We start from the raw sequence: 72,089 nt of genomic DNA, 5'->3' as shown, positions 1-72,089 counted from the left end.
AGGCCAATGGATTTAACTGATATTTATAGAGTATTCCATCCAAAAGAAGCAGAATATAACATTCATTTCATGTGCACATGGAGTATTCTCCAGGATTGACAAAACCTGGGCCACAAAATGAGCTTCAGTGAATTTAATAAAACTGAAGTCTTATCACACATCTTTTCCTATTACAGTAATATGAGATTAGAAGTAAACTAGAAGAAAACAAATTGTAAAAGCCGTGAATATGTGCAGGATAAAAATACACTAGAAAAAAAAAGGTCACTGAAGAAATCAAAGAGGAAATTAAAAAATACCTGGAGACAAATGAAAATGACAATACAATAATCCAAAATCTATGAGATACAGCAAAAGCAGCTCTAAGAAGGAAGTTTATAGCAATACAAGTTTACCTCAGGAAACAAAAAAAACTCAAACAACCTAACTTTTCCCTGAATGGATGAATTTAACTCAGATGACCATTATATCTACTACTGTGGGCAAGAATCCCTTAGAAGAAATGGAGTAGCCCTCATCATAAACAAAAGAGTCCAAAATGCCGTACTTGGATGCAATTTCAAAAACGACAGATTGATCTGTTTGTTTCCAAGCCAAACCATTCAGTATCACAGTAATCCAAGTCTATGCCCTAACCAGTAATGCTGAAGAAGCTGAAGTTGAATGGTTGTATGAAGACCTACAAGACCTTCTAGAACTAACACCCAAAAAAGATGTCCTCTTCATTATAGGGGACTGGAATGCAAAAATAAGAAGTCAAGAAATACCTGGAGTAACAGGCAAATTTGGCCTTGGAGTACTGAATGAAGCAGGGCAAAGGCTAACAGAGTTTTCCCAAGAGAATGCACTGGTCATAGAAACACCCTCTTCCAACAACGCAAGAGAAGACTCTATACATGGGCATCACCAGATGGTCAACACCAAAATCAGACTGATTATATTCTTTGCAGTCAAAGATGGAGAAGCTCTATACAGTCAGCAAAACAAGACTAGTGGCTGACAGTGGCTCAGAAATGAACTCCTTATTGCAAAATCCAGACTTAAATTGAATTAAGTAAGGAAAACCAATAGACCATTCAGATATGACCTAAATCAAACCCCTTGTAATTACATAGTGGACATGACAAATAGATTCAAGGGATTAGATCTTATAGACAGAGTGCCTGATGAACTATGGATGGAGGTTCATGGCATTGTACAGATCAGATCAGATCAGTCGCTCAGTCGTGTCCGACTCTTTGTGACCCCATGAATCGCAACACGCCAGGCCTCCCTGTCCATCACCAACTCATGGAGTTCATTCAGACTCATGTCCATCGAGTCAGTGATGCCATCCAGCCATCTCATCCTCTGTCGTCCCCTTTTCCTCTTGTCCCCAAACTCTCCCAGCATCAGAGTCTTTTCCAATGAGTCAACTCTTCGCATGAGGTGGCCAAAGTACTGGAGTTTCAGCGTTAGCACCATTCCTTCCAGAGAAATCCTAGGGCCAATCTCCTTCAGAATGGACTGGTTGGATCTCCTTGCAGTCCAAGGGACTCTCAAGAGTCTTCTCCAACACCACAGTTCAAAAGCATCAATTCTTCGGCACTCAGCCTTCTTCACAGTCCAACTCTCACATCCATACATGACCACGGGAAAAACCATAGCCTTGACTAGATGGACCTTTGTTGTCAAAGTAATGTCTCTGCTTTTGAATATGCTATCTAGGTTGGTCATAACTTTCCTTCCAAGGAGTAAGCGTCTTTTAATTTCATGGCTGCAAACACCATCTGCAGTGATTTTGGAGCCCAGAAAAATAAAGTCTGACACTGTTTCCACTGTTTCCCCATCTATTTGCCATGAAATGATGGGACCGGATGCCATGATCTTCGTTTTCTGAATGTTGAGCTTTAAGCCAACTTTTTCACTCTCCACTTTCACTTTCATCAAGAGGCTTTTGAGTTCCTCTTCACTTTCTGCCATAAGAGTGGTGTCATCTGCATATCTGAGGTTATTGATATTTCTCCCGGCAACCTTGATTCCAGGTTGTGTTTCTTCCAGTCCAGCGTTTCTCATGATGTACTCTGCATATAAGTTAAATAAACAGAGTGACAATATACAGCCTTGACGTACTCCATTTCCTATTTGGAACCAGTCTGTTGTTCCATGTCCAGTTCTAACTGTTGCTTCCTGACCTGCGTACAAATTTCTCAAGAGGCAGGTCAGGTGGTCTGGTATTCCCATCTCTTTCAGAATTTTCCACAGTTGATTATGATCCACACAGTCAAAGGCTTTGGCATAGTCAATAAAGCAAAAATAGATGTTTTTCTGGAATTCTCTTGCTTTTTCCATGATCCAGAAGATGTTGGCAATTTGATCTCTGGTTCCTCTGCATTTTCTAAAACCAGCTTGAACATCAGGAAGTTCACGGTTCACGTATTGCTGAAGCCTGGCTAGGAGAATTTTGAGCATTACTTTACTAGCGTGTGAGATGAGTGCAATTGTGCAGTAGTTTGAGCATTCTTTGGCATTGCCTTTCTTTGGGATTGGAATGAAAACTGACCTTTTCCAGTCCTGTGGCCACTGCTGAGTTTTCCAAATTTGCTGGCATATTGAGTGCAGCATTTTCACAGCATCATCTTTCAGGATTTGGAATAGCTCAACTGGAATTCTATTACCTGCACTAGCTTTGTTCGTAGTGATGCTTTCTAAGGCCCACTTGACTTCACATTCCAGGATGTCTGCCTCTAGGTCAGTGATCACACCATCATGATTATCTGGGTCGTGAAGATCTTTTCTGTACAGTTCTTCTTCTTAATATCTTCTGCTTCTGTTAGGTCCATACCATTTCTGTCCTTTATCGAGCTCATCTTTGTGTGAAATGTTCCTTTGGCATCTCTGATTTTCTTGAAGAGATCTCTAGTCTTTCCCATTCTGTTGTTTTCCTCTATTTCTTTGCATTGATTGCTGAAGAAGGCTTTCTTATCTCTTCTTGCTATTCTTTGGAACTCTGCATTCAGATGTTTATATCTTTCCTTTACCCCTTTGCTTTTCGCTTCTCTTCTTTTCACAGCTATTTGTAAGGCCTCCCCAGACAGCCATTTTGCTTTTTTGCATTTCTTTTCCATGGGGATGGTCTTGATCCCTGTCTCCTGTACAATGTCACGAGCCTCATTCCATAGCTCATCAGGCACTCTATCTATCAGATATAGGCCCTTAAATCTATTTCTCACTTCCACTGTATAATCATAAGTGATTTGATTTAGGTCATACCTGAATGGTCTAGTGGTTTTCCCTCCTTTCTTCAATTTAAGTCTGAAATTGGCAATAAGGAGTTCATGGTCTGAGCCACAGTCAGCTCCTGGTCTTGTTTTTGCTGACTTGTTTTGCTGAGCTTCTCCATCTTTGGCTGCAAAGAATATAATCAATCTGATTTTGGTGTTGACCATCTGGTGATGTCCATGTATACAGTCTTCTCTTGTGTTGTTGGAAGAGGGTGTTATGACCAGTACATTTTCTTGGCAAAACTCTGTTAGTCTTTGCCGTGCTTCATTCCATATTCCAATGCCAAATTTGCCTGTTACTTCAGGTGTTTCTTGACTTCCTACTTTTGCATTCCAGTCCCCTATAATGAAAAAGACATCTTTTTTGGGTGTTAGTTCTAAAAGGTCCCGTAGGTCTTCATAGAACCGTTCAACTTCAGCTTCTTCAGTGTTACTGGTTGGGGCATAGACTTGGATTACTGTGATATTGAATGGTTTGCCTTGGAAATGAACAGAGATCATTCTGTCGTTTTTGAGATTGCCTCCAAGTACTGCATTTCGGACTCTTTTGTTGACCTTGATGACTACTCCATTTCTTCTGAGGGATTCCTGTCCGCAGTAGTAGATATAATGGTCATCTGAGTTAAATTCACCCATTCCAGTCCATTTGAGTTTGCTGATTCCTAGAATGTCGACATTCACTCTTGCCATCTCTTGTTTGACCACTTCCAATTTGCCTTGATTCATGGACCTGACATTCCAGATTCCTATGCAATATTGCTCTTTACAGCATCGGACCTTGCTTCTATCACCAGTCACATCCACGGCTGGGTATTCTTTTAGCTTTGGCTCCATCCCTTCATTCTTTCTGGAGTTATTTCTCCACTGATCTCCAGTAGCATATTGGGCACCTACTGACCTGGGGAGTTCCTCTTTCAGTATCCTATCATCCTTTTCATACTGTTCACGGGGTTCTCAAGGCAAGAATACTGAAGTGGCTTGCCATTCTCTTCTCCAGTGGACCACATTCTGTCAGATCTCTCCACCATGACATTGTACAGGAGGCAGTAATCAAGACCATCCCCAAGAAAAAGAAATTCAAAAAGGCAAAATGGTTGTCTGAGGAGGCGTTACAGATAGCTGAGATGATTTGGGAGAATGGCATTGAAATATGTATAATATCATATATGAAATGAGTCACCAGTCCAGGTTCGATGCACGATCCTGGATGCTTGGGGCTGGTGCACTGGGACGACCCAGAGGGATGGTATGGGGAGGGAGGAGGAAGGAGGGTTCAGGATGGGGAACACATGTATACCTGTGGCAGATTCATTTTGATATATGGCAAAACCAATAAAATATTGTAAAGTTAAATTAAAAAAAATAAAGGCAAAGGAGAAAAGGAAAGATATAAGCATCTGAATGCAGAGTTCCAAAGAATAGCAAGGAGAGATAAGAAAGCCTTCCTCAGTGATCAGTGTGGAGAAGGCAATGGCAACCTATTCCAGTACTCTTGCCTGCAGAATCCCATGGATGGAGGGGCCTGGTAGGCTGCAGTCCATGGGGTCGTGAAGAGTTGGACACAACTGTGTGACTTCACTTTCATTTCTCACTTTCATGCATTGGAGAAGGAAATGGCAACCGACTCCAGTGTTCTTGCCTGGAGAATCCCAGGGATGGTGGAGCCTGGTGGGCTGCCGTCTATGGGGTCGCACAGAGCTGGACACGACTGAAGCGACTTAGCAGCAGCAGCAGCAGTGATCAGTGCAAAGAAATAGAGGAAAACAATAGAATGGGAAAGACTAGAGATTTCTTCAAGAAAATTAGAAATACCAAGGAAACATTTCATGCAAAGATGGGCACAATAAAGGACAGAAATGGTATGGACCTAACAGAAGCAGATGATATTAAGAAGAGGTGGCAAGAATACACAGAAGAACTGTACAAAAAAGATCTTCATGACCCTGATAACCGCATCGGTATGCTTACTCACCTAGAGCCAAACATCCTGGAATGCAAAGTCAAGTAGGCCTTATGAAGCATCACTACAAACAAAGCTGGTGGAAGTGATGGAATTCCAGTTGAGCTATTTCAAATGCTAAAAGATGATGCTGTGAAAGTGCTGTACTCAATATGCCAGCAAATTTGGAAAACTCAGCAGTGGCCACAGGACTGGAAAAGGTCAGTTTTCCTTCCAATCCCAAAGAAAGGCAATACCAAAGAATGTTCAAAGTACCGTACAACTGCATTCATCTCATGCTAGCAAAGTAATGCTTAAAATACTCCAAGCCAGGCTTCAACAGCACGTGAACCGTGAACTTCTAGATGTTGAAGCTGGGTTTAGAAAAGTCAGAGGAACCAGAGATCAAATTGCGAACATCTGTTGGATCATCAAAAAAGGAAGAAAGTTCCAGAAAAGCATCTACTTCTGCTTCATGGACTATGCTAGAGTCCATGGTGACTCTGTAGATCACCACAAACTGTGGAAAATTCTGAAAGAGATGGGAATACCAGACCATCTACCTGCCTCCTGAGAAATCTGTATGCAGGTCAAGAAGCAACAGTTAGAACTAGACATGGAACAACAGACTGGTTCCAAATTGGAAAAGCAGTACATCAGGGCTTTGTATTGTCATTGTGCTTATTTCACTTATATGCAGAGTACATCATGGGAGATTCTGGGCAAATAAAGCACTAACTGGAATCAAGATTCCTGGGAGTAATATCAATAACCTCAAGCTACACAGATGACACCACCCTTATGGCAGAGAGCAGAGAAGAACTAAAGAGTCTCTTGATGAAAGTGAAAGAGGAGACTGAAAAATTTGTTTAAAACTAAACATTCAGAAAACTAAGATCATGGCATCCGGTCCCATCACTTCATGGCAAATTGATGGGGAAACAGTGGAAACAGTGATAGACTTTATTTTCTTGGGCTCCAAAATCACTGCAGATGGTGACTGCAGCCATGAAATTAAAAGACTCTTGCTCCTTGGAAGAAAAGTTGTGACCAACCTTGATAGCATATTAAAAAGCAGAGACATTACTTTGCCAGCAAAGGTCTGTTTAGTCAAAGCTATGGTTTTTCCAGTAGTCATGTATGGATGTGAGAGCTGGGCTATAAAGAAAGCTGTGTCGAAGTATTTTAGCTTTTGAACTGTGGTGTTGGAGAAGACTCTTGAGAGTCCCTTGGGCTGCAAGATCCAATCAGTCCATCCTAAAGCAAATAAGTGCTGAATATTCATTGGAAGGACTGATGCTGAAGCTGAAACTCCAATATGTTGGCCACCTGATGTGAAGAACTGACTCATTGGAAAAGACCCTGATTCTGGAAAGATTGAAGGTGAGAGGAGAAGGGGACAACAGAGGATGAGATGGTTGGATGGCAATATCGACTCGATGGATAGGAGTTTGAGTAAGCTCCAGGGATGGACAAGGAATCTGGCATGCTGGAGTCCATGGGGTCTCAAAGAGTCGGACGTGACTGAGCAACTGAACTGAACTGTACTGAACTTTCCCCATAAAGCAACTAGAGAAAGAAGAACAAACAAAACCTAAAGCTAATAGAAGAAAAAAAAATCATGAAGATCAGAGCAGAAGTAAATGAAATAGAGACAAAGAAAACAATAGCAAAGAACAATGAAACTAAAAGCTGTTTCTTTGAGAAGATAAACTGAAGTAAGTCTTTTGCCAAACTCATCAAGAAAAGAAAGAAGAGGACTCAATAAAATTAGGGCTGAAAAAGGAGAAGTTGCAACTGACACCACAGAAATACAAAGGATCATAAGAGATTACTACAAGCAACCATATGGCAATAAAATGGACAACCTGGAAGAAATGGACAAATTCTTATAAAGGTAAAATCTCCCAAGACTAAACCAGGAAGAAATATAAATATGAACAGATCAATCAGAAGAACTGAAATCAAAACTTGGTTAAAAAACTGCCAACAAACAAAAGTCCAGGACCAGATGGTTTCACAGGTAAATTCTATCAGACATTTAGAGAAGAAATAACACCTATCCTTCTGAAACTGTTCCAAAAGACTTCAGAGGAAGGAAAACTTCCAAATTTCATTGTATGAGGCCACCATCACCCTGATACCAAATCCAAAGGTAACACAAAAAATGAAAATTACAGGCTAAGATCATGGATGAGCATAGACACAAAAATCCTCAACAAAATACTAGCAATCCAAATCCAACAGTACATTAAAAGGATCATGTACCATGACCAAGTGGAATTTGCCCCAAGGATGCAAGGATTTTTCAATATCTGCAAATCAGTCAGTGTGATACACCACATCAACAAACTGAAGAATAAATACCATATGATCATCTCAATAGATGCAGAAAAACTTTTGACAAAATTCATTACCAATTTATGGTAAAACTCTCCAGAAAGTGGGCATAGGGGGAACATATCTCAACATAATAAATGCCATATACTATAAACCTATAGCTAACATCATACTCAATGGTGAAATGCTGAAACCATTTCCTCTAAGATCAGGAACAAACAAATATGTCTACTCTCACCACTTTTATTCAACATAGTTTTGGAAGTCTTAGCTATAGCAGTCAGAGAAGAAAAAGAAATTAATCCAAATTGGAAAAGAAGAAGTAAAACTGTCACTGTTTGTAAATGATACTATACATAGAAAATCCTAAAGATGCTACCAGAAAACTACTACAGCTCATCAATGACTTTGGTAAAATTGCAGGTTACAAAATTAATACACAGAAATCTGTTGCATTTCTATACACTAACAATGAAAGATCAGAAAGAGAAATTCAAGAAACAATCCCTTTACCATCATATCAAAAGCAATAAAATACCTAGGAATAAACCTATCTAAGGAAACAAAAGCCCTGTACTCCAAAAACTGTAAAACACTTATGAAAGAAATCAAAGATGACACAAACAGAAGGAAAAATATACCATGTTCTAGGATTAGAAGAATTAATATTGCCAAAATGACTATACTACTCAAGGCAATCTATAGATTCAGTGCAATCCCTATCAAATTACCAGTGGCATTTTTCAGAGAACTAGAACAAAAAAAAAAATCTTAAAAATTTATGGAGACACAAAAGATCCTGAATAGCCAAAGCAATCTTGAGAAAAAAAAAAATGGAGCTGGAAGAATCAGACTTTCTGACTTCAAACTACACTACAAAGCTGTTGTCATCAAAACACTGTGATCCTGGCACAAAAATAGAAATATATATACCAATGGAACAGAATAGAAAGCCCAGAAATGAAGCCACACACCTATGGTCAATTAATCTACAACAAAGGTGGCAAGACTATATAATGGAGGGAAGACCATCTTTTCAAAAAATGGTTCTGAGAAAACTAGACAGATATGCAAAAAAATGAAATTAGAACATTAACACCATACACAAAAATAGTGGAGTAAGGACCTAAATATGAGACCAGACATGTAAAACTCTTAGAGGAAAACCTAGGCAGAACACTCTTTGACATGAATCTCAGCAGTATCTTTTTTATTTGTCTCCCAGAGTAACAGAAATAAAAAACCAAAAACAAATAGGAATTAATTAGACTCAAAACCTTTTGCATAACAAAGGAAACCATAAACAAAATGAAAAAGAAACCCTCAGAATGGGAGAAAATACTTCCAAATGATGTGACTGATAAGGGATTAGTCTCCAAAATTTACAAACAGCTCATGTGGCTTAATATCATGAAAACAAGCAAACTTATCGAAAAATGGGCAAAGACCTAAATAGAAATTTCTCCAAAGAATACATACATATGGCCAAGAGGCACATGAAAAGATGTGTTCACCATCACTAATTATTGGAGAAATGCAAATCAAAACTACAATGATACCAGTCAGAATGGCTATCATAAAATAACCCACAAACAATAAGTGCTGGCAAGGGTGTGGAGAGAAGCAGACTTTTCTTAAGTGGGACCTCAAAAATTGAAGACAGTAGGCAAAGTTTGGTTGATTTTCTTATACAATTATTAATATTGACTGAATAAATACATGTTAAATAACTGTGAACTTTTTGGAAAGAGAAATGAGTGGTAAAAAATTGAAACATTTAGATAAGCCAACTTATTTTTAATGTCTTCCATATAAAGGAGAGCTTACAAATCTATAAGAAAGATATCATCAGGCAATTCATAAATTAAACTCATTAATTAAATTCATAAATTAAAAAAAGTTCAACTTTGCATGTAGTCAGAACATTATATGAAAATATGAAAAATGATGTAAGAAAGTGAGAGTCCATATTTTTAGGTATCAAATTATAAAAGATTAGAAATTAATTAGGGTCATTTATTGCCAAAGATGTTGAAATGAGGGTAAATTGGATGAAATTTTCTTTTTTTTTAATTTTTTTAAAATTTTATTTTATTTTTAAACTTTACAAAATTGTATTAGTTTTACCAAATATCAAAATGAATCTGCCACAGGTATACATGTGTTCCCCATCCTGAACCCTCCTCCCTCCTCCCTCCCCATACCATCCCTCTGGGTCGTCCCAGTGCACTAGCCCCAAGCATCCAGTATCGTGCATCGAACCCGGACTGGCAACTCGTTTCATACATGATATTATACATGTTTCAATGCCATTCTCCAAAATCTTCTTGAAACTATAGAACCAGACTGGGACTACAACACAGCTAAAGGAAGATGGGATCAGAGTCATTTTGTTAGATGTATTCTTGAAGGACTTAGGCAGGAGCCTTCTAAGCCTTTAAACTATGGCAAATTGGCAGACATAGAACAGGAGGAGAAGGAAGCTCCTGGTAAATTCCTAGATAGACTGAGAGAAGGCCTTCGCAGATTCACTGAGATTGATCCGGAAAGTGAAGAGGGAAAAGTGATCTTAAAGGATAGATTTCTCACTCGGTCGGCTCCAGATACCCGCCGAAAGCTATTAAAACAGGGGTATGGACCAAATCAGTCTTTAGATACTCTGTTACAACTGGCTCAGACAGTCTATTATGGTAGGGAATATGAGGAAAAGAAAGAAAGGCAAAAAAAGACAAAGGAAAAGGCGGAAGCCTTCGCCATGGCTATAAACAGCCTGAGAAAAATGCCCAGAGGGGCCCAGGTGAAAAGGGATGGGCTTGCTATTACTGTGGAAAGGAGGGGCACCTCAAGCGGGATTGCCCTCAGGCATCTAAGCCGCCCCGGCTCCATGTCCAGTCTGCAAAGGACTACACTGGAAGAGAGACTGCCCCCCAGAGGCGTAGGTCTCCAGGGTCGGACTCTCAAGACAATCAGGACTGAAGGTGCCCGGGGGTCCCCACACAAGCTCCCGTCCTAATTACACCTGAGGAACCCCGAGTATTAATAATTGTGGGGGGCCAATCCGTTGATTTCCTTTTAGATACTGGGGCAACTTATTCTGTCTGTGCTTTCTGAAGCCCCTGGCCCACTTTCTTCCCAATCCGCTTCTGTAATAGGACTGTCTGGACTAGCCAAAAGATATTATTTCAGTTATTCTTTATCTTGCAACTGGGATTCTGTGCTGTTTTCACACGAGTTTCTGATCGTGCCAGAATCTCCCTCACCCCTTTTGGGAAGGGATATACTGAGCAAGATCCATGCCTCTGTTTTTATGAATATGGAGCCCTCCCTTTCTCTCCTTTTAGTTGAACAAAATGTAAATCCTAGAGTATGGGCTGATGGAAAATCTGTGGGTAGAGCACAAAATGCTATTCCTGTAGTTGTTAAGCTCAAAGACCCACACGTATTTCCACATAAGAAGCAGTATCCACTGAAACCTGAAGTTAAGGAAGGGTTAAAACCCATCATCGAAAATTTAAAGGAGCAGGGACTATTAATTCCCTGTAACAGTCCTCACAACACTCCTATTTTGAGTATAAAGAAATCGAATGGTAAATGGAGACTAGTTCAAGATTTACGAATAATAAATGAGGCTGTAGTTCCTTTACACCCCGTGGTGCCTAATCCTTATTCTCTATTGTCTGAAATTCCTGAACGGGCCAAGTATTTCTCAGTAATTGATTTAAAGGATACCTTCTATTCAGTGCCTTTGGCGGAAGAAAGTCAATTCCTATTTGCCTTTGAAGACCCTACGCAGCCAGCTTCTCAGTTAACCTGGACAGTTTTGCCCCAGGGATTTCGTGACAGTCCTCACTTATTTGGACAAAGTTTGTCACGGGATCTACAAAACTTTAATAGCTCTGAAGCGGTGGTGTTACAATATGTAGATGATATTTTGCTCTGTGCTGAGACAGAGGAAGCTTGTTCGCGAGCCTCAGAAGATTTCTTAAACTTTCTGGCAGACTGTAGTTACAAGGCATCAAGAGAAAAGGCTCAGCTTTGTCAACAATTGGTTAGATATCTGGGCCTAATCATATCAGAAGGGACTAGGTCCATAGGCCCTGAGAGAATTAAAACTATACTAAATCATCCCCTACCTATGACTTTAAGACAATTGAGAGGATTTTTGGGAATCACAGGTTACTGTCGCATTTGGATTCTGGGTTATGGAGAACTTGCCCGGCCTTTATATAAACTTATAGCTGAAACTCAGCAGGCCCAAACCGACAAACTGGTTTGGTCTCCAGAAACTCAAAAGGCTTTTAAGGTTCTTCAGACTGCTCTCCTGCAAGCTCCAGCTCTGAGCTTGCCCACAGGGTCAGAATTTAATTTTTTTTGTCACTGAAAGAAAAGGTGTGGCATTGGGAGTTTTGACACAACCTCGAGGGCCTCACCAGCAACCTATTGCTTATCTAAGCAGAGAATTAGATGTAGTTTCATGTGGGTGGCCCCACTGCCTAAGACTAATTGGGGCAGTGGCTTTATTAGCACCTGAAGCTTTAAAAATAATTAATGGACGAAACCGTACTGTACTGACTTCTCATGATGTGAATGGAATCTTAAATTCTAAGGTTAATATTTGGATGACAGACAGTAGGCTTCTTAAGTATCAGTCATTGTTGTTAGAAGGACCAGTAACTAAGCTTAAAGTTTGTGGAAATTTAAATCCTGCCACTTTCCTTCCTGAGAAGGAAAATGAAACACCTGATCACGATTGTTCTCAATTCCTAACTTTAAACTATGCAGCTCGGGAGGATCTAATGAATACCCCATTAGCCAATCCTGACATGGAAATATTTACAGATGGCAGTTCTTTTGTTCAGGATGGAAAGCGTAAAGCAGGTTACGCTGTGGTGATTGCTGAACAGGTTTTGGAAGCAAAATCTCTCCCCCAGGGAACCAGTGCTCAGTTAATGGAGCTTGTGGCTCTGACCCGAGCTCTAGAGTTAAGCAAAGGGCAGCAGATGGGCCTGATAACCTATGTGAGCTTACTTCTGCTGACCCCAAATATCCTGAGTCTGCCGTTGGATCCTCAAGACAATGTCTTCTTGTCCTGGGCTCACTCCTATGCTGCATTCCACAATTGGTCTAACTGCTGGGTCTGCGGAGTGCTCCCCTCTTCATCAGTGGAAGGCTTCCCGTGGTGGACATCCCCACTTCAAGGAAAAGACTTTCTCCAAGTCTGTGAATACCTTCGACAACAATCACATGCGATGCCTCTTCTTCATCTGATGACATCTACCAACCCTAAAATGGACTGGTGCAACACTTTGTACTTTAACTATGGACATAATGTGACTTTTAATTTTGATTCTGAAGGTTGTGTTTTTGCTGTTTGCTCCCTGCATCTGTAATTCTATAACTGGATTTGTTTCTAGCCGCATGAAAGCTTTTAAGTTACAAATGGTTGCTCAAACTCCTGCTACTGCTGTAGCTTCCTCCGGCTACTATTTGGGGCCCCTGGATCAGATATCCTCAATATGAGGATTAGGAGAATATGTTGCCTCACCAATTTAGGGACAATGCCCCTTGTCAGCTCGGAAGCAGTTATGGAACGAGAATGACGCCCCTTTTCCCTAGGCAACATAATTCTCCTAAAAGAAAAGGGGGGAATGAGAGAGTCAGTTCCTAGGCAGGTTGATAGGGAGTCTAGGGGTCCCCAAGGAGAGAGGGGTCTGGAATTCTCAAGGAGGAAGAAAGGACAAACTTTTTTTCTTTCTCCACATTCCTTAGGATTATATAACAATAATGTATCCTGCCTAAGGACAGTCTTTGGATTCAACCTTCTGTTATCTTAAAATGTTAATTATGGGAGTAGACTTGGTCTTTACAAGGATGTATCTTGCCTGAGGACAGTGTTATCTTAAAATGTAAATTATGGGAGTAGGTCTGATGAGGTCTTTACAACCTCCAGATATTCTTTGGATTATATAACTTCATTGTTAACACTAGCAACCGGGTACTCTTTCTGCCCCCTTCTGATGCCTATGTCAGAAGCTTTCTCTATCTCCTTTATACTTTAATAAAACTTTATCACACACACACACACACACACACACACACAAAATGCTTCTTGAAAGCATTTTAGCAATGGTCGTTTTCTTAGAGATTTGCACAACTTTCAGTCCAGTAATTCTGCCTTCAGGGATTCATCCCAAGGAAAGAACTATGGATATGGACTAAGGTTGTGTTACAAAGATATTGTTCATAAAAAGAGAAAATAAAGAACAACCTGCTTAGCAACTTGGGACTGGTTATGTAAATTAATTTTGATATACTATAAAAACAAGTGATCTTGTAGAAGACTGTTCATTGGCATGGAAAAACTAATTTTGTCATAAGAAATGAATCACAAAACTTTGTAATTCTTGTTTCCACTTCTGTATTTAAAATGCATATATCACATAAAACAGTAGAGGGAAAGTTTACAATAAGATGTCTATAGTAAAATTTACGTGATGACCTTAATGATAATGCCTTTTCCCTTTGCACAGATACATTTTCCAAGTTTTTACAATGCACAGTTATTAATTTTGCAACAAAAAAAGAAAACCTATGCAATTATTTTTTAAAAGCTCTCTTGTAAGAAACATCAAATTATGTAAAGAATGATTCAGGGTTAATAAACCTGATGTATCTGTAATAGCATTTCTGAGTCAAATCCAAAAGAAGACTGAAAATGCTTGACAGAAAGACTTGTTACTGAGACAGTAACTGAGAAAGTAACTGAGAAAGACAGTTACTGAGAGAAAAGTCATTTGTTTCTGGAACAAGTTGAAGTTGGGTATGCAGAAGTCAATTTCTCTGATCATCTCAGAGCTGAAACTTTGCTCTAGGCTTGGTACTTGGGAAAAGCTTTCTGTTTGCAGATACTGCTCTGGAAGAACACATCATGGCCTGAGCTTCAGCATAGGTGGAGTTTGTTCTACAATATTTAAAACATTGGACAGAATAACAGTAGCTTTTAAATAGCTGTCATGTCAGAGTTGCAGACCATTTACCTCTTGCAAGAGGCTCTGGTTTGGATTCATATTTATGGCAGAATGTTCTTTCTTCTGGAAAAGCCACCGTGTGTGTGTACAAATATAATAGAATGTAATGAGAAAATAGAAATGCTTGGAAAATGGCAAAATAAACTGTTCAAAGGATTAAATTACTCTTTCAGTTCAGTTCAGTTCAGTCGCTCAGTTGTGTCCAACTCTTTGTGACCCCATGGACCACAGCACGCCAGGCCTCCCTGTCCATCACCAGCCTCCAGAGTCTAGTCAAATGCATGTCCGTTGAGTCGGTGATGCCATCCAACCATCTCATTCTCTGTTGTCCCCTTCTCCTCCTGCCTTCAATCTTCCCCAGCATCAGGGTGTTTTCAAATGAGTCAGCTCTTTGTATCAGGTGGCCAAAGTATTGGAGTTTCAGCTTCAGCATCAGTTCTTTCAATGAGTATTCAGGACTAATCTCCTTTAGGATGGACTGGTTGGATCTCTTTGCAGTCCAAGGGATTCTCAAGAGTCTTTTCCAACACCACAGTTCAAAAGCATCAATTCTTTGGTGCTCAGCTTTCTTTATAGTCCAACTCTCACATCCACACATGACTACTGGAAAAACCGTAGCCTTGACGAGATGGACTGCCGGGAGCCGGCGAGAGACATTCCACTCATGACAAAGGTCGTGAGGAAGGAGGCTCGGCATACACAAAGGCAGGATCGAGCCTCAGGAGTCCCCCCCGGATATTCTCGAGCATCCAACCCCCCAAAAACCAGAGTCTGCCTACTTTATTGCTTTGTGCTCTCACCTCTGACTTTACCGAGGGCTGTCCCCCACCACCATCTTGCTCTCTCTGTCAAAGAGTTAACTTACAGCTCCAATTAATAAAGTTCCTGGGCAACTAGGAGTGTTTAAATCCAACCCCCTCAGATGGCTCTCTAACTCGCCTGACAAGTTTACCCAGTCTCCTACAGCTATGCATACGATTGTTTACAGTGTCCCAGCCTCAAGAGGCACGGGAAGCTTAAGATATTCAAATAGCTTAGAGCCTCTCAGAGAGTTAGAAACTGTCAGACTAAAACTAGTAAAAGATTTCATTAATGAGCCAATGCTTGTTGCCAAGTTTTCACATCCCCTGTATTGTATCCTTGAATGTGTATTAATTAATATAGTTGGTATGTAGAAAAAATAAGTAGTGGCCTTGGTGTTAGTAACTTTAGATCCTTAAGGTAATAAATTCTTTCCTTTGTTGTAAACCCATTACACATCCACCCTATAGGAATGTAATTTTATCTTCGGAAGATGGCGCCAAACCTTAAAATAATTACTCTTAGAGAAAATAAGTCTTTGTTGATAAGTCTTTGTCAAGAGTCATAGAATGTTAATAGGCCTTCTGGCCAGAAGATGATGTAAATCACCTAAATCATTTGTATACGATAAATTTGCAGGAAAGAAACCCTGGTTTTTGATAAGGATCAAAGACTGCTGACTTTGCATCCCCTATTATCCTCTATGTGTAACTTAAAAACCCCTGTTGAAAATAAAGCTACGGGCCTTGCTCACCAAAGCTTGGTCTCCCCATGTCATTCTTCCCCTTAACTTCCAGCTGAGTCTCCATCTGGAGTGCGGATATCCTCTGCGACCATTTATTTGGCTGCGCTTCTAAGACCCACTCGAGAAGGTGTCTAAGGTGGGGCACCTTCCGCTTTCGAGAGGGTGCCTGTGGCCTCCGTGGTCAGAGCTAAACTGGTGTCACAGGTTATACTGATTTTCCGCGTAAACCAAGCTACTCAGCTTCTTTTCTCCAATGAATTTTCCTACTGAGCTGTCCTCATTCTATTACTCTTTATATCTTTGATAAATAAATAAATAAATAGGTCGCCTACGCCATCTCTCCTTCGAATACCCTGGATCAGCCAGGACTGGACCCCGGCAATGGACCTTTGTTGGCAAAGTAATGTCTCTGCTTTTGAATATGCTATCTAGGTTGGTCATAACTTTCCTTCCAAGGAGTAAGCGTCTTTTAATTTCATGGCTGCAGTCACCATCTGCAGTGATTTTGGAGCCCAAGAAAATAAAGTCAGCCACTATTTTCACTGCTTCCCCATCTATTTGCCATGAAGTGATGGGACCAGATGCCATGATCTTAGTTTTCTAAATGTTGAGCTTTAAACCAGCTTTTTCACTCTCCTCTTTCACTTTCATCAAGAGGCTCTTTAGTTCTTCTTCACTTTCTGCCATAAGGGTGGTGTCATTTGCGTATCTGAGGTTATTGATATTTCTCCCAGCAATCTTGATTCCAGCTTGTGAAACATTGTTTTTATATTGCAGGAAGAACTCTTGGTTTGTTTTTTTTTTTTTTTTTGAGAGACAATTCTTGTGTAAATGAAAAATTTAATTTGCAATGTGCCTTCACTGTGTGTGAAAATGTGGGCAAATGTGGGTGTACATGTGTTTATTTTTATGTATTCATTTGTTTATTTGTATGCTTGATATTTGTATGTTTGATTATGTTTGAGCAGTATTTTAGAAATTTAGGCCAAAAATACTGCAGGGATGAATGCTGGCAGGGAAAGACCATAAAACAGAACCAAACTAGTTTGTAGATGCTCAATCTAGTGAGACTGCCCATGGGGTCAAGGCTGGGTCCACTGCTATGGGTACCAAGCAGATTTTGTGTTGAAGGAGGTGGATTTTCCTATTACAAATTCTCTGGAATAGGAAATGAGGATGAGGAGGTAGTCTTCTGGATTGGTTACAGAAGGATCTCCTTCTGTGACTTCTCTTGAATCTAGTCTAGATATTCTTGTAGACACTTCCAGTGGTGGTTGGAAGTTTTCTTTGCCACAAGGAATCAGCCTAGTAGCTACACCTGGAGGTTCCCTGCAAAAGCCTCATGAGAATGATACAGGATGCCTGGATTCATATAAAGTAGCCAAAGGTAAGGTGATTTTTTATTTTACATGTTGTAAATTCCCTTTACTTATTCCATAAAGCTCAGATGCAGAAACTGGCTTAGGTTCTGATAAAGATAATTAATCATACCTGTATCCATGTTTAGAAAGGATTTGAGACAGCAGTCATTCTACTTGAATCTCTCTTCCAGAAAAAATCTGATTTAATTAGCCTGGAGCACCAGAATTTTTAAGAGTAGCCCAGCTGATTCTAATGTGCAAATTTGAGAACTGGCAAGGGAAGCCTGGTGGCTCAGATGGTAAAGAGTTTGACTGTAATGCAGGAGACCCAGGTTCGATCCCTGGGTCAAGAAGATCCCCTGGAGAAGGGAATCCCATGGACAGAGAGGAGACCGGCAGGCTACAGTCCACGGAGTCACAAAGAGTCAGACATGATTGAGCAACTGACACTTTCACTTCAGTTTGAGAACTGCTCTTTTAGAGACTAGTGTGGAAGAGGGAGCAGCCCAGTGTTACCAAACCACGTGCGTTTGCCAACATGCAGCAAACCAAACGCTGAGATCCTGAGGCCTAGAAAGAGTTTACTCATATGGCAGCCAGTCAAGGATATGGGAGTACAATTATCAAATCTGCTTCCCTGAAGTTAGGGTGGTTGGGTTATGTATGGGGTAAGCAAGATGGTCTTAGGCTTGGGGAAAGGTTCTTGGAGGCAGGGAAGAGGTGAAGTAATTGATATTTTGAGAAGGTGCTTCTGGATGACAAGTTTCTGTATATTCACAATGGAGGTGAACTGAGGGCAGAGTTTTCCAGTCCTCTGACATCAACAGGCCATTCATCAGACATCTGTGAGGCCCAGGTTTAGTGTTGGTGGTCCCAACTGGCTGTAGCTGGCTCACACTGGGCAGAAGTGAAAGTGTGAAAGTAGCCCACCAGGCTCCTCTGTCCATGGAATTCCAGGCAAGAATACTGGATTGTGTTGCCATTTTCTTCTCCAGAGGATCTTCCTGACTTAGGGGTTGAATCTGGGTCTCCTGCATTGCAGGTAGATTCTTTACTGTCTGAGCCATCAGAGAAGCCCCCACACTGGACAGAAGCTGACTCCAAGTTCCTGTAAAACAACTGGTCTGCGTGAAACTGGGAAGGCAATTTACAAGCAAGGGAGTTTTAACAAGCTGTTCCCTTATCTGCTCACCTGTAAGACAAGTTCAAGAATGTCTGTTGCTTACTATCTCTTGTTAATTGTATGGAGTATAGTTTCAGCAGCAACTCAGAGATGATTTGGTTGTTACCTAATTGCTGGCAGCAGAGTCCTGAGTCCAGGGAGGCCATGGTTAGAAGGGTAATTGCAGTACAGAGTTATGCAAGAGCAAAAGTCAGGCATTGACAGGAATCTGCAAATACTGTGCTTCCTAGTTATAGGGTATTTCAAGGAGAAGGAACCTGAGATCTTGCTACTATGCAAGTAAGGGCTATTATGATCTTAACATTACAGGCTATGAAACAGAGAGGAACAAATCTGACTCCATATTGGATCTGTTTCTTTAAGTTTTGTATTCTAACTGCTTTTACTACAAGTTAATCACTATAAAGAGATGTTGTCTATATAAGGTGTACATAATGGTGCATCTTTGTTTAGCTCACAGGAACCATCCTGACTAGGTGCATCTGTGAATGGCTACAGGAAATAAGAAATTAACACATCCCTTCAGAAGTCTGGCTGGAACCAGGAAACTTGTACAACAACTTACTTCCTTTTTCACTTTATCTCCTCAGTTCCCTGTCTTTGTTCTATAAAAGAAACTAGCATCCAAAACCTGAGAAAGATGGTTCTTCAGGGCACCATATTCCACCATATTCTTGGTTTGCTGGCTTTCCAAATAAAGTTGCTCTATCCCATCCCAACAACTCAGTTCTTGACTTATTGGACTGTCATACAGTGAGGTATACAAGCTTGGACTTGATAAACATTTATATAACAATTCCTATGAAGAACAGTCTTTAGAAGAAAATATTTAAGTTCAAAGAGTCTGAAGTCACATGATGTTAGAAACATTTATGCCTATATTTGATAGGTATAAAAGATATTTCCCATATGTTTAATGTATGAATGAGTAAGAAAGATAAAGCCTGAGAACATTTCCAGATAAAAAGGAGTAAAGAGATGTGACATGAAGCATTTATATGAGATAGTGGACTGAAAAGCAAAAATTGCGATACAGGCTATCATTGGGACAACTGATGAAATTTTAACACTCAAAGTGGATAAGATAATAGCTTTGTATTCCTGTTAAGTTTCTTGATTTTTGTTAATTACATTCTAGTTCTGAAAGAGAATGTCCTTATTTTTGGTAAAGGCACATAAAAGTATTTAGGAGTAGGGGGCATAATGTCTCCAACTTAAGCTCTTATGGTTCAAATAAATGCCAAGACCGTACAAAAATGTATAGGAAGAATAAAAAAGCAAATGGGGCAATTGAGGAATCTGGACAATTAGTATACAAGTATTCATTTTTCTATTCTTGTAACTTTTCCATAAGTTTAAAATTATAAGAATCAACACAAGAAGAATCTAAGGGAATGTGAGGCAAAGAAAACACCCTTGAGATGGGAAGGAACTTAACATGTTGTAGGAATTAAGAGATACCTCCTATGGCTGAAGAGTGTTGGCAAGATCATAGGATGGCAAGTGATGAGGAAATTGATAAGGAAATAGAAGGTAGATCATGAAGTTCTCATAGGCCATGGTAAGGGATATGACTTTAATTATAATGGGAAGTCACTATAAATTTCTGAGCAGGGAAGGATGTAGCAAGGTGCATTTTACAGTTGATTCCAGGGAATGATTCTGCCTGGGGCTATTTAGGCTACACATCAGCTTCTAAATAACTCAAACAATGTATCTATAGAAAGGAGGGAAATGAATAGGTAGGCTTCCTTGGGCCTCTTGCCAGGTGAAGAAGGATGAGGAAAAACCCACTGGGACCCCATGGGTTAGCCAAAAACAATAGCTGACATTGTTTACACCTTGCCATGCCTGGACTGCCTAGCAAACCATAGGTACTGACTCCTACACCAAGACTTCATTCCACTTTCCCAGTTCTAGAAACATTCCAAATCACATTATAAATTTTACCACATTTAAGACCAAGAACAATAGCAAAATCCCACACCTAAACCCTCTCTAAAAGGAGATGACCCAACCAATTTCTCTATTATGTTCCAAGTCCAGCATCTTTGGGTAGTGTTTATTACACCAGGTCAAGTTTGAATGGGCTATTCTTGACCCTGCAGTTGTGGCTAAATGACAAACTTAATATATATTGGAAGAGAAATGGGAAGTTGTCCAGCAGCTTAGGTACAGAGGCTCACTCCTTCTCTTTTAGAAGGAGTGGCTGTGTCTGGACCCACAGGAATAGAGGGCTTTTTCCAGCAGTCACAGCAGCTACTACTTACAAGTAATAAAGTGATAGCAGCTGGCATTCTCAGACAATTCCCAACTGCACTGGCATTTCTACTCAGACTTGTTGGTGCCTAAATCCTTTCAATTTATAATGCTTATCCCAACCTTATCATGATTGCATTTTAAGAGAGTCAAAAGTCAGGATCCTGCAATAGGAAAGAATAAGTCTGACTTCGTATTACAGCTATTTCTTTTACTTTAACCTTTGTATTCTATTGCTTTTGCTTTAAGAATTGCCTGTAGCCTAAAATATACAGAGTAGCTCATTTCAAGCCTCTGATCTTTAAGGTTGTAACACTTCTCCTTTCAAATAGAAATAAAAAAAATGCAGAATAGAGAATAACATTTGTCTTGTTTGAAGTTTACAGGAACATTGTGACATGACCTACATGGAGAGCTTCAAGAACAAAGGATTCTGGCCCAAGGAGTGTGCACAGCCAAATACACCCCTTCTCTATTAAGTATAAAAGAAGTCTGAATTCTACTTTGATAAGATGATTCTCTAGGACACAGTCCACCATCTTCTCAGACTCCTGGCTTTCTGAATAAAGTTGTTATTCCTTGCCCCAACACCTCATCTCCTGATTGTGCATTGACCAGAATGAGTCTGGACTCAGTAGCAATCCCTCTCCTGCAGACAAGGAGCTTGTGGTGTCAAGGAGTATGATGTGATTATTTTTTCAGACTCCTCTTTGTGATGATGAGAAAAAGCAGATTCTATGCCTCTGAATTCTAATTCTTGATATCTGTGTTTTTCCAGTAAATCCAGCTCATTATATTTTTACACATGACACTAGAATTTGTCCTCACCCACCTTTAATTATAATAAAAATTCCTATTTCATAGAAGGAAATGAATGCAGTGAAGTTTCTGTACTGTTATACGTATGACATTTGCTAGATAGATATCTAAAGGGTCTCCCTGCTCTGCTAGCAGACTGATTTCCTCCAGGTGACAGACTAATTTTTTTTTTTTTACAGGTTCTCCTTGCCAGGAGTATCTCCCTGGTCCACCATCATCAATGACTATCCTTGAGTCTGGTATAGATGAGTATTCCCCTTCTGAAGTATAAAGACTCCTTTGGGTCTTTTATATTGTATCTTCTGGCATACAGTCCTCTTCTGATCACAGAACCTGACCTCTCTAAAGGAAATGAATGTATTTTGATTATAACTGCACACCTTGCAACCAAGCAGGACTCTATGGGGTTTTCTGAGACAGACATCCCCCACCTCCGTGTCCTCTACCTGCCTCTTGTTTGTAGAAAGCTTTAGTCTCCCAGGCCTCCCCTGAGTCACAAAAGGCTGGCTCAAGAATGAACAATTGAAAGAATGTGAATGTGTAATAACAAAGAAAACAGCAGTTGGGCCAGGAGATTCAGTAACCATTTAAACAGTAAATCAGCCACATGGCAGTCACAGAATCTTTAATTCCTCAGAGAAGGACATAGATAATGGTGTTTGATGCACATCCCTGAATTGTTCTGCAGGTACTAAAACGTCCACCAGATGGAAGCAGGTAACTTCATGATGACCATGAGCATGTAAACCCTAGACTGGCTAGAGTCTAAGGATTGATGATGTTAACCCCTGTGAAAGCAGCTTGTTACCTCACCCTCAACCAATCAGAGAATTGTGCACAAGCTGATCATGCACCTTGCAACTGTCTCTGTCAGCTTGCCTTTAAAAACATTTTCCTGAAATCCATCAAGGAGTTAAGGGTCTTTTAAATATTTGCCACCTGTACTCCTTGCTTGGTTCCTGCAATAAAGGTTGTGGTTTGCTTCACCACAACCTGCGATCAGTAGATTGACTTTATTGTGTATGAGAGAGTGTCCCCAAGTTTGGCTTGGTAACAATCTTAGCCTACCATACCCCTATTCCTTTCTTCTTCCAGCTATAGAGATGGGCATATGCCCCCAAACCAGGGCTGTCAAGACTCCTTCTCAGAACCTCTTCAGGGGATTTGCAGATGTTCTCATACAATAGGAGCTGTAGGACTGGTACTTTGCCAGTCTTGGGGTGCTGGGGATGCTCATGCCTGCTCCATGAGGAGAGTTTGAGGGACACAGTATTTGTGCACTTCATGTAGCTGTGCCTCAGGGCAGTATAACTTCTGGACTTCTTAGCTGAAGTGACCCCCAAATACCTTTTTATTGCTTAAGTGAAATTCTGTCAGGTGTAGTCAATAGTCTGCCTAATTTCATTAGGGCTTTACTGCTTTAGCTGAATACTTTCCTGGCAAGTTTATAAAGACTGGGAATTGCTTTAGGAGTTGAGCCATCACAGGGCCTTCTTGGTCAAGTTTGTGTTTTCCCTGGCAATTAAATTCCTTTAACATCCAGCAAGTGCCAGAAATCTTACTGAGTCACGATTCCAGAATCCAGATTCTGCCTTGGATGTGTCAGTCTCTTGGCAACAGCAGTTGTCTCTCCCTGAAGCGCTAGGTCACAGTTGAATACTTCTGTTTTTGCTGCCACCTGTGAAACAATAGGTATGAGGGAACATATAGGCTTTATTTATATGAGTATTATTATAATAATATTTTGTATTAAATATGAAAGGATAGGATTTTGGGGGTATATTAAATAATATTTTTAGTATATATACATTGTTCTAGTTATTCTATGAAAATCAACATTTTAAAGTTGAAATGTTTTGAATTTTGAAAAGCCTGTATTCTGATTAAAATTCTCAAAACACACATTAGAATTTCTTTACATTTAAAAACTATGGTGTTATATTTTAATATAGCTTTTTTCCTTCGAGTTCTGCAGAGGCTTTAAAAATGTTTAAATATATATATGAATTATATGTAGAAAAGTAGATATTGTTGATAATATGATTTAATAATTACTTTTTAAAGTTTAAGTGGCATAAACTTCATCAGCAAGTAAGAAAAATGGGAGATATTTTGAATAATGAGATCTATCAGAAACTCCTGAGGGGTAGACTAATTTATTCACAGATGGTTTCATATTAATTAAATTGTAACATATTTACTGAAATCATTTTTAGAATTGTTTTCTTTGCTAGTTGATTCTGACTAAATTTCATAATAAAACTTAGCTCTTATGATTCGCACTTAGCAACCACATAGGTAAGACATAGCTTGCTTTAAGAAATGCCAAAATAGGAAATACTAACTTCTGATAGATGATGAAGATGAAGCAAAGTATCCTTGTGAAGAAAGGTGTTTTCCCAATGAATTAATCACATCTTAAATAGTTCTACTAGTGATTTATTTTCTAAAATGTACCTTTAGCAATTGTATTAGTTTTTTATCTCTGTAACAGATTACCATAAGCTCAGCAGAGGAAAGCAATCCCTGTTTAGCAATTCACAGTTCTGTGTGTAGAAAGTCTGGCATGGCATGGAGGTGGCCTGTGCTCTGGGTCTCACTGGTTGAAATCAGAGTTCCGGCCAGACTGGGTTACTTTTGGAGGACCTGGGGATGATCTCAGGTTGTTGGAAGACTTTGGTTCTTTGTGGTTATAGGACTTTTTTCCTGTTTTCTTACTGGCTGTCAGCTGAAGACTGCTCTCAGCTCCTAGAAACCACCTGCATTCCTTGCCATTTGGCTTCCCCCATCTTCAAAATGAGAAACAAAGAAATTCTGTTGCACCAAACCCCCAGCCTACCCCATCTTTGAACCTCTTTCACCAGGAGGAGACAAATTCCTTTTACAGCCTCAACTAATTAGGTCAGGCCTACTGAAGGCCCATTGAAGATATTTACCTGTCTTAAGGTCAGCAGATTTGGGACTTTTATTATCCCTGTATACTTCTCAACCGGAGAAGGCAATGGCACCCCACTCCAGTACTCTTGCCTGGAAAGACCCATGGACGGAGAAGCCTGGTGGGCTGCAGTCCATGGGGTCGCGAAGAGTCAGGACTCAGCGACTTCCCTTTCACTTTTCCCTTTCATGCATTGGAGAAGGAAATGGCAACCCACTCCAGTGTTCTTGCTTGGAGAATCCCAAGGACGGTGGAGCCTGGTGGGCTGCCGTCAATGGGGTCGCACAGAGTCAGACACGACTGAAGTGACTTAGCAGCAGCAGCAGCAGCAGCATACTTCTCAACAGCAGCACCAGATGAGTATCTGATTGAGTCACTGGGAGAAAGTCTGCATACAAGGAGAGGGATGGGAATATTTTGGGAACTATCCCGAATTCTACCTATTACAGCAGTGAAGTGCACTATGATTATATTTAAAAAATTCACTTAAAAATATGATTTCTAGTTCAAAATAAGAGATTACTTGGAAGACTTAAAAGCATTGAGGGCATGAAGAATTCTGGATGTTTATGAAAAGTGAGCTTGGGAATCTATAAGCACATGCCTTAGCTTGGAGCAGGGTAGGGTGCTCACTTCAGTTTTTCTGACCTCACATTTGGATTTGTTCCCTTACAGGAAAATGCCAGTCATAGGAGAGCAGCACCCATGTCAGCCTCTTCTCTTTCATCTTTGTTTCCTCCTTCTCAGAAGCAGAAATGCAGTCCCAGAAGCCTAACTATACTCTGAATCAATTCACTTTATCTCTCCTGAGGCTATGCTGCAAAAACACTGCTCATATTCTTCCAGCCACTTAGTCTCTTTTTCTCATTTCAAACTTCAAAATATTCTTTTAACAAAGAATCATACCCAAACCTTCCCCAAAGCCAGATGGCACAAGCAGTTCTGCTTTCTGGAACCCAGTGCTCTAGTGAAGTTTTATGATGTTGTCCCCAATCATTACAGAAGTGTTAAATCACAATGTATATACTGCTGAAGAAGTAGGATTAATATGTAAAACTGCCATCTTTCTTGGAGAAGGAAATGGCAACCCATTCCAGTACTCTTGCCTGGAGAATCCCAGGGACGGAGGAGCCTGGTAGGCGGCGGTTCATGCGGTCTCCAAGAGTCAGACACGACTGAGCAACTTCACTTTCACTTTTCACTTTCATGCATTGGAGAAGGAAATGGCAACCCACTCCAGTGTTCTTGCCTGGAGAATCCCAGGGATGGAGGAACCTGGTGGGCTGCCGTCTATGGGGTCGCACAGAGTTGGACACGACTGAAGTGACTTAGCAGCAGCAGCAGCCATATTTCTACTTAGCTATCATCCCATACAGAATCACCTTGTGCCAAGAGATTCATTCATTTCAGAATCAAGTTCTTTAGTTGTCACTGCTTTGTTATGGATTTGCTGCCTTGGTGGTAAGTTAGGGACCGCTGCAGTTTAGAGGTTACTGTGATCCACCTTTGGTGCATCAGCTCCAGGTATTTGTTCCTGAGTCACCAGATCTCAAGTCTATAAGTGTACCTTAACCAGCAAGGCCATATGAGAAGTGATGTGTGAGGGTTCCAGTTCAAGTTGTTCTGGATTCAAATCCTAGTTCTTCTGCTTACTAACTAAAATCGTTTAATGTTTCTGTGCTTTAGTTTTCTATCTTACTAGGTGGACTCTTAGTGTGACTGGTGAGCAATAAGTGCTTACTATGTTAGACTCTATGTTACATACCCCACCTCCTGCATGTGTGCTAGGTCCCTTCAGTCGTGTCTGACTCTTTGAGACCCTATGGACTATAGCCTGCCAGGCTCCTTTGTTCATGGGATTCTCCAGGCAAGAATACTGGAGTGTGTTACTGTGCTCTCTTACAGGGAATCTTCCCCACCCAGGGATCGAACCCGTGTCTCTTAACATCTCTTGCATTTGCAAGTGGGTTCTTTACAAACTAGCACCACCTGGGAAGTCCTGCATTGAGGTCAAAGTCTGTTGACATGCTTCTTGTCCTTTGGCTCAAGAACTGGCAGACCTGGATCCATGTGATGAGGCATCTCTTTCTTTTAAAATATGCCCAGAATCTAACCACTTCTCCCCCCATCACCACCACCACCACCATCACCATGCTCCCCACAACCCGCCTGCCCGACATAATTGCAAAGACCTCCTAACTGGCCTCCTTGCTTTTATTCTTGCTCCCTAAAATCAGTCCTTTATATAAAAGCCAGGATGATGATTATCCTTTAAAAATATGAGTTTGGTCATGATTGTTCCTCCTTTCAGAATCCTGCAATCAGTTTCTGATTTATTCAGTGTAAAAAATGAAAACCCTTACAATGGCCAGAGGCCCTTCATTATCTGGTGCCCCATTAACTCTCTGACTTTTCTCCTGCTCACTGGGCTCCTGCCATGCTGGTCTCTTTGCTCTTCCTCAATCATTCCTAGACCTGCTTTCACTCAAAGTTTTTACAGTACTGTTTGCTGTGTCTGAAATGCTCTTCCTCAGATATGCGCCATCTCCTTATATCTTTGACCATGCCTCCTTCTCAGAGAGGTTTACCATGACCCTCTCCTCTCATGCTCTTGATCTCCCTTACCTTGTGCTGCCCTTTCTTTTTCCATAGGCTGTGTTATAATTTCTACACATTATATATTTTGCTTATTTAGTATGGCTACTAGTTTCTGTTCCCATATGCTAGCATATTAGCATCATGGCAGGGATACTATCTGTTGTGTTCTCTCATGTATCCCACATGCCTGACAGCTAGTAGGGGCTCAGTAAGTACAGGTGAGACTTGAACAACATGTGGGGGTTTGGGGGTTAGGGGTGCTGGTCCTCCATGCACTCAAAAATTTACATATAACTTACCTGTGTGTGTGTGTGCTAAGTCACTTCAGATCCAATTCTGTGACCCTATGGGTTGTAGCCCACCAGGCTCCTCTGTCCATGGGATTCTCCAGGCAGGAATACTGGAGTGGGTTGCCATACCCTCCATCCAGGGGATCTTCCTGACCCAGGGATTGAACTCATATCTCTTACATCTCCTGCATTGGTAGGCACAGTGTTTACCACTGGAGCCACCTGGGAAGGCCACATGTAACTTTCAGTTGGCCCTTTATATCTGTGGTTCCTCAGTATCCATGGTTCTGCAACCCAGATTTAACCAACCCCATTTCATGAAGTACTGTAGAATTCACTGTTGGATAAAGTCCTTGTATAAGTGGACCTGCACAGTTCAAACCTGTGTTGTTCAAGTTTCAATCATGTATTTTGAATTAAAGAATAAATGGATGCTGTGCTGGGAAGCCAAAGAATAGAGGAAGATGGATGTGATGGCAGTTTAACAGCTGGTATATCATAAAGAGCAATGCAGAATTTTAAATAAGAAGAGCATGAATCAAAGAGGCAGATCGCTGCAAAATTTGATTACAGTAACCAAAGCACCATCTGAATCTGGTGGTTCTAAATTAATCTTTTCAGGCATGTGTAGATATTTAAGAAGTAATCTAGTGCTCTACCAAGTGCATGATCTTAGGTATTGAATAGACATTTTGATTGACTTGCTATCATCTCCGTAATTATCAAAACTCAGGTGTGCCTATGAGGCAAACTACTAATCACAGTTCAGGGAAGACACTGGGACTGAAGCTTGATCAGTGATCTGAATTATAGTTTCTACCTAAGAAGTCATGGTAGACACATTACATTGAGACTTTGAATTCCTACAGATATGGGTTTGAATTCCAACTCTGTCCTTTAGTAGTGGTATGGCCTTGATTAGGGCTTTTACACCTCAAGCCTTCGACTCCCTCTGCTGCAAAGTAGGGAAAAGTAATATTATCCTAAAAATTAGAAATAGTTTTGTAAAAGTAAGCCTTTAATAAATAGTAGACATTGTTGCTTTGTTATTGTTGTTGCTTGTACTTAGATAACTAGGCTTAATTTAGATTTAGATTAGTGTTTATATCTTCTACAGGCTGAATTATGCCCTGCTGCTCTCAATTCATATACTAAAGTCCTAATCCCCAATGTAACTGGGTTTGGGGATAAGGCCTATGAGGAGGTAATTAAGGTTACCTTATGACTTACAAGGTCTTCCCTTGTTGCTCAGCTGGTAAAGAATCCACCTATAATACCTGGGTTCAATCCCTGTGTTGGGAAGATCCTCTGGAGAAGGGAAAGGCTACTCGCTCCAGTAATCTGGCCTGGAGAATTCCATGGGCTGTGTAAGTCCATGGGGTCACAAAGAGTCAGACATGACTGAGCAACTGAACTGAACTGATGACTTATACAATGAAGTCATAAGGATGGGGTAATGATCCAAAGGATCAGTGTCTTTGTTAGAGGAAACACCAAAGAGTCTGTTTTCACTCTTTCTCTCTTCCATGGAGGATGCACTGAGAAGGTGGCCATCAACAAGTCAGGAAGAGAGCTCTTACTGGAAACCTAAAAGGTTATTACCCTCATCTTGAGCTTTCCAGCCTCCACTGTGCGACATACATTTTTGTTGTTTAAGGAATCCAGTCTGTGGCATTCTGCTATAGCAGCCCAAGCTACCTAAAACAATATCCAATGATGTTTCATGGAATGAAGTTTTAGGTGAACCTTCAGTGTGTAGATAGCATCCAAAAGAACACTCCTGGTGATCGAGTATTCTCAAGGCCCATGAATTGTAACAACTCCTGCAAGTGGGCTGGGGTTCCAGGAAAGACTCTTGTTTCTATAGAAAACAGGGCTACTACTCAGGATCTGAGGTGGAAGATTGGCAATGGACTGGGCATGTGGCCAGTGAGGACAGAGCCCGATCTCCCACACCTGGACTCATGCCAGATTTCAGATGTTATTTCTTTCTCTGCTCATGTCTTCTTGCTGAATCAGACAAAAGTGAGCCTATGGATGAAAGGCACTAAGGCCCAGAGCTGACTAGGGCCAAGGAAAGTGAAGACAGGTAAGTTATCTGTGGCTATAAAGTATTCACCCTCATTAGACCTTACAGGGCATCCCAGGTGGCACTAGTGGTAAAGAATCCACCTGCCAATGCAGGAGACACAGGAGATGTGGGTTCAATCCCTGGGTCAGGAAGATGCCCTGGAGTAGGAAATGCCAACCCACTCCAGTATTCTTGCCTGGAAAAATTCCACAGACAGAGGAGCCTGGCAGACTACAGTCAACGGGATCATGAAGAGTTGGACATTACTGAGCACACACACGGCACACACAGAGACTTTACAGAGCTTTTAAAGATAAAATCTAACACCACTAAACCTGAGGATGTGTGTTGTTTCATAATTATAGGTGCATGTTTGTTGTCATTGAAAAATATTTCATATATAATTAATAGGACTGAAAGTGGCTGTCTAGCTATGTCTAATGGACTAAATTCTCTAAGATATTACTGAGAGATTGGTACAAGATCTTTTATGATTACTTCCTGGGCAATCTTATCTAGCAATTGTCCTTTACTCGAGGTCTGGTTTGTGGTTCTCAGTGTATCTTTATTTTTACTGTCAGTGTATTGATTGCTTAGCCTTGATAATATTTCCTGAAGCTCGAGAGATTTATCCTCCAAATTGGATATTGTCATTTCCCTTGCTTGGGTAGGCTGAATATCTGAATTTGCCCTAATTAGAATTGACTGTTCTGGATTGACAAAGAGCCCTGTGGGCTAAGGCATGATAGGCATAAGGAGTAAACGTCAGTATTCTCAAATCAATACTTTTCCATTTGGTTTATGACAATTCAGAAAGTTCCATAGTATCTTTTAAAGAAATAATTTGGAAAATTTTTCAAAATATAAAGCACACATGCAAAGCATATTTACTACAATTTGAGGATTCACTTAAACCCATTTTGGTCAATATCCTTTTATATAGGTTTAAACTCTCCAATTACATTCAATAGAAATAGTTTAATAAAAATAAGTGTAGTTTGAGATGGCCATGTACACACTGATACGTTTTAAATGGATAACTGACAAGGACCTACTGTATAGCACATGGAACTCTGCTCAATGTTGTGTGGTGGCCTGGATGGGAGGGAGTTAGGGGGAGAATGGATTCATGGATATGGATGGCTGAGTTCCACTGACGTTCACCTGGAACTGTCACAGAATTGTTAACTGGCTATGCTGCTGCTGCTGCTAAGTCACTTCAGTCGTGTCCGACTCTGTGCGACCCCTGAGACAGCAGCCCACCAGGCCTCCCCGTCCCTGGGATTCTCCAGGCAAGAACACTGGAGTGGGTTGCCATTTCCTTCTCCAATGCATGAAAGTGAAAAGTGAAAGTGAAGTAGCTCCGTCATGTCCAACTCTAGCGACCCCATGGACTGCAGCCTACCAGGCTTCTCCGTCCATGGGATTTTCCAGGCAAGAGTACTGGAGTGGGGTGACATATACCCCAATACAAAATAAAAGCTTAAAAAAGTAAGTGGAAGTCATATTGTGAAGCACGGAAGAATATCAGGATGAAGGAAGCATAGTCCTTAGCTCTTAGTAGATGTTAGAGGCAAGCTGAATAGCAAACATAACCCAGTGTGAAATCTGGTAGGGAGTCAGAAACTCATGGGTTACTTTAGGGTCAAAGAGGAGTGCCACTGAACATAACCGGCGGTGTCATGGCGTTTTCTTAAATATGTGCCACTTACATGCATTGTTGAAAGATAAATGGAAATTATCCAGGTGGCTGGGGAAAGAAGAGTAAGACACTGCAGACAGAAGCAAGAGTGTGTTCAAAGGTGTAAAAAAGCAGGTATAGTTGAAAGAACTTTATGTATATTATAAGAGTAAAGTATTATAGGTGATGAACCTGAGGCCAGACAATAAAAATCATATTTTAGGACATTTGGATGAAGAAATATGTGTTCATAGAAAGTGAAGTGTTATGATTATTTTTGTACTTCAGAAATTTCATTGGTGATTAGTGATATCTACTGATCTTTTTGCATTTATTCCTCATCACAATCTTGTGTCCAGATGATTATTTGGAATATACTGGACTTTTTTTAAAAGTTAATACTTTTGTGCTCTCCCCTTATTTATACTTCTTAATTTTATCTATATTTAATTTTTAATTATTCACTGTGGCTAACAATGGCAGGATAGATGTTGTATTAACTTGAATAATGGTCCTTCTAATCCATTTTTAGCCTGGGAATTTTACTTGTTAAATGGGAACATGTTCAAAAGAAATTATGTGACTACTAAGAACTGCAATCAAATTTTTCTTGTCTCTGTACTGTATAATATTGGGACTAGATGTTGTTTCTTGTTCTTATGTTAATCAGTGCTGGGACCAGGTAAAAATAACTTGGTTATCGGCTTTAAGAAATGCCTGCTCATGAAAAAAAGAAAAGTCAAAAAGAAAAGTTAATCATTGAAACAGCTTAACAGGTCTAATAGCTTGCTCATCAAGACACCCTACCTCAATGCATCTTGGTAGAGGCATTTGGATGATAATAACAATAATGATAAAACTCTGACCAATTTCAACCAGTTTCCATTTGCAAGACCACCATAAAACTACTCAACCAAGATCTTGAAGCCCTACCAATACTCTGCCTTAATTTCTCATTTTGAGCCATTTTAAAGATTCTATCAAAGTTACTGGTCCACAGATTTTATTGGGAGGAATTGACAGTCAATACTATTCTTCTGTAAATTATCTTTGGCAGCCTACTGTTAGAATACAATTTCCTCTATGGTATTCTGATAAAGTTTCTGCAGCAACATTGCTTATAGGATAGTACTTTAATACTTGATGAGAGACGCAGAATTAGATGAGAGCATAAATTAACTAAGTCATTTACTTTTTGCAAACACAATCCTATCAAATAAAATGGGGTAGCTGGTGGCAGAGAGAGAGATTTTGAGTGGTGGTGGGAGAGAAATCTCATATATCTTGCTGAAGTACACAGTTCATTCTCTGAACTCTTAAGGACTCCTGTAGTTCTGAAAATGAACAGAAGAAATTGTTTATATAAGATTGATCAATACTTCTCTATGTTCTATGATTTCCCTGGTGCTGCTGCTGCTGCTGCTAAGTCACTTCAGTTGTGTCCGACTCTGTGCAATCCCATAGATGGCAGTCCACCAGTCTCCCCTGTCCTTGGGATTCTCCAGGCAAGAACACTGGAATGGGTTGCCATTTCCTTCTCCAAGGCATGAAAGTGAAAAGTGAAAATTAAGTTGCTCAGTCATGTCAGACTCTTAGCGACCCCATAGACTGCAGCCTACCAGGCTCCTCTGTCCAGTGAGATTCTCCAGGCAAGAGTACTGGGGTGGGGTGCCATTGCCTTCTCCATGATTTCTCTACTATATTATAATTAGAGTTAACCTGTCAGTCTCTCATCCACTCCACATAGAGGCTCCTTGAGAGAGAGGCTATATATTATATATTTCTATGTATTTTCCATCTAGCATACTGCCTAACAGATACTTAATAAATTCTGTTGGAGTCTTCACTGGTGGTCCAGTGGTTAAGAACCCACCTTCCAATGCAGAGGACGTGGGTTTGATCCCTGGTTGGGGAACTAAGATCCCATGTTTCATGGGCATCTAAGCCCATGCACCACAACTACTGAGCCTGTGTGCTCTGGAGTCCACATGGAACAACTAGAGAAGCCCGTGCGTCACAACCAAGATGCAGCATAGCCTCCCCCCAAAAGTTATTAAAAAATAAATATGTTGAATAGATGAATGAACACTTGCTTTGCTGCCTTCACTCACCTCCTGAAATTCTACCTTCTGTCAATCACCAGTCTTTCCACTGAGTTTGTCTCAAGCCCATTTCTTCTTGGACACTATGCCTGACCTGAAACTTTTCAAAGATAATTTCACATGCTGATTTTGCTGTAGTAAAGAACAGAATTTTTTTCTTCCCTTCATTGATTTTATGTACCAGAGGGATGCTTGAATTCTACTGGTCATAAGACTTGAACTTGAAGCTAAATAGCAAATTTTAAAGTTGCAGACATTGCTATCTATTGATTTCACGTGTCCCCCTCACCCCCCAACCATTTAACTTTTATTCCCTTGTTACACACATTTCACTTTTACATATAGGAATCTCTCCTGAATATGCAAGCTTCGCTTTTCCTTCCGTGGAACTTCATCCCACGAACCTTGCTTCGTGACATCAGCAGTAGTTCCTTTGCTGTCCCGTCTTGCGCTCCCTGCCCCTGCTCCCTCCCCTTTCTCCCTTTCATCCAAGGAGTTACTTTCCATCGAATTATTGTGATGGCCTGAATTTCTCCAAGCCCTCAGTGCCACTGAGGCATGTTGCTCTGTGTCTCTAGAGTATCAGTAAGCCCATGTTAAAGCCTAAAACGAGGCTCTGAAGGAAGGTGAACAGATCTGATACTATGGGGCAGGATCAGTACCTAAGCTGCCAATCATCTTGTGATGGCTGCATGTAGTCGGTGCCACCCTGATGAAGAAGTACACAAATGTGAGGTTTGAGGGGGACCAAGAAGTTCCTCACCCCCAAATATCTTATTTACCAGCTGTTTGAATTCCTAATGATCAAAGTTCAAAGGCCATCATTTAGTTTAAAAAAATCTTTCAAAAAATGTAAAAGTCACAGAAGAAGATAACATAACTTCACATTTATGATGCCCACTGTAACTTTAGTGGAGTTACCTTTATAAAGGTGAAAGAGTCTAGGTGTCACATCCAGCTTTGAGGAACTGAAAGTGAAAGTGAAGTCGCTCAGTCGTGTCTGACTCTTTGTGACCCCATAGACTAACCTTCCAGGCTCCTCTGTCCATGGGATTTTCCAGGCAAGAGTACTGGAGTGGATTGCCATTTCCTTCTCCAGGGGATCTTCCCAAGCCAGGGCTCAAACCCGGGTCTCCCACATTGTAGACAGATGCTTTACTGTCTGAGCCACCAGGGAAGTCTGAGGAACTGAACCATAGACCGAAAGTCTGGAGGGGAGACAGGTATTCAGAGTAGAATTTCAGATGCTTTGAGGCAAGTGCAGTCTTATTCCCCATCAGGACCTCAGACCTCTCTTAGAGGTTCCCTTCTTTCCTCTAGTGTCTGTAGGAAATTATCTAGAAATTTCTGTATCAATTCTTTTTCTATCCGTTCTGTCATTTCTTTGTCTCCTTAGTTGCCTGGCTTTGGAATCCTCATCTCCACTCTGTCCAAGGCTACAGCTGATACGCCTGCGAATTGCTTCTTGCAGTCCTGGGAACTCTGACTTCTGTCATATTTATGCTCTCAACACTGCATGAGACTGTGGTGCAGCACAGTGTAGGCAAGGGCTTAACTTTTGATGAGGCTTTAGAACAGCTGTGGGATAAAGAAGGAAGTGGAAACTCATGGAGCAACTTGCTGTTGTTTAGTCGTTTAGTTGGGTCTGACCCTTTGTGACACCATGGACTGTATCCCACCAGTTTCCTCTGTTCATGGGATTCTCCAGGCATAAGAATACCTGAGTGGGTTGCCATTTTCTTCTCCAGGGGATCTTCCCAACCCAGGGATTGAACTCACATCTTTTACATCTCCACCAGTGAGCCACCAGGGAAGCCCATAGGGAGCAACTTATAATTGCTAAAACGTGACCATTCTTTGAAAACCCAGGTCAGCTCTATCCTTGCCAGTTCCTGTGTCAAAGATTACTACTGTCTATCGTATATGGTTCTCCTCTCATTTTGGGTTCTCAGGATATACTTTTATCTCCCTTGCAGTTGGGTAAGGTCACAAGATTAGTTCTGATCAATGGTTGGTGAATGGAAGCAGGATCAACTCAGGGTGTGGGGTGATCCTGGGCAAAAATTATTTTCAAGACTCCTGCCTATATAAACAATTCAATCTAAATATATATTACACAGTCATGGGGTCATGTAAGTATATTTATCAATGAAGAGTGAGACTAGTAGTTATAGAAGAAATAACTATGTATTTGATTATTGTTCAATCAGGGAAAATAAAGATTTTTGTAGTGTCCAGGCACTATCTCTTTCCATTCAAGATCAAGAACCATCTTTTGGACTTCTTTATTATCAAATGCACCATTTCTGGCTAATTTCATATCTCCCACTGCGGGTAAAAGACGGCACCACCATTATTACAAGGCTGTGGCTATTTGGAAACTTTTTTGTCTTGAAACAATATAGGTCTTTCTGCTTCTGTGCTTCTCTAATTCCGTGTTTCATGCTGATTACACCATCTTTTCTGACACTGCATTACCTATTCTGCTGCTTCTGAATACTGGCTTCTAATGATTCTCTCAAAGGTTGTTGCTAGGCTTTTCTGTTGATGACCACACATGTAAGTGTGGACCCTGTATGAAAGAAAATGTGAATGATAATTCAGTTTTGGTCATGTTAAGTGTACTGTTTAAAATTTTACAGTGGAAGTAAATTGCATCACACCTACCAGCCATGTCTTCTTTTCAGCCTTCAAGGATGCACTCCTTGCATTTCTAGAATGTGATCTCTTTCAAAATATTTGCTGATAGCATCCCTGAATTCCACACACTGACACCAGCAGGGAAGATAGGCCCCTGGGCAGAGGAGAGGAGTGGTCTCATTCACACAGGGAATGTCTGGTTCCTTGTCTGGCACTGCTTCAGACAGACTCAGAAGAGTATGGTATTGCTGCCATAATTGGAAGCAAAAGAAAACCTCAATTGAAAAAGTCCATTGAGATCAAGGAGTAGTGATCTAAAATTTTACCCTTGAAAAAGACATATACCCCTTCCTCCTGACTCTCATGTGACACAGAGCCTTCAAAAGGGGTGGTATCTGTGCTGCAGGTCAGAGTGGGAGGTATAGAGTAAGAATGCCAGCTGTCACCCTTGGGTCCTATACACTGGAGATGGCATTGTGAACTGAACACAGACAGAGCTGACGTAAAGGCTCAAACATGTTTAAGCCCAAGGGATGGCGGGGGGAACAGATGGTAGCTCAGAACACATTTTTGTCCAATGTGAGTGAGAATCACCACAAATGAACGTGCCATCACCATTCCGGCAGCCTGATCTGGTGTAAGATCCTGCTGACCAGCAGGAGTAGTGTCTGCTGCACCAGACTGGCCTCCTGGAACCAGAGCCAGACTCATGGTACCAGGATGCTTCCATGGGCACAGGTCTCAGGGTTCCTTGGGACATCTGGTTGATTCCGTGTATGGGATACAGGGTCAGAAAGTTCCCAGAGGAGCATTGAGGGCTAGGGCCCTTGCAGGTCCTGGTCTGGGTTGAGAACCTCCTGGACCACACTGCCAGTCCTAGCCAAGTCCCAGGCACTGACGTGGCACTCCAAATTTCAGAGATTCCTAAGGTGTGGCCCATGTCAAAGAAGCAGCAGTGCTGAGTAAACAGGACATGGTCACTCCTGGCCTGAAGCACAGAAAGCCCTGTATGTACTTCCCCCGTTTCTGCTGCAGCAATAAGGAAGCTGCATCTTTCAAATTGTGCAGCTAATGGTAGGTGTGGGGAGCAGAGTTTCCTGCTGATCCCAAGGGACACATAATGTGAGTGAGAAATAAACTGGTTTTGTGTTAAGCCTATGAGGGTTTAAATCACAAGAAAACCGATCCTACCCTGACTAATACAGATCCTGTACATGGCGCTGGCTCTCCAGCCAGAGGGCAGCCTCCGCATGTAATCGTTCCTACTTTATAAGGTTGAATTGAAGTAAACACATATCCAGTTAGAAAGATAAATGTTAGTTATTATTTTTATTACTACAGGCTATTTGTTCTTGTGTTAGGGACTAACACAACAGTTAGCTGGGGACTTCCTCAGTGGTTAAGAACCACTGTTGAGTGGTTAAGACTGTGCTCGCAAGGCATGGGGTGCAAGTTCTGTCCCTGGTTGGGAATTAAGATCCCACATGCAGTGTGACATGGTCAAAGAGAGAGAGAGAGAGAGAGATAAAGCTTAAAAAAATATTGTTAAACAGTGAGCTCTCCATTGTGACTGAATATTTCTTCAGTTGACTAGATCAAGACCTGCCCTCTGCATTTTCTTTTCTTGTCGTGTAACTACTTTTTTAAACAATGATAGATGGGGAAAAATTTTATTCCTACTAATGAGAAAGTTCCATCCTTCACTCTCAAGGGGATAGCCTCTCTGCACAATAATTTAATGTACAAAACATTTATGAAACCCAATTAAGCTCAATTGTGGGGTGCAGAGTGAGCTTCATACACTATAATATTTGTAAACTCTGGTTGAGTACCTACAGTTTGCCAGGCAAAACTCTAAGTGTTTTACGTATAGTAACTTATGTAATTGTCCTTATACAACCCTGTGTCACGTGCACTATCATTTTTACTATGCCTATTATGAAGGGGAGAGGTGCAGAGAGGCTTTGTTCAAAGTCATGGAGCTACTAAGTGTTTGATTTAGTTTTAGCATGAGCAGTCTGGTTTCAGAGTCTATGATCTTTTTTTAAAATATAATTTTTTTTTGTTACCAGATCAATCTGCTTCATCCTCCCTTGCCTTTCCTTCCGTCCTCCCTCCCTCTCTTCCTCCACATTTCCTTTCTTTTTTCTTCCTTTCTTTCTCTCCTTACTTTTTTTTCTTCCTTCATTCCTCCTTTCTTTCTTTCCTTCTTCCTTCCTTTCTTTCTTTCGGACTGTTTCTATAAAGAACTGAAGATCAGAGATCTTGAACCATCATCATGTAGTCTTCTGGATCTTACCTTCGTAATTCTCAAGAACATGTAGACACAAATTTCCTCAAAAACTATATATGGGTAAATATAGTTATTTGAGGCTTAATGATCCCTTACTACAAGGCAGCGTTTGAGTCTTCATTCACTTATTCAGGAGATATTGACTGAGTGCCTACCATGTGCCAAGCAGCATGACAGGCACGAGTGGACAAGGTGGGCTCTGCCCTGAAAAAAAATCTCAGATGTACTTTACAGCCTCCTAACAAGTTTTGACAGCCCCTACCATCCAGGTTTAGGGTACCCTGCCACAGTTAGTAATTGTCTTGAATAATCCATATTCTTGAGTCTGCAACCTCATGGACTGCAGCATGGCAGGCAACTCTGTGGAAATCTCCAGGCAAGAATGCTGGAGACGATTACCATTTCCTTTTCCAAGGGATCTTCCTGAGCCCAGGGATCAAACCTGCATCTCCTGCCTCTCCTGTATTGCTGGTGGACTCTTTATTGCTAAATAAAGAAGCCTATATTCTGGGGAAGCCCATATTCTTCCCATGCCTACTTATTTATAGTAAATTGTCCACTGTAAAATATGCACTTGCAAATAAAATTCTGCCTATAGAACCAGTAAGGGGAGATGTATGACCCAAAGGACCAGAAGAGGGATCTCTGGGTAGAAGAGTTTTGTGGAAAGTACTTCATGTGGTCTTTGCCAGCCTCTGTATAGGTGGCACTCATGGTAAATAACCCATCTGCCAGTGCAGGAGATATAAGATATGTGGGTTCGATCCCAGGATCAGGAAGATCCCCTGGAGGAGGGCATGACAACCCACTCCAGTACTGTTCCCTGGAGAATCCCAAAGACAGAGGAGGCTGGTGGGCTACAGTCCATAGAGTCACAGAGGCAGACAAGACTGAAGTGACTTAGCACACCCACCCAAATGAAGTAAAGGAAGGGGGAAGGAGTGCCCTCTCTGGTTGGTAGGGCACCAGGGCAGGGGAGTAGGAAACAAATAACAAATAAGCACAATCCCAAAGCAGCAGCTGAGAGTTTTACTCATTGGAAAGTTGTCATCTCAGCCAGTGAATATCAGAGCCTGACATCAAATTTATTGTTGACAAGACTGGTATAGAAACTGTTGGAAACAGTCCTGGCAACCCCTTTCACTTCAGCATTGGTAGGCAGGGACCTTTGTCCCCTGAGGGGGAGATTCTCTTGAAGTTTATTTGATGCTGTCTCAGTGGGTGGATTGGAGAAGGAAATGGTAACCCATTTAGTGTTCTTGCCTGGAGAATCCCAGGGACAGGGGAACCTGGTGGGCTGCTGTCTATGGGGTCGCACAGAGTTGGACATGACTGAAGTGACTTAGCAGCAGCAGCAGCAGCAGCAGCAGTGGGTGGAGGAGAAGTGCTCACAGAGGACACTGAGGACTAGCCACCGTTTCTGTGCAGCATTTCCCCCTTCAAACCACAGACATGCACTAAGTGCTGCTTATTGGGCACTGTGCCAGGCATGGCTTGGAAAGCAATGAATAAGATGTAGGCTCCACACTCCTGGAACACTCAGTCTACAGGGGTGGACACTTCCCAGCTGGCACTAGTGGTAAAGAACTGCCTGTCATTGCAGGAGATAGAGGAGACATGGGTTCGATGGCTGGGTTGGGAAGATTCCCTGGGGAAGGGAATGGCAACCACTCCAATATTCTCGCCTGAGAAATCCCACAGAAGAACCTGGTGGGCTACAGTCCTTGGGGTCACAGAGTCAGACATGACTAAACAACCGAGTGCACGTAAACACACACACACACACACACACATACTTCCATAAATGACAACAGTGATACACTGAGGTTTATGTACTGGGGTAACAGGGTTATTAAGGATGTCAGAGGAAGGGCACTTCTCCTTAAGAAGGAAGTTGGGGGTGCAGATGAAGAATAGAAAGAACTCCTGCAAATCTTCAGATGAGGCTAAATTACATTTTAACATTTCATTTTCCAGATTATGCCTCCTAGCTGATATGGCCTTGAGAACAGCATCTGTCAAATATGATTGTATAGCCTCTTGATTTTCTATCTCTAAAGAAACAGGGTGCATATCTTTCGAGTTTCTTTGTAATTGCACTCAGCGTCATACTCCCTCTGCTTGCCACTGATAATAACGAGCAAGCTTCTGATTTCAGCACAGAGGTGCTATTGACCTCACCGGACCTCTGCACTGAAAATAGATCTTTGGTGAAAAGAAGGCAATACAATGTAAAACAGCCTCATTTTGATCCTTATCTAGTGGTAGAACTGCTGTCTATTTATTTTCAAGTGTTTTGCATCGCCAGCATATTTTAAGGACTGACTCTTAACTATTTTTCAAGGAAAGTAAAACTGCATGATGAAAAAGAAAAAAATCAGAGAAGTTTAAAAAGATGGATAAGCTTGTAAAGGGCAAAGGTTGAGTGACTACATAGAATTCAAATGATTCTCCTTGCTGAATAAGGGAAGGTCTTTCTTTGCTAAAAGGAGAGTGGGGAAGGTGGGACAAGTATTTATTTGTTAGCAATTAGCCTTTCAGTTGAAGAATAGATGAGAGGCTTAAGCCTAGCAAGCAGAAATTGGGTGACTGTGGGCAGAAGAGATAGCAGGTGAGGTTCTTGAAATGGAGAAAAAAGGCTACAGCTGTTCATGCTTTGTGAAAACAATATGGATTCAAGTGGAGCTAACTGGTGAAGAAGATGAATATTCTAGAGTTAGAAACTTTATGAAATCCCTGGCTCTGTTTTCTACCTCACCAGTCTGTGCCAACTTACTTGACTTATTTAAGATTAGTTATTTAAAGATAAATAAATACTTGATAATATTTTTGAAGTAGGATAATTATTTTTATTGCATTAAGTTGTGTGATGATTCAAGCTGATGATGAACCAAGCCTGGCACAAAGTGTATGCTTAATAAAGAGGAGTTATTTACTCTTTAAAATGTTGATGGTCATCTCATTATTATGTGAACACAGACTTCTTAGTGCTTGGGTTATGATAACAGTGTGAAGTATTCTTCATAATCAGGCCAGGAGGATGAGCCAAAGGAAGAAGCATAGGTCTTCTTACCCATGGATGACAGGAGGTAGGAACTCTTTCTTGCTAGACAGATCTTGAAAAAATGTGAGGTGAGAGCTACACTAGCCATCTTGTAGCCACGAGGAAAAAGCCTGGAATATCTATGAATATCTCTGAGAAGCAGGAGAGGAAAGGCAATACAGTAAAAGAAAAATCAAAAGAGAGTTTCAAATGTGTTCCTTTTTATGTCTGAGTAGTATTCCATTGTGTATATGTACCACAACTTCTTTATCCATTCCTCTGTTGATGGACCTCTAGGTTGCTTCCATGTTCTAGCTATTGTAAACAGTGCTGCAATGAACAGTGGGATACATGTGTCTCTTTCAATTTTGGTTTCCTCAGGGTATATGCTTAGGAGTGGGATTGCTGGGTCATATGGTGGCTTTATTCCTAGTTTTTTAAGGAATCTCCATACCGTCAGTTCTAATGAGGTGGATGAACCCAGAACCTATTAGACAGAGTGCAGTGAGTCTGAAAGAGAAAGATAAATATCATATTCTAACACATATATACAGAATCTAGAAAAATGGCACTGAAGAATTTATTTACAGGGCAGCAATGGAGACACAGACATAGAGAATAGACTTATGGACATGGGGAGAGGGGAGGAGAGGGTGAGATGTATGGAAAAAGTAACATGGAAACTTACATTACCATATGTAAAATAGATAGCCAACGGGAATTTGCTGTATGGCTCAGGAAACTCAAACAGGGGCTCTGTGTCAACCTAGAGTGGTGGTAAGGGGAGGGAGATGGGAGGGAGGTTCAAAAGGGCGGGGATATATGTATACCTATGGCTGATTCATGTTGAGGTTTGACAGAAAACAACAAAATTCTGTAAAGCAATTATCCTTCAATAAAAAATAAATAGATTAAAACAGAGAGAGAGAGAGAGAGAGAGAGAGAGAGAGAGAGAGACTCACTCCAGATAACATCATTCGATTGGTGAATCTGGTCAGCCTGAAATTGGCATTACCCCTGAATTTTCTCATTCTTGAACCAATGCTTTTTGGGTTTAAACTTCTTTGAGTTTTCTGATACTTGACATAATATAGTCCAGGTAAAAAATAATAAGTCACATCTTTTAGTTTTTGATAGAAAGAAGAGCATTTTCCTCCATCTTTTCCTTTCTTGGATGTAGACCTGAAGCTTGGAGCTGTATTGGCTGATTATCAACCATGAGGCAAAAAAACTCGAAAAAAAATGCTAAAAGAAGCTTTGGAAGCCCTTTCCTGACCTTATAGAACCAGAAATACACCAAGTTCACTTCTTGCATTAGTTTGCTAGGGCTGCCATACAAAGTAGCACAGAGTGGGAGGCTTCCTCAATAGAAATTTATCTCCTCAAAATTCTGGAGGTTAAGTGTGAGATCAATGTTTCAGCAAGATTGACTTCTTCCAAGGCTTCCTGCCTTGGCTTGTAGATGGCCATCCTCTCCACGTTTCTTCACGTGGTCTTTTGTGTGTTACTGTGTTGAAATCTCCTCTTTTTATAAGGACACCAGCCATGTGGTATTGGAATCCATCTTAGTGACCTTCTTTCAACTCAAAGATCTCATCTCCAAATACAGTCACATTCTGATGAACTGGGGAGAGGTTTAGGACTTCAACAGAGGAATTCTGGGGAGAAACCTATGACATTTTTATGGCAGAAAAGTGACATCTACAATAGTAATCATATTTCAGATTATGTTATTCATACTTTACCACTATGAAATAGTTAAAAACTAATGGCAGTTGTATATTGATGGATATATGTGGAATCTAGAAAGATGGTACAAGTGAACCCATTTGTAAAGCAGAAATAGAGATACAAATGTAGAGAACAAATGCATGGCCACCAAAGAAGGAAGCGGGGGTGTAGGATGAATCAAGAGATTGGGACTGACATATGCACACTACTATGTATAAAATGGATGGCTAATGAGAATCTACTGTAAAGCACAGGGAACTCTACTCGATGCTATATGGTGAGCCAAATGGAAAGGAAATCCCCCAAAGAGGGGATATGTGTATACATATGGCTGATTGAATTTGCTCTATATCAGAAACCAAAACAACATTGTAAAGCAACTAAACTCAACAAAACAACTGATGGAGGAAGTTCATTATACTTTCCATTTCTACTAGCTTATGATCTCATATTTTGGTACAACTCATAATACTCAAGAGAAAGGTAGTTGCCGACAAAAGATGTTTTGCTTCTGAGTTCAGGGAACACAGATTCTGTTTCTCTTTAATTTACTTTTTAAAGATTGCTTTTTCTGGAATTCCAGGAAATAAGTTTAGGTCTTTCAGAGCTTAGAAAGACTGTAGGAGAAGGAGAAATTTTTAAAAAAATAATACAGACTAGGCTTTATAAGGGCAAGATCCCATTCCGACAGAAGTCTAACCAATGGGATTAATGGATTGCCCCTGCCAATACCAGAGCATTTTTTTTTTTGACTACAGAATGCCAAAAAAGAAAAAAAAAAATATAGCAACCCCCGCTTCACTCCAAGACCATATTGCTAACTTTCAACTCTAAAACTTGAGCTGGTAACTGTAAATGTTGACGTTTTCAGCTGTACAATGGACAAACTGCCTTGGTACCTTAGACAGCCCTCGAGCAGACCAGTCCCAGCACTTGAACAGAGCATTCCTCTTCAGGGGACGAAAACCATGTAAGTTAGATTCTAGCTCTGTTAGTGGAAAGAAGAAATACATGTCTAAGTGCTGAAAAGTCAGCCTTTAGAATACTGACCATGACTTTTTTATTTCTGAAAAGAATATAGTTCACTCTATATTTACACTATTAAGTTGATACAAAGTATTAACAATCTGACCATCATTTGTTTTCTAATAGTTTCTAATTGCTCAAGAGGCAGTCATATTTGAAATGAGATTTGAGTAATGAAGAAAAGTCCAGTGTTTGAACATTATTCGTGTAGATACAGTAAAGCCTTAACGACTTTTTCTTCCAGGATTTTAATATAAGGCCCGATCCCATATCTCTATATGAGTTAAATGCTTATATCTTTCTTTTTTTTTTTTTGTTATTAATGGAGTTTTAGCTCGAATAGAAACTCAGCAGGGGACAGCTGAACCAGAACTGAACAGAAGCGGCTTTTTCACCAACTATTTGTTTTGTCCAGCAGAGGGCACCTGGAGCTCACACATAAATGGCAGCAGCAGCAGCGTTTAAAATATCTGTTTCATTGCCTCGGTGATTCTTAATTAACACAAAGCATCAGGGTTTCATTGACACCAATAAAATGAGGTGACTGCGACCTTGATTAATAAAATGTGTAATCATCTTGGAAATATCGGGAGTTAGAAACTTGTTAGATATTTCTTCTTGGTAATTACATTGGCCGGTAATCAATAAAAACAAAATCTAAATTGCAGATTGCTCCAGTTCAATCTCCAGGTTAAAAACTTTATTTCTTCTTAAAAATAAAATTGAATATACATTTGTGACAACTTAAGGATTAGAGAGTAAGATTAAATAGCATCTTTTATTACTATGTGAGGAGTATTGAATTGTCTGATACTTCTCAATATCAAATAAACAAGTTTCAGGCACAGGGGAAAGGAACGTTAGAATGTTATTGATATGTTTCTAAAATTCTACTTTTTCAATTTCAGAGTCCAGATCAAGAAGCATAAACGAGGAAATTGGAAATCCCACATTGTTCTATTTCCGAGTGAAAAGCTTTGACTCACCACTAGAGGGCACTATTCACCCTCTCATCTTTCTGAAGGCTTCAGCCCAGCATGGCTCGTTTTCAAATGAAAAGAACTGCATTTACTAAGGTTTGTGATTTGTTTAGAAATAAAAAGAAGCACCCCCATGATTCTGGGCAGATTTACCCCCCTAAATCTCCTGTTTATTGTGATGCAAAGTCTTTAACTGCATCAAATGTAAACTGGAAAAATTCAGCAAATTAGGATTGCCTGTGCAACTATACATAAAATACTTCATCACTAATTTTTTAGGTTTACAAAATAGACAAATTAAGTACAAAATTAAGAAACTTTATGCTTCTCCTTTCATGTTTTATAGAAACATGTTATATTGATCACTATGGTACCATATCTTTGTGATGTTGCACACCACAAAGCCAAGTAATTCATTGGTTTCTTTTCCTTATTTTTCAGAATTATGAGTGTACAATTGATCTCATACAGATCCTTCTCATTGCACTAATTTTCTGGGGTTGGTCTAGTATATCCACAAATCTGAGGTTTTACAACTCTGGTTTATCAGTAATGTATGTGGTAGATGGTATTGTTATTTGAAAATTTTACTCCACATTCTTCCCGGGAGAAAAATACTTCCCCATTCCATCATGCTGAACTTGGTCAACGGAATGCAAGAAGTAACTATGCTGCTGCTGCTGCTGCTGCTGCTAAGTCGCTTCAGTCGTGTCCGACTCTGTGCGACCCCATAGACGGCAGCCCACCAGGCTCCCCCGTCCCTGGGATTCTCCAGGCAAGAACACTGGAGCAGGTTGCCATTTCCTTCTCCGATGCATGAAAGTGAAAAGTGAAAGGGAAGTCGCTCAGTCGTGTCCGACTCTTAATGAGCCCATGGACTGCAGCCTACCAGGCTCCTCTGTCCATGGGATTTTCCAGGCAAGAGTACTGGAGTGGGGTGCCATTGCCTTCTCCGGTAACTATGCTACTTTCAAGCAAAAGCTTTAAATGTGATTTAATACCTCTTGCTCTTCCTTTCTGTCTCAGGAATGCATACCTTATGCATAGTGGCTGCCCCTTCAGCCTGGGTCCCTGAATGTGAAGATAGTACATGAAACAGAACCAAAGTATTCAGAACTGAGTGCTTCCCTGTTGGCTCAGATGGTGAAGAATCTGCCTGCAATGCAGGATACCTGGGTCCCTGGGTCGGGAAGAACCCACTGCAGTATTCTTGTCTGGAGAATTCCATGGACAGAAGAGCCTGGCAAGCTACAGTTCATGGGTTTACAAAAAGTTGGACATGACTGAGCGACTAACACTTTAATTTTTATTCAGAGTTGAGTGGCACCTGCTGACACATGAAGTCAGCAAGAATTGTGTTGTTGCTAGCAACTGGAGTTTGGGGGTTGTGTTTTGTGCAGCAAGCTGAGTAATATAAAAATGGATATGAGGAGTGGGGTACTTTTGCAGGAAAATAAAAATAGGTGGCAACTGCTTCTAGATAAAGCTGAAGGTGGTGTAAAAAAACTATTGTGGGAAACTAAAAAGAGTGATCAGATCAATGTAATAGAAATTTTTTTCTTCTGCAGCGGCAATAACTTGGGAGGCAGATAGCCTATGTGATGAACTTATTATAGCTTTAGGCGGAAAGGTGTTTAAACAGAACTGTCCTTGTGTGAGTTAGTTGTTATTTGCTGCATTTGACAGGCTATTTAACAAGTGAAATGAATCCAGAAAATAACTGGTCTACTTGCAAGATGGAACTAAAGAGAAAATAGGCTCAAATTCTGGGATTTTAGGGTAGAAAAATGGGACTGTTTTTAATCTTCAACTGGTCAAAGGTCAAATGGAGAAATGCTTTGAGCCAAAACCACTAATTAAGACACTGGCTGAGATGAAATTACAGGAATGGCTACAATTCCTAGAGACAGGATTCTGGAAGAGCTGATCAAGCCTGTAGCACCATTTATTAAGTCTAGAGAAAACCTTACATCCATCAGAGAAGTGTGGTGGAGATAGCTGGAGATGGAAATGGAGTCCAAGAGGGGAAAATTTGTTAAAATCCTTCAAAGAGTTGTAGTGCCAAAAGCACTGTCCTACACCATTAAAAGAGACTGTGACATTTCGAGACTATTTGGGCAAGAAGCAGGCTGAGAAATCTGGGGTGGTAGAGTCTCTAACGTCCTTCACGCATGTGTGCTCAGTTGCTTCAGTCGTGTCCAGCTCTTTGTGATCCTATAGACCTGTTAGGCTTCTCTGGAGATTCTTCAGGCAAGAATGCTGGAGAGGGTTGCCATGCCCTCCTCCAGGGGATCTTCCCCACCCAGGGATCAAACCCAAGCCTCTTATGTCTCCTGCATTGGCAGGTGGGTTCTTTACCACTAGCCCCACCTGGGAAGCCCAGAATGCCCTCCATAGATTCATCCAATAGCATTAATGGAAGGTGTCCTGGAGGATGGGATCCAGAGTCACAGAGAATGAGGGACCAGGGCGCTGCCCATGGGTGGCAGGACCCATGGAACATTCCTTCCCCTAAGGTGGGACTCATGATGTTTGCCCAGCAGACTCTCATACCAGTTTGCTGCATACCAGTGATGGCTAAATATTTCTCATCTTTCCTCTTTTTGAGTGGTGGTTTTTAATGCAGCTATTCTGTTCCCTTCCACCACTGTATGTGGGTACGTATGGGTTGTTTCAAGCCTGGTTTAGAGACTACCATAAGATCTTCAACCTAGTACCTAAAGCCATTATGGGATGCGAATTTTGGGTGTATTGCTTGCAAGCAGGTGAGTAATTTTGAATAAGAAGGGAAAGAAAGTAAATATTCATGAAAGGTCTGTGATAGATTGTATTATTGTCTTCAAATATTTCTTCCCTTGTCCTGGACAGAGAGTATTTTCCTGTTTTATTGATGTTGGGCTAGACCATGTGACTTTTTTGGGGACTAATGGACTATGAGCCAATAACACATATGCTATATTTAAACAGAAGCTTCCGATGTGACTGCCTCTTGTTCTTCGCCTCTGCCCTAAAAATGAGCATCTCCCGGATAGGGCTGTGCCTTTATCTGAGGTGCTTGAATAGAAGGACACAGGGAATGGGACTGCAGTCCTAGTCCATTCACAGGTGCAGACAAGGGATGGGAAATAAATGTTTGCTGTTGCAAGCTACTGAGACTTGGGTTGTTTGTTTCTCAGTGAATTGCCTAACGCAGGGCTTGAGACCTTGTCTGAAACCCCCTTTGCAGTTTCGTTGAAAGGAGAGAGAGACATCCAAATAGGATTTTGCCTTTTCAAAAGGAATAATTTTAATGATAACATTCCAAGAAATCTTAGCTTATATGTGACATAAAATAAAATGTATTTTTCCTTATTAAAACAAAGCAAACATGTACTGATATTGAAAACTTCAACACAATATATTTCCAATTGGAGGACAATTCCGCAGTAGAATAAAAGATGATTGGTTTATTTAATATAAGACTCTCCAAATTATTTGTTGTGAAATAGTGAGTCGGATCAAGCCATTTGGAATGCCTTTCCTTAACAGTGAACTGGACACTTTTGAACACTACATATGAATTATTGACATAAGACACGCCACTGAGAAATGTCTGTTTATGTCTCTCAGCTCAAAGCTGAACAAGTGATCCTCCAGCCTGGTAGCACGTCAACACTAGAGTGGAGGATGATTTAGAAGTACAGCCCACATGACGTGATCCTAGTCGTGAATTCAAACATTTGCTGACCGTTGCCTTCTTTTACAAATCAGAGTGAATGCAAGATTTGTTGTTGTTCAGTCATTAAGCCATGTCTGACTCTTTGCCAATGCAGGAGATACAAGAGACAGGGATTTGATCTCTGGGTCAGGAGGATCCCCTGGAGAAGGGAATGGCACCCACTCCAGTGTTCTTGCCTGGACAATACCATGGACAGAGGAACCTGGCTGGCTACAGTCCAGGGAGTCACAAAGAGTCGGACACAACTTAGCAATTTAACAACAACAAGTATGAAGAACTAAAGGTGGAGTTATAGGTACCACCCCAATAAGCTCACAAAACCTTGGATGAATTTTGTCTGTGCTTCAGGCCGCAATATAAGTTGCATTTAGAACCACGCTCCACATTTGAACCTTGTCTGTTGTGTGGAGGGGTAGCAGAGATGAGGTAGAAATCTCCTGAACTCCTGCAAGAAGTGAAGTGACTTTTAACGGCGATAACAATAGCATCAGCAGCAAATCAAAGATCAGAGTTAGAGTGTCAGTAAGCAGGGGACCTGTGCTCCTCTGGCTCGGAAATAGGGTAAGTGGGGGAAATGGGGAGAGGAAACTAAGAAAGGCTAAAGGCAGTGAAAAAGAGTCTTCTGCCCCAAATAATTTCACATCCCAGTTTTTCTATTTGGGTCAATACAAGTCATCTTCTAAAATGAAAAAAATCCATTAGGAAAAGTAGATTTTTAACTTCTCTAAGACCATAGGGAATAATTCCCTGAGAGTTTGGCGAGCCCAGGGAGGGAGATCTCTCTGGAGCTGGAGTGTTAAGGTGTATGGAAGCCTGGGTGAGGTGACAGAGCTGTGCCCAGCCACAGCCTTGGGCTCTAAGCCACCCTGGGCCTGTGTGGGCACTTGGTTCAGAGGGGAGTGAAGCAGGTCATGTCTGTGAGTGCCTAGGGAACCCCTGAAGTATGCCTTCTCCTGGGCTAAATCCCATTTGGAACATAGTCATTCCCCCAAGTATATCCCCCATAAGGACTTCTCTCTGGATTTAAAAAAAAAAATTTTTTTTTTTTTTTATTGGTGCATAGTTGATTTACACTGTTGGGTTAGTTTTTCTATAGCAAATTGATTCAGTTATACATAAACATACATCTATTTAAAAAAATTATTTATTTATTCATTTATTTTCTTTCCCATACAGGCCATTATAAAGTACTGGGTAGAGTTCCCAGTGCTATGCAGTAGGTTCTTATTAATTATCTATTTTACATATAGTAATATATATATCAGAGAAGGCAATGGCAACCCACTCCAGTACTTTTGCCTGGAAAATCCCATGGACAGAGGAGCCTGGTAGGCTGTAGTCCATGGGGTCGTGAAGAGTTGGACACGACTGAGCGACTTCACTTTCACTTTTCACTTTCATGCGTTGGAGAAGGAAATGGCAACCCACTCCAGTGTTCTTGCCTGGAGAATCCCAAGGACAGGGAAGCCTGGTGGGCTGCCGTCTATGGGGTTGCACAGAGTCGGACACGACTGAAGTGACTTAGCAGTAGCAGCAATATATATATGTCTGTCCCAAACTCCTAATTTGTCCCCTCCCTTATGCCCTGGAAAAGACTCTGATGCTGGGAGGGATTGGAGGCAAGAGGAGAAGGGGACAACAGAGGATGAGATGGCTGGATGGCATCACTGACTCGATGGACCTGAGTCTGAGTGAACTCTGGGAGTTGGTGATGGACAGGGAGGCCTGGCGTGCTGCAATTCATGGGGTCACAAAGAGTCGGACACGACTGAACAACTGATCTGATCTGATCTTATGCCCTGGAAACCATGCTTATTTTCTACATCTGTGACCCTGTTTCTATTTTGTATCTAGATTCATTTGTACCCTTATTTTTTAAAGATTGCACATATAAGCAATATGTGTGTGTGTGTGTGTGTGTCTGCTCAGTCATATCTGACTCTCTGCAACCCCATGGGCTGTAGCCCACCAGGCTCCTCTGTCCATGGGATTCTGCAGGCAAGGACACTGGGGTGGGTTGCCATTTCCTCTTCCAGGGGATATTCCTGACCCAGGAATCAAACTGCATTTCCTGCAGCTCCTGCATTGGCAGGTGGATTCGTTACCACTGTGCCACCTGAGCATGTGATATTTGTCTTTCTCTGTCTCACTTGGCTTCCCAGGTGGTGCACGCACGCACTGTCTGACTTTCTTCATTCGGTATGACAAGCTCTGTTTCCATCCATGTTGCTGTAAATGGCATTATTTCAATATTTTTTAATGGCTGAATAATATTCAATTTTGTGTGTATGTGTGTGTGTGTGTATACCACATCTTCTTTATCTATTCATCTGTGGATGGGCATTTAGATGGCTTGGCTGTCATAAATACAGCTGCACTGAACATCAGGATACATGTGGCTTGTTGAATTATGGTTTTGAGGTATGGGCCCAGGAGTGGGATTGCTAGATTGCTTTTTCCATTCAGTCAGCCACAAATACTTGTTGACCCTTTAATGTCCATTTCCAACCTGATTGATTTCCTTGGCAGATTAAGCTCCAAGCTTCCTACCTGATTCTCACTCTCCTGGGTGCTTCTCACATCACATCATCTCAACATCTGTTTGGGTACCAGATACACCGAAGACAACGTCCAAGATTTATTCACCTTTGCAGCCCTCAGCCCTGTATCTGAGCATCTTAACACATAATGGATATTGAAGAAACACTAACTCTTGGGGTGGAGAAAGAGGAGAGGGAATCAGAACAATTACAAAGATGCAAAAAAATAGTAGCAGGTGGTTTTCCAAATAAGCTTCACCATTGTGAAATTTTCCCTAGAGTTACAGTGAGCCCAAGTGCTTCTGAGAATCATGAGGCTTGCAGGTTTTTGGTACATGGTGAGAGTCCTAGACTGATCTTAGTGCTGCATCTCTCTCACACTAGAAGATGTTTGGTTGTGGTGGGCGGCGGGTGTGTGGTGCTTTGTCCACTATGCCCATCTTGTCTTTGACTTATAGTGGTTAGGTGAGGACCTGTGGCTTCCTGGAGTCCTGCCTGTTTACCCACAAAGGAGGTTGATTATTTTGGATCCAAAAACCTCTCTTTTTCTCACTTTTGCATGCCAGATCGGCTGCAGAAGTGTTATGGACATTTCCCAGCTTTTTTTTCTTTCTGCTCAAAGCTGTGCTTTCTCTTTTATGGTACATTTCCTTTGCTTTGATCTGCTTGTGGTCACCCCCACTTTGGCTTACAAAATAGCAGGCTGTCGTGACTCCTCTTTGTACAACCTGCCTGGTGATGCTAGTGGCAGAAGGCTTTGCTTTTTTTGCCAGCTACATTGGTTTTCCTGTTGTGCTGTAAAGGTGCCACTATTTATTTCTTTACTGGAGAGGGTATGGTGTATGTGAAGAGGGAGAAAGAAAGAGCAAGCGGAAAGATGGAAGGAAAGAACAGATGGAGAGGGGCAGGCAGAAGGGACCAGGAGAAAGAGACAGGGATGGGGGAGTATTCCTTGCTGTACAGTGTTGAGAATATCATTTTATTTAAGCTTAGGTTAAGCTCTGAAGTCAGTGGATGGAATGCCCCTCTGTCTTATTTGGGAATTTTTTGCTTCTAGTTGCTTCTTCCACATTTCTGTCCCATATGCTGTTCCTTGGTTTTCCACAATGTCATACCTCACTGGATAGTGCCAGGATTATGGAAAATTCCTGCCATTTATTGAATGCCCACTTGGCCAAATACTGTGGGTATCTTGTGTCTGATTGTCACTCAAGTATAGGACCAGAGCAGTTTCAGCACTCTATCCTCAGGCTGGGAAGAAAAAGGTAAATCAAAAGCTCTAATCTGAGAGACTATGGTCTTAATGTATGTGCTGACTCTTCAGATGGCATAACAGCTTCATCCATTCAAATGATTTTTTTCCCATTAAGATTCTGAAGGAGAGACATTTTGGGGGAATTCAGCAGGCACTTCTGGTGCCTCCCCTGGTGGCTCAGATGGTAAAGAGTCTGCTCACAATGTGGAAGACGCGGGTTTGATCCTTGGGTCAGGAAGATCCTCTGGAGAAGGAAATGGCAACCCACTCCAGTATTTTTGCCTGGAGAATCCCATGGTCAGAGGAGCCTGGTGGACTACAGTCCATGGGGTCGCAAAGCATCAGACATGACTTAGTGACTAACGCTTTCACTTTCAGCAGGCCCAGGTACCCTAAGGGGCATAGTTGTATTCAGAGGACCTTTTCAGCATAAGTCTCCACCTGTCTGAATGCTTATTAATAGTGCCCCAGAGCCAGATGGGATTCTATGCAGGTGAGGTTCTCAGTCCTCACTTATTTCTGCTCAGGCTTGACATGATAGTAAAATCCCACTCAAGTCTACTTAGCTATAAAGAATCAAGGACTCTTGGGTTTGAAGGAAACTTAAAAAAATATTAAATCTAATCCAATGATTTCTAATCTGGGACATACATCAAAATCATTTTTCAAGCTGTAAAATGGCATATTCTCAGGCCCAATACTATGAGGTCTTTGTTTTGTAGGTCTTCGGTGGTATCTGGGTTCAACAAGTGACTCTGAAGTGCAACCAGGTGGAAAACCATAAATCTAATTTACTTCTCATGATGTCCAAATACTTTCTTGCTTGATTTGATTTTCTATTTCTTCATTACTGCATCTCTGGGAAATATGCAGAAAGCAGAACATGAGGATTGTTTTCTGTTCAGTTCCACAAAGAAAATTGGTGACTAGGGCATTGTGTTAAGAATGACTAACTCTTCAAACTTATTGGAATAGCCCACTGTATTAATTATTCAATATATTTCCTTTCAAAAGAGCTATTTCACCACTTCCTATGTCTCTTTCTAGGTAGTAATAATGAGGACATAGATACTCCTGGATAATTGGGTCAAGTGTTTCATAAACATCCTTTTAATGTGGAATACATTTCAGGGGAAAGGGAAGCAGAGAAACTAAGATCTTGATTCTAGCTCTGCTGACAAAAGCTGTAGGTTTGAGTATGTCAGCTTATGTCTCTGCAATGCACTCTTTTATAGTTTGACTAATGGACTGCAAGAACACTTTCAGTTCTAGAACCCCAAACTCTCACAGAACTTTCCAATCTCCTAATTGCTGTCTTGAACATGGAAATAACTCTAGCCTCTGTTGTTATATTGTCTTTTTTTGGATTCCTGCTACACTCAGAGGCCTCCGTAGTAGAAGAGTAGTAGAAAAATAGCTATATCCTGCCATACCATTCCCTGTGTCATGGAATTTGTCTTTGAAAATATTCCAAGGCCGAATGATGCTAAAGCTGAAACTCCAGTACTTTGGCCACCTCATGCGAAGAGTTGACTCATTGGAAAAGATTCTGATGCTGGGAGGGATTGGGGGCAGGAGGAGAAGGGGATGACAGAGGATGAGATGGCTGGATGGTATCACTGACTCCATGGACGTGAGTCTGAGTGAACTCTGGGAGTAGGTGATGGACAGGGAGGCCTGGCGTGCTGTGATTCATGGGGTCGCAAAGAGTCGGACATGACTGAGCGACTGAACTGAACTGAACTGATGTGAGATGTAATATCATTTCATTCATCTTTCCCCTGTTGAAATTGTAGTGTTGAACATATTTAAGAAGAAAATAAATACAAAGAATCATGGACTTTTGCAGTTGGAAACCACTTTAGAGATCACTGATTCTGCCCATTTAAATATACATGTGAAGAAGTGGCAGCCAAGAGCTGATAACTGCTCATGCAGGCAGCCAATGACAGAATGAGGTCTGTAACTAGATTTGTTGATTTTCTGGGCAAGTATATTTTCTCTGCCACACATTTTTGGTTGTTTGAGTAGAAGACGATGGATTAGCAACATTAATACCAACAAAATAGACCATATCTTAATGATTGATTATAGATTTCTGCTGTTTACAGAATGGAATAACTTCACCCTTTCATATGATATATTATTTTATATTACACACTATTTTTTGTTTTTATCAATGAACAACTCAAAATACCGTAGAATATCTAGATGGTCTTCAGACTGGCTTATATGATCATTATTAAGAAGAAAAGACATATGCTATTTTTAAAAGATTGGAGGAGAATTTAGATAAGGAAAAATAAAGGTCATAAAAGTCTATTGTATGTTACAGTGGGAAAATCAGCTTTATCTTCTGGATTCAGCAGCACACATTTGTTAAGAGACTAGATTGTGTTTTTAAAAATGAAGAAATGATGTGATTAACATTTTTCTTGCTTAAAGTTAAAAATAGAAAGTGTTGACTTCAGTCATCAACTGTTGGGTACTGAGGAAAGGGGACATGAATTCAGTGAGGCAAGCTCAGCTTGTTTTCAATCAAATATCACTAGGTAAGCACCATTCTCTGCCCCCTATGTTCTGGGTTTTCCCTTAACTGCTGGACTAGTACACTCTCAGATAATTTTAACCTTGGATTTTTTTAAAAGTTATTAGCCTTGCTCTATAAATAGATTTCTGAGAATCCCAAGTTCTAATAATAACCATTTTTTTTCCTCCTGAGAAATTAAACCATTTTATGGCCAGTATTAAAATCACTAAAATTAATTACAGTTTCTGAAATTTGACCTCATATTCTATAAGGAAGTGGTGCTGCCCTTTTAACTCATATATGCTTCTGATACTACTTTATGCCAATGGTTCCCAACCAGGGACTAGTTTGCTTCCCTAGAGACATTTGGCAATGTCTGGAGATATTTTTGGTTGTCACAACCAGTAAGGCGGGACTGTGTATACTACAGTCATCTTGTGGGTAGATGTCAGAGACACTGCAAAAAATCCTGTAATGCTCATGACAGCCTCTTACAACAAAGAATTATTTGGCCCCAAATGTCAATAGCATTAAGGTTGAGTAACCTTGCTTTGTAATACAGATTTACGTAGACATATTGCCTTATCCATGTAGGTAAGAATCATTAATAATTTAAATCGACTTGCAACAATCTACACCAAATAATCAGTGTCTGATACTCTGTTAATCTTGCTTGTCACAGTCTGTTCATTTGTCAAGGTTATAAGCTGATGTTTTGCTCTCGAAAGAGTATGAGCACACCTATTTCTCCTTCTCAAAGATAAAATGAATATGAAGGAATTTTTCAGCATTCCCAATTCTTTGGGCCATTTTTGGTTAAGATTTTCAGCATTTAGGTCCTGGTAAAAAGGACTTTTACAAATTAGTCATCATCAAAGCTCAGTAAATGGTCTCCTAGTCCCTGATCTTGGAAACAGGCTTGCAATAATGTGCCAATTTACTCATTTAGTCATTGCTCCTGCAAGACTTCAATGCTAATTCCATTTTTAGTTACTGTTTGTAGCAACTATTAATGGTGAGATGAAGGAGAAAGACTTTTTTTAACAGCTAAAATCTTGTCAGTGTCTCTGTGGTTGCAATTCCTAGTGCACTGTGATTCTGCCTTTAAATGTAATTTCAAAACAGCTGTAATGGCAAATTAGTTTCTTTCTATTAGTTAGTGATTATACACCAATCAGAACCAAATACATACACTGTTAAGTTTATAATTTTATTTGAGAATTTCACAGTCCACTTCATCTTCTTTAGCTCTCTTTAAGTGCTCCCTGACTCTCACATTTCATCTGGAAGGGAGTATTTTACCAAATGTTTAAACATGGTTAACTTGGTTGAGATTATTTAGTCAGGTTCAAAGGTGAATCAAACAGATGATAAGTTCCCAAGGTCTTAATGACTCAGAACCCGGTTAGAATCTAGTTTAACAGTGAAATTTACTGTTGATAACAATTTTCTGGTGAAGGTACAGTGGTTTGGTTTTCTCTCTCCATTTCATTTTTAAAAACTTTTATTTTATTTTTGAGTTTTCCATCTTCTTTTACTTTTTAATTAATTTTTTTATTGAAGGATTTCAATAACCTCAGATATGCAGATGACACTACCCTTATGGTAAAAAGTGAAGAAGAACTAAAGAGCCTCTTGATGAAAGTGAAAGAGCAGAGTGAAAATGTTGACTTAAAGCTCAACATTCAGAAAAACGAAGATCATGGCATCTGGTCCCATCACTTCATGGGAAATAGATGGGGAAACAGTGGAAACAGTGACAGACTTTATTTTTTTGGGTTCCAAAATCACTGCAGATGGTGATTGTGGCCATGAAATTAAAAGACACTTGCTCCTTGGAAGAAAAGCTATGACCAATCTAGACAGCATATTAAAAAGCAGAGACATTACTTTGCCAGCAAAAGGTCTGTCTAGTCAAGGCTATGGTTTTTCCAGTGGTCATGTATGGATGTGAGAGTTGGACTATAAAGAAAGCTGAGTGCTGAAGAATTGATGCTTTTGAACTGTGGTATTGCAGAAGACTCTTGAGAGTCCCTTGGACTGCAAGGAGATCCAACCAGTCCATCCTAAAGGAGATCAGTCCTGGGTGTTCATTGGAAGGACTGGTGTTAAAGCTGAAACTCCAATACTTTGGCTACCTGATGCAAAGAGCTGACTCATTTGAAAAGATGTTGATGCTGGAACTGAACTGAACTGAATATTCCATTGTGTATATGTATCACAACTTATTTATCATTCATCTGTCGATGGACATCTTGCTTGCTTCCATGTTCTAGCTTTTGTAAATAGTGCTGCAATGAACAATGGGATACATGTGTCTTTTTCAATTTTGATTTCCTCAGGGTATATTGCCTAGGAGTGGGATTGCTGGGTCATATGGTGGTTTTTTTCCTAGTTTTTTTTTTTTTAAGGAATCTCCATACTGTCTTCCATAGTGGTTGTATCAATTTACATTCCCACCAACAGTGCAAGAACATGCCCTTTTCTCCAACACTCTCTCCAGCATTTATTGTTTGTAGACTTTTTGATGAGGGCCATTCTGACTGGCGTGAGGTGATATCTCTTTGTGGTTTTGATTTGCATTTTTCTAATAATGAGTGATGTTGAGCATCTTTTCATGTGTTTGTTAGCCATCTGTATGTCTTCTCTGGAGAAATGTCTGTTTAGGTCATTTTCCCACTATTTGATTGGGTTGTTTGTTTTTCTGGCATTGAGTTGTAGGAGCTGCTTGCGTATGTTGGAAATTAATCCTTTGTTAGTTGTTTCATTTGCTATTTTCTCCCATTCTGAGGGTTGTCTTTTGTTCTTGCTTATAGTTTCCTTTGCTGTGCAAAAGCTTTTAAGTTTAATAAGTTCTCACTTGTTTACATTTGCTTTTATTTCTGTTACTCTAGGAAGTGGGTCATAGAGGATCTTGCTTTGATTTATGTCATCGAGTGTTCTGCCTATGTTTTCCTCTAAGAGTTTTACATTTTCTGGTCTTACATTTAGGTCTTTAATCCGTTTTGAGTTTATCTTTGTGTATGGTGTTAGGAAGTGTTCTAATTTCATTCTTTTACATGTAGCTGTCCACTTTTCCCAGCACTATTTATTGAAGAGGCTGTTTTTGCCCCATTGTATATTCTTGCCTCCTTTGTCAAAAATAAGGTACCGACAGGTGCATGGGTTTATGTCTGGGTTTTCTATCTTGTTCCATTGGTCTATATTTCTGGTTTTGTGCCAATACCATACTGTCTTGATGACTGTAACTTTGCAGTCTGTAGTTTTGTAGTATAATCTGAAGTGAGGAAGGTTGGTTTTTCCAGCTTCATCCTTCTTTCTCAAGACTGCTTTGGCTATAAGTTTTTGTTCTAGTTTTGTGAAAAATGCCACTGGTAATTTGATAGGGATCATATTGAATCTGTAGACTGCATGTGGTAGTATAGTCATTTTCACAATTTTGATTCGTCCTACCCAGGAACATGGACTATCTCTCCATCTGTTTATGTTGTCTTTGATTTCTTTCATCAGTATCTTAAAATTTTCTGTGTAAAGTTCTTTTGTCTCCTTAGGTAAGTTTATTCCTAGATATTTAATTCTTTTAGTTGCAATGGTGAATGGGATTGATTCCTTAATTTCTCGTTCTGATTTTGCATTGTTAGTATATAGAAATGCAAGTGATTTCTGTGTATTGATTTTGTATCCTGCAACTTTGCGAAACTCACTGATTAGCTCTAGTAATTTTCTGATACTCTCTTTAGGGTTTTCCATGTACAGTATCATGTCATCTGCAAACAGTGAGAGCTTTACTTCTTCTTTTCCAATCTGGATTCCTTTTGTTTCTTTTCCTTCTCTGATTGTTGTAGCTGGGACTTCCAGAACTATGTGGAATAATAGTGGTGAAAGTTGACACCCTTGTCTTGTTCCTGATCTTGGGGGAATGCTTTCAGTTTTTCACTATTGAGAATAATGTTTGCTGTAGGCTTACCATATATGGCCTTTACTATGTTTAGGTAGTTTCCTTCTCTGCCCATTTTTTGAAGAGTTTTCATCATAAATCAGTGCTGAATTTTGTCAAAGGTTTTTCTGCATTTATTGAGATTATCATATGGTTTTTATCTTCCAATGTGTTAATATGGTGTATCACATGGATTGATTTGTTTATATTGAAGAATCCTTGCATTCCAGGAATAAACCCCACTTGTCATGGTGTATGAGTTTTTTGATTTGTTGCTGAATTCTGTTTTCTAAAATTTTGTTGAGGATTTTTGCGTCTATGTTCATCTGTGATATTGGCCTGTAGTTTTCTTCTTCAGTGTTGTCTTTGTCTGGTTTTGGTTTCAGGGTGATGGTGGCCTCGTAAAATGAGTTTGGAAGTGTTCCTTTCTCTGCAATATTTGGAAAGAGTTTTAGAAGGATAGGAATTGGCTCTTCTCTAAATGTTTGACAGAATTCTCCTGTGAAGCCATCTGGTCCTAGGCTTTTGTTTTTTGGGAAATTGTTGATTTCAATTTCAGTGCTTGTAATTGGGTTGTTCTAACTTTCTATTTCTTCCTGTTTCAGTCTTGTAAGATTGAACTTTTAGGAATCTGTCCATTTCTTTGAGGTTATCCATTTTATTGCCATATAGTTGCTCATAATACTCTCTTGTAATCCTTTGTATTTCTGCATTGTCTGTTTTGACTTCTCCTTTTTCATTTCTAATTTTGTTGATTTGATTCTTCTGTCTTTTTTTCTTGATGAGTCTGGCTAAAGCCTTGTCAATTTTGTTTATCTTCCCAAAGAGCCAACTTTTAGTTTTATTAATCAGTACTATTTTTGTTAAATAGTACTAATTTTGTTGTTGTTGCTGTTCTTCTTCTTTTTCCAGTTATTTTAGGTGTAAAGTTAGGTTGTCTATTCTATGTTTTTCTTAATTCTTGAGGTAAGATGGTATTGTATAAACTTCCCTCTTAGAACTGCTTTTGCTGCAGCCAATAGGTTTTGCATTGTGTTTTCACTGTCATTTGTTTCTGGAAATTTTTTGAATCTTTTTTGATTTCTTCAGTAAACTTTTGGTTATTTAGAAACGTGTTGTTTAGTCTCCATGTGTTTGTGTTTCTTATCCCTTTTTTCTTGTAATTGATATCTAGATTCATTGTATTGTGATCAGAGAACATGCTTGATATGATTTCAATCTTCTTACATTTACTGAGGTTTCATTTGTGAACCATGATGTGGAGAATGTTCTGGAGAATATCCTGGAGAATGTTCCATGTGCACGTGAGACGAAGGTGTATTCTTCTGCATTTGGATAGAATGTCCTGAAGATATCAATGAAATCCATCTCATCTAATGTATCATTTAAGACTTGTGTTTCCTTATTAATTTCCTGTTTTGAAGATCTGTGCATTGATGTGAGTGGGGTGTTAAAGTCTCCTACTACTATTGTGTTACTGTCAATTTCTCCTTTTATGTCTGTTAGTGTTTGTCTTATGTACTGAGGTGCTCCTATGTTGGGTGCATCAGTCCAGTCAGTCAGTTCAGTCACTCAGTCATGTCCGACTCTTTGCGACCCATGAATCGCAGCACGCCAGGCCTCCCTGTCCATCACCAACTCCTGGAGTTCACTCAAACTCATGTCCATCGAGTTGGTGATGCCATCCAGCCATCTCATCCTCTGTTGTCCCCTTCTCCTCCTGCCCCCAATCCCTCCCAGCATCACAGTCTTTTCCAATGAGTCAACTCTTCACATGAGGTGGCCAAAGTTTTGGAGCTTCAGCTTTAGCATCAGTCCTTCCAAAGAACACCCAGGACTGATCTCCTTTAGAATGGACTGGTTGGATTTCCTTGCAGTCCAAGGGACTCTCAAGAGTCTTCTCCAACACCACAGTTCAAAAGCATCAATTCTTCGGCACTCAGCTTTCTTCACAGTCCAACTTTCACATCCATACATGACTACTGGAAAAAACATAGCCTTGACTAGACGGACCTTTGTTGGCAAAGTAATGACTCTGCTTTTTAATATGCTGTCTAGGTTGGTCATAACTTTCCTTCCAAGGAGCAAGCATCTTTTAATTTCATGGCTGCAGTCACCATCTGCAGTGATTTTGGAGCCCAGAAAAATAAAGTCTAACCTGTTTCCACTGTTTCCCCATCTATTTCCCATGAAGTGATGGGACCAGATGCCATGATCTTCATTTTCTGAATGTTGGGCTTTAAGCCAACTTTTTCACTCTCCTCTTTCACTTTCATCAAGAGGCTTTTTAGTTCCTCTTCACTTTCTGCCATAAGGGTGGTGTCATCTGCATATCTGAGGTTATTGATATTTTTCCCAGCAATCTTGATTCCAGCTTGTGTTTCTTCTAGTCCAGCATTTCTCATGATGTACTCTGTATATAAGTTAAATAAGCAGGATGACAATATACAGCCTTGACATACTCCTTTTCCTATTTGGAACCAGTCTGTTTTTCCATGTCCAGTTCTAACTGTTGCTTCCCAACCTGCATTTACGTTTCTCAAGAGGCAGGTCAGGTGGTCTGGTATTCCCATCTCTTACAGAATTTTCCACAGTTTATTGAGATCCACACAGTCAAAGGCTTTGGCATAGTCAATAAAACAGAAATAGATATTTTTCTGGAACTCTCTTCCTTTTTCCATGATCCAGCGGATGTTGGCAATTTGATCTCTGGTTCCTCTGCCTTTCCTAAAACCAGCTTGAACATCTGGAAGTTCATGGTTCATGTACTGCTGAAGCCTGGCTTGGAGAATTTTGAGCATTACTTTATTAGCATGAGAGATGAGTGCAATTGTGCAGTAGTTTGAGCATTCTTTGGCATTGCCTTTCTTTGGGATTGGAATGAAAACTGACCTTTTCCAGTCCTGTGGCCACTGCTGAGTTTTCCAAATTTGCTGGCATATTGAGTGTAGCACTTTCACAGTATCATCTTCCAGGATTTGAAATAGCTCAACTGGAGAAGGCAATGGCACCCCACTCCAGTACTCTTGTCTGGAAAATCTCATGGAGGGAGAAGCCTGGAAGGCTGCAGTCTATGTGGTTGCTGAGGGTGGGACACGGCTGAGCGACTTCACTTTCACTTTTCACTTTCATGCATTGGAGAAGGAAATGTCAACCCACTCTAGTGTTCTTGCCTGGAGAATCCCAGGGACGGGGGAGCCTGGTGGGCTTCCGTCTATGGGGTCGCACAGAGTTGGACACGACTGAAGTGACTTAGCAGCAGCAGCAGCAGCAACTGGAATTCCATCACCTTCACTATCTTTGTGCTGCATAGATATTTACAATTGTTATGTCTTCCTCTTGGAATGATCCCTTGATCATTATGTAGTGTCCTTCCTTATCTCTTGTAATCTTTATTTTAAGGTCGATTTTGTCAGATATGAAGATTGCTACTCCAGTTTTATTTTGCTTCCTATTTGCATGGAATATATTTTTCCATCCTCTCACTTTCAGTTTATATGTGTCTTTACATCTGAAGTGGGTTTCTTGTGGAGAGCATGCATATTGGTCTTGTTTTTGTATTCATTCAACCAGTCTGTGTCTTTTGGTTGGAGCATTTAATCCAATCACATTTAAAGCATATATGTTGCTGTTGCCATTTTCTTAAGTGTTTGGGGTTGATTTTGTAAATCTTTTTTTCTCTCGTATTTCTTGACTATATAAGTTCCCTTAATGTTTGTTGTAAAGTTGCTTTGGTGGTACTGAATTCTCTTAATTTTTGCTTGTCTGAAAAGTTTTTATTTCTCCATCAATTTTGAATGAGATCCTTGCTAGGTACAATAATATTGGTTGTTGATTTTTCACTTTCAGTACTTAAAATATATCCTGCCAATCCCTTCTGGCCTGCAGAGTTTCTGCTATAGGTCAGCTGTTAAATGTTTAGGCTTTCCCTATATGTTACTTGTTGCTTCTCCCTTGCTGCTTTTAATATTCTTTCTTTGTGTTTAGTCTTTGTTAGTTTGATTAGTATGTGTCTTGGTGTGTTTATCCTTGGGTTTATTCTGTATGGGTCTCTTTGTGCCTCTTGGACTTGATTGACTATTTCCTTTTCCATGTTGGGAAATTTTCAACTATAATCTCTTCAAAATTTTCTGACACCCTTTCTTTTTCTCTTCTTCTTCTGGGACCCCTATAATTTGAATGTTGGTGCATTTGCTATTGTCCCAGAAGTCTCTGAGACTATGCTCAGTTCTTTTCATTCCTTTTACTTTATTCTGCTCTTCAGAAGTTATTTCCACCATTTTATCTTCCAGCTCACTGATTCATTCTTCTGCTTCAGAGATTCTGCTATTGATTGCTTCTAGAATATTTTTAATTTCAGTAATTGTGTTGTTTCTCTCTGTATGTTTATTCTTTAATTCTTCTAGGTATTTGTTAATTGATTCTTATATTTTCTCCATTTTGTTTTCAAGGTTTTGGATCATCTTTCTATCATTATTCTGAATTCTTTTTCAGGTATCAGTATCAGTTCAGTTACTCAGTTGTGTCTGACTCCTTGCAACCCCATGAACCACAGCACTCCAGGCTTCCCTGTCCATCACCAACTCCCGCTGTCCACCAAAATCCATGTCCATTGAGTTGGTGATGCCATTCAATCATTTCATCTTCTGTCATCCCTTTCTCCTCCTCCCCTCAATCTTTCCCAGCATTAGGGTCTTTTCAAATGAGTCAGCTCTCCACATCAGGTGGCCAAAGTATTGGAGTCTCAGTGTCAACATCAGTCCCTCCAATGAACACCCAGGACTGATCTCCTTTAGGATGGACTGGTTGGATCTCCTTGCAGTCCAAGGGACTCTCAAGAGTCTTCTGCAACACCACAGTTCAAAAGCATCAATTCTTCAGTGCTCAACTTTCTTTATAGTCCAACTCTCACATCCATACATGACCACTGGAAAAACCATAGCCTTGACTAGATGAACCTTTGTTAGCAAAGCAATGTCTCTACTTTTTAATATGCTGTCTAGGTTGGTCATAATTTTCCTTCCAAGGAGCAAGCATCTTTTAATTTCATGGCTGAAATCAGCGTATGCATTGATTTTGGAGCCCAGAAAAATAAAGTCTGACACTGTTTCCCCATATATTTGCCATGAAATGATGGGACTAGATGCCATGATCTTAGTTTTCTGAATGTTGAGCTTTAAGCCAACTTTTTCACTCTCCTCTTTCACTTTCATCAAGAGGCTCTTTAGTTCTTCTTCCCTTTCTGCCATAAGGGTGGTGTCATCTGCATATCTAAGGTTATTGATATTTCTCCCAGCAATCTTGATTCCAGCTTGTGCTTCTTCCAGCCCAGCATTTCTCATGATGTACTCTGCATATAAGTTAAATAAGCAGGGTGACAATATATAGCCTTGACGTACTCCTTTTCCTATTTGGAGCCAATCTGTTGTTCCATGTCCAGTTCTAACTGTTGCTTCCTGGCCTGCATACAGGTTTCTCAAGAGGCAGGTCAGGTGGTCTGGTATTCCCATCTCTTTCAGGTAGTTTGCCTAATTCCTCTTCATTTATTTGGACTTCTATGTTTCTTCATTTGTGTAGTATTTCTCTGCCTCTTCACTATTTTTTTTTTTTTTAAACTTATTGTGTTTGAGGTCTCCTTTTCCCAGGCTTTAAGGTTGAATACTTTCTTTTGGTTTCTGCCCTCCTAAGGTTTGTCCAGTGGTTTGTGTAGGTTGAGATTTGTGCCGAATTTTTCTGTGTTTGTTCATTTGTTTTTCCTCTGCTGGGCAAGGCTGAGTGAGGTGATGATCCTGCCTGCTGATGATTGAGTTTATATTTTGGTTTTATTTGTTGTTTAGATGAGGCGTCCTGCACAGGGTACTAATGGTGGTTGGGTGATGCTTGATCTTGTATTCAAGGGGCTTCCTCTGTGTGAGTTCTCACTATTTGCACTGCCTAGGGTTAGTTCTCTGGTAGTCTAGGGTCTTGGAGTCAGTGCTGCCACTCCAAAGGCTCAAGGCTTGATCTCTGGTCAGGAACAAAGATTTCACAAGTGGTTTGCTATGCTATTAACTGAGATTTAAACAAATATCCAAAAATGAGAAAGTAAAGATAACCCCAGACTAATGACAGTTACAAATCAGGCAAATAATAACTAAAATAATGGAATATACACGTATACATATATACCCATGAGTAAAGTCAAACTGCTAAGTCACATCAGTCATGTCTGACTCTGTGTGACCCCATAGATGGCAGCCCACCAGGCTCCCCCGTCCCTGGGATTCTCCAGGCAAGAACACTGGAGTGGGTTGCCATTTCCTTCTCCAATGCATGAAAGTGAAAAGTGAGAGTGAAGTCGCTCAGTCGTGTCTGACTCTTAGCGACCCCATGGATTGCTGCCCACCAGGCTCCTCCGTCCATGAGAGTTTCCAGGCAAGAGTACTGGAGTTGTTCACCAATGCCTAACCTATTCCAAGAGTAAAGTCAAAACAGTCCATCAAAAATAAAGTACAATAGTTTGATCCAGTGAACTAAGGAAATAAAAAATTATGTTTACACGAGTATACACATGTTGTAAAGTAAAAAAAAAAAAAAAAAAAAAGATAAATGGTTAAAAAAAAGTAAAAAAAAAAAATTATGTTTACCAGAAAAGAACAAAACTAACTAAAGCACAAAGTGGAAAACAAAACTAAAGCAAGGTGCCAAGTGGTGAATAAAGCAATGAAAAAATTAACAATTAGTTTGAGAGGAAGAGAAAGAAAGAATAGAAAGAAAGAATAGATATGCAAAGTTAAATACATTTAGATGAAGATTTATATACACTAAGATTAACTGCAAGGGGAAAGAACAGTAGGAAAGGCAAACAAAGGAAAAAATGTAGACAAAATATAGTATATTAAAAAAAGTTAAAATTATAAAAAGAGAAAAAATAAAGGAAGAAGAAAAAAAGGTAAAAAAAAAAATAAAAGGAAAACAACAGAAGTGCAAAAGCCCAACGTAGAGGCAGAGGTCTATAACAATAATAAAAAATGTGACGGAGAAAAAAAAGAAAAAAAAAAGCTCAAAAGACGATTAGATTTCATAATGCCAACAAAACCAACAACTAAAACAGAGGAGGGAAAAAAGGGAAAAAAAGAAAAAAAAAACCCAAAAGAATCTACAGAACAAGTCAAAACATGAGAATAATAAATATTTTTCCTGAGTCACTGCTGTCAGAGTCCTTTCCCTCGCTGAGAGTCACAGTCCACCTCACCTCCCTAGGATGCCCTCCAACACTGTGCTGGTCTCTGGACCTGCTGTGGGGGCAGCTCAGATTCTAATCTGGTCCTACTCCTGTGTATTGTTGCCTCTAATGTCAACAGCTGTCAGAACTAGTGCATTTTCTTTTGTGGGCACTCTAAATGTACTTTTATATATTCCATAGACTCAGAGTCTGCCTAGTTGATCATGTGGATTTAATCTGCAGCTTGTACAGCTGGTGGGAAGGTTTTGGGTCTTCCTTAGCTGCACTGCCCCTGGGTTTCAATTGTGGTTTTATTTCCACCTCTGCATGTGGGTCATCCACTGGGGTTAGTTCCTGAGGCTGCCCTGGAGGACTTGGGTTTGCCCCTGTGAGGGCCAGGTGTGGAGGTGGTGCGGCTGCTTGGGTCACAGGGGTTCTGGCTGCACCAGGTACTCAGGGGAGTTGGCAGCTAGGGCAGGAGGAAATATAGTGCTCTAAAAGGGTATGGCAACCAGTATTAGTAATATGCTCCAGTATTCTTGCCTGGAGAACCCCCTCCCTGACAGAGAAGCCTGGCAGGCCACAGTCTACAAGGTCACAAAGGGTCAGACATAATCGAAGTGACCCTGCATGCATAGATGCAAGACTTTTTTGCCTGTGGCAGCTCTGCCCCAGTGAGTGTTGAGCATGAAGGCAGCACAGCTGCTTGGTTTGCGGGGACCCTGGTGGTATCAAGTGTGCAGGGACATGGACTGCCTCTGCTGCAGGAGTTATGGCCCTATCAGAGTTTTTTTTCAAGCCTCTTGTAGCTGATGATCAGAAGGGCTCTTTGGCCAGTCTTTCTTCTTAGCTTCGCCCATTCGGGCACCTAGAGGGCTCTCTTGCCTGGGGTCCTTCTCTGTTGTTTGGTGTGTCAGGCACAGAGAGGGGCCCCCCTGGCTGGAGTCCTACTCTGTAGTTCAGTGTCAGGCATTTGATGGGCCAGGCTCTCTATTGTTCAGCTGCTGATGCTGGTGTGTGGGGAGAGAGGTGCTATGGTGATGGCTGCACCCGCTATGCGTGACTCAGCAGTATCGCCTTGCTTCCATGGCTGCCTGGCTTTCCTCCACAGGCATTTCCCACCATGATCTCCTCCCTCACACCCCCTTGATCCATCTCTCCACAGTCAACAGCAGCCCTTGCCCTGGGATTTCTCCACAATCCCTAAACTCCAGCTCCCAGCTGCTGTCCCTTCCAGGGGACCTGCATCCCTGTCCCGGCTATGTATGACTGTGGCAAGGACTGTCTGATTCTCATTCTATTCAGGCTGCCACAGATCAGCTGTTTCACTCTCAGCCTTAAATGTTTCTCCTCTGACTCAGACAACTGCCCTGTTGTGGGGATCTGACCCCTGCTTCAGTTCCCCACCATGGAGGGCAGGTCTAGTCCTACTAACACTCCTGTTTTTCACCCTAGTTCCTTCATCCTACCAAGTTTTGCGTGGGTCTATATGTTCTTTTCTGCTGATCAGGTACTCCTGTCCACTCTCAGCTGGTGTTCTGAATGTACTTCTGTGTCTGAAGGTGTATTCTTGATGTATCCATGGAGAGAGATGTACTTCACATCCACCTACTCCTCAGCCATCTTGTTCTCTCCTATTTTATTTTTTATTGGAGGATAAAAACAGCCAGTGGGAATTTGCTATATGCCACAGGGAGCCCAAAGATGTGCTCTCTGACAATCTATCCATTTCTTAGTGAACAAGGCTTTGAATTTCTGCCACCTCTTTGTCACAACAAAGGCCACACATTTAAATAGGTTAACCATGATGCAGCCAGATTTAGAGAAAATCCTTGCAAATTTACACAGATAGATAGAAATGATTTGAATTCTGCTACCTTTTCTGGGAACCAAATTGCAGCAAAGCAATATTTATTTCTTTAGATAGATTTGTTTGTCTTCATGGAGCTTGAATTCTATATCACATTGTAATTATTTTATGATGTAGCTTGCTTGATATTGCATCAACTCAATTATATTTATTCAACAGATATTTACTAGGAGTCTTCAATTTTATTCAAGTTGTAGCAGTTCCATAGAGTAACAGCTTGAGAAGGAGCATGGTGAGCATGTAAGAAGGTTTCTGGATGTCAGCAAGTAGTCAATATGGCACAAGGGGACAGTGACAAGACCCTGGAGTTGGACAGACCCCCTGTTCAGAGCCAAACTCGAGGCTGTACCTGCATGAAACCTTGGAATATTGCTTAACTTCTCTTTGTATGGGTTTCCTTATGTATTTAATGGTTAGCTCCCTAGTCTTGTCAACAGCAGAGATGCTAAAATCAGACTGTGTACTTTTAACTTCAGGCATACGTCAGAGATATTGCGGATTCACTTCAAGATGGCTGCAATAAAGTGAATATCACAAAAAAGTGAGTTGCAGGAATGTTTTGGTTTCCCTGTGTATGTAAAAGTTATATTTATACTATACTATATTCTTTTAAGTGTGCAATAGCATTATGTTGAAAAAGTACATATTTGCATGCTCAGTCGAGTCTAACTTTTGCAACCCCATGGACTGTAGCCTGGCTAATCTGACAGGCTCCTCTGTCCATGGGATTTCACAGGCAAGAATACTGGAGTGGGTTGCCATTTCCTGTTCCAGAGAATCTTTCTGACCCAGGGATCAAACCTGCATCACTTGTGTCTCCAGTATTAGCAGGCTGATTCTGTAACTGAGCCACCAGGAAAGTCCCTCTCATCCCCCCAAAAGTACATACCTTATTTTAAAAGTACATACCTTATTTTAAATGTACTTTATTTAAAAAGAACCTCTTTGAGTTGAAAAATACTTTATTGCTAAAGAATGCCAAAACAATTACAATAATAGCATCAAAGATCACGTATCAGAAATCATCATAAATATAATAATAAGATGTTTTAAATATCGAGAGAATTACTAGAATGTGACACAGAGACATGAAGTGAGCAAATGCTGTCAGAAACGTGGCACCAATAGACTTGATCAACAAAGGGTTGCACAAACCTTCAATTTGTATATATAAAAAAACACAGTATCTAGGAAACACAATAAAGCACAATAAAATGAGATATACCTGACTTGTGCAATATTAGTCAGGTACCTTAATCATGCCAGGCTTCCAGTTTGTCCACTAAAAATACGATTGAGTGTTATCATATATTTTAAGAAGTCTTAGCATAATTTGTAGCCCACAGTAGGTGGGCAGTGAATGATAGGCATCATCATCACCATCATCATCAGATAGCTAATATGCCATTACTAAAAGTATTTAATCAGTGGCTAACTGGTTACTTTTAGGTGATATCTAGAATATCCATTAAGACAGTATTGGTTTGATTTAGATTACCTCTTTTGTGGTGCTGTGAATAATATTCCAATAGTAAAACTATGGTTACTGTGCAGAAGATATTTTTAGGCAAGAGCACCTTCACACCATGTGGGCAATTGCCACTTCTGTGTGGCATGAAGCTGACACCTGAGAATCCCAGTTAACTTTCTGTTCCCAAGGTTAAACTATTTAAATAATTATTTTGGCTTGTCCTGGGGATTTCCACGTGGCTTGCAAAATCTTAGTTCTCTGACCAGGGATTGAACCTGGGCCACCACAGTGAAAATGTAGAGTCCTAACTACTGGACCATCAGGGAATTCTAAACAGTTGTTGAAAAAAAATTTTTTTTACATTGTAGCTGCTCTCTTTTGAATCATTTCCAAATTCTATACATCTCCCTTGAATTAATTTAGTGCAAAAATACAGAAATAACATGAATTCCTCATGTTATTGCTCTTTTATTTATGAATCTCAAAGAATAAAGTTCACTTTTCCCCACTAATAACAGAACCACTCCTGAAACCTGTTTAGCTTGAGGTCAGCAATGTCTGTGACTCTCTCTTTGTAGCTCCATAATGTCAGCTGTTGCTCATCCTGAATTTTTGCACTTTGTTTTTCATTTCAAAATGCTCCTTCACATTAGTTCAAAGTTATGATTTTTATTTCTGACTCCTGTTGCCAGGGTCATTTGGAAATCTGATTTTATCTTCTCAGGGTGAATTACTCAACTTTCTCTTCCACACTGGTGGCCATGTATCTGTGGATGTAATGAAGAGCACTTTCTCCCCAAGATGAAGGATGGAAGAAAATGTTAAATAGCTTCAGATCTAGGATGATCTTCTGCATGAATTTCAGTTAAAAATTTCAGGGTCATCTGCAATAAAATTTACTTAAATCAAGTAAAACAAACAAAATACTCATAAGCTATGTGAACATGAAAGTACAGTTGTTTAGTCATGTCTGAATCTTTGCAACCCCGTGGGCTATGGACCATAGCCCACCAGGCTCCTCTGTCCATGGGATTCTCCAGGCAAGAATACTGGGTGGGCTGCTATTCCCTTCTCCAGGTGATCTTCCCAAACTGGAGATCAAACCTGGATCTCCTGCATTGCAGGCAGATTCTTTACTGTCTGAGCCACTAAGGAAGCTATGGGGATTACTTAAATGTCTAGAATAAGGAAATTTATTCATACCAGTTGAGAATTGAACATTTCATTTTTGGACTGGTCTTTTGACAAGGAGTAAGCTTTTTTAACTTATGTGCAGAGCACATCATGTGAAATGCCATGCTGGATGAAGCACAAGCTGGAATCTAGATTGCCAGGAGAAATATCAATAAACTCAGATATGCAGATGACACCACCCTTATGGCAGAAAGTGAAGAGTAACTAAAGAGCCTCTTGATGAAAGTGAAAGAGGAGAAGGAAAAAGCTAGCTTAAAACTGAACATTCAAAAAACTAAGATCATGGCATCCGGTCCCATCACTTCATGTTCATAAATGGGGAAACAATGGAAACAGTGGCAGACTCTATTTTCTTGGGCTCCAAAATCACTGCAGATGGTGACTGCAGCCATGAAATTAAGACGCTTGCTCCTTGGAAGAAAAGCAATGACAAACCCGGACAGCATATTAAAATGCAGAGACATTACTTAGCTGACCAAGGTCCATATAGTCAAAGCTATAGTTTTTCCAGTAGTCATGTATGGATGTGAGAGTTGGACCATAAAAAGGCTGAGCAGCAAAGAATTGATGTTTTTGAATTATGGTGTTGGAGAAGACTCCTGAGTGTCCCTTGGAGAGCAAGGAGATCAAACCAGTCAATCCTAAAGGGAATCAACCCCGAATATTCATTGGAAGGACAGATGCTGAAGCTGAAGCTCCAATACTTGGCCCATCTGATGTGAAAAACTGACTCATTGGAAATGACCCTGATGCTGGGAAAGACTGAAGGCAGGAGGAGAAGGGGATGACAGAGAATGAGATGGTTGGATGGCATCACTGACTCAATAGACATGAGTTAGCGCAAGTTCTGTGAGATGGTGAAGGATGGGGAAGCCTGGCATGCTGCAGTCCATGGGGTCTCAAAGAGAAACAACTGAGTGACTGAACAACAACAAGGGTATTTTTAATGACATACTCTATCAGTTAAAATACCTTCCTTAACCAGGAGCTTCTACCACCTGAAATACAGCAGAGACTAGAAAGTCAGACTCAGAAATTCCTGAACAGATGGTTTTACAGTCCAAACCTCAAGTACCTCTTGAGACTTGAAAACAGCTGCAGTGACCCAAACTCAGGCTCAATTTCCTTTTACTTTTCACATACTCTGTTAAGCATGTCTTTTATTTTCTTCATTCTGATGCTCTGATATCTGGGGCCTTGCTGGGACTGGAGGACTTGCCCCATCTGGGTTTTGGCAGTTCC

At 40.5% G+C, this 72,089-nt stretch overlaps 1 long non-coding RNA gene and 1 other non-coding gene across 6 annotated transcripts; one reads left to right on the top strand and one right to left on the bottom strand.

The window, feature by feature from the left end:
- Positions 1–17,176: 17,176 nt before the first annotated feature.
- Positions 17,177–70,548, top strand: LOC129628299 (uncharacterized). 5 transcript variants are annotated; one of them, XR_008702765.1, is made up of 6 exons: positions 17,177–17,503; positions 21,299–23,430; positions 43,994–44,092; positions 45,057–45,224; positions 68,659–68,723; positions 70,378–70,548. It is a non-coding gene; the product is annotated as an uncharacterized LOC129628299 (long non-coding RNA). The 5 variants fall into 5 exon arrangements; XR_008702762.1 differs by lacking the exon at positions 43,994–44,092 and adding an exon at positions 18,520–18,671 and having other exon boundaries at positions 17,180–17,503; XR_008702764.1 differs by lacking the exon at positions 43,994–44,092 and having other exon boundaries at positions 17,181–17,503; positions 21,306–23,430.
- TRNAE-UUC (transfer RNA glutamic acid (anticodon UUC)) lies at positions 69,908–69,979 on the bottom strand. Its single transcript has one exon. It is a non-coding gene; the product is annotated as a tRNA-Glu (tRNA).
- Positions 70,549–72,089: the final 1,541 nt, after the last annotated feature.

This window comes from Bubalus kerabau, chromosome 15 (assembly GCF_029407905.1).
Source record: "Bubalus kerabau isolate K-KA32 ecotype Philippines breed swamp buffalo chromosome 15, PCC_UOA_SB_1v2, whole genome shotgun sequence".
Taxonomy (NCBI): domain Eukaryota; kingdom Metazoa; phylum Chordata; class Mammalia; order Artiodactyla; family Bovidae; genus Bubalus; species Bubalus kerabau.
This window is presented reverse-complemented; position numbering and strand designations above follow the sequence as displayed.